Source organism: Onychomys torridus, chromosome 9 (assembly GCF_903995425.1).
Source record: "Onychomys torridus chromosome 9, mOncTor1.1, whole genome shotgun sequence".
Taxonomy (NCBI): Eukaryota; Metazoa; Chordata; class Mammalia; order Rodentia; family Cricetidae; genus Onychomys; species Onychomys torridus.
In genome coordinates, this window is record NC_050451.1 from 37,631,997 (window position 1) to 37,692,944 (window position 60,948).

The following is a 60,948-nucleotide window of genomic DNA, read 5'->3' on the forward strand; positions in this document are numbered from 1 at the left end:
TCAGAATCATGATGGGAAAAACCACAGAGACAGCTGACCCACGCTAGTGGGAGCTCATGGACTCTGGACCGACAGCTGGGGAGCCTACATGGGACCACATTAGGCCCTCTGAATGTGGGTGAGAGTGGTGTGGCTTGATGTGTTTGTGGGTCCCCTGGCAATGGGACCAGGATTTATCCCGGGTACATGAACTGGCTTTTTTTTTTTTTTTTTTTTTTGCCAGAGCTGAGGACTGAACCCAGGGCCTTGTGCTTGCTAGGCAATTGCTCTACCACTGAGCCAAATCCCCAACCCCTGAACTGGCTTTTTAGAGTCCATTCCCTATGGTGCAATGCCTTACTTGGCTTTGATGCAAGGAGGAGGGGCTTGGTCTAGCCCCAACTTGGTATGCCAGCTAGCCTGTGTTGACTACCCAAGGGAGGCCTTACCCTCTGTGTAGGAGATGGGGTGGATGACGGGGAGTGGAAGAAAGGGAGGGAGAAGGTACGGGGGTTGGTATGTAAAATGAAATAAAAAAAAATTAATAATTAAAAAAAAAAGAAGCCGAGTCTTGGAATACTTGGAGTATTCCAAAATTCTAAGTATTCCAAGAATGCTAGAGTCCTCCACCTTCTGACTCTCCCCTCCATATTCAGCCCTTGTAGTATCCCTCTAAAGCAATGCTTCTCAACCTGTGAGTTCTGATCCCTTTGGGGTTCCAACAACCCCTCACAGACCATCTGAATATCAGTTATTTACGTTACTATTCATAACGGTAGCAAAATTACAGTTATGAAGTACCAACAAAAATATGGTTGGAGGTTCAGCACAACACGAGGAACTGTATTAAGGGGTCACCAAACTAAGGAAGGTTGAGGACCACTGCTCTAAAGCAAACCCCTCATAACGGACATTCACAATCTGATCTCTCCACACCATAGTTGTGGCTCATGGTATAGACCCAAGGCCTCCCTGCCTGATTTCAAACCCCAAGTCAGCCACTTACTCTCTGTGTGACCCTGGTCCACTTATTTAATGCCCGATGCCTCGGTGTCCGGATCAAACAAGTGAAAATATGTATTACTCACTGATAGGCTATTGTTGAAGGATAGAAAAGGCTTGGCTTAGCTCCTGCTGAGTAATAAACCCAAGGGCAATGTTCATCCGTATTGCTACCACACCTGGAACCCTTCTCGCCCTTGGCTTTGGTTGTGGTGTTCCACTGGTCCTGCCCTTCCTTACTGCACTCCCAGGAGGAGTAAATTGTCCCTTGCTCTGCCCACCTCAGCATACATCCCATTATTCCACTCTAGCTGGTCCCCGGTCACACAGTAGTTAGTATCTCTGTGTTCACGAGGTCCAGTGTTTGGGTGCTCCTTAAGGGCAGGGGTCATGGTTCTCCTATTGTGTTATCTGCTTCTACTGAGTGTCTGGAGGACAGTAGCCCTGATTACGAATAATGACGTGGTAATGAATGAATGAACTGGCCACGAATGCAGATTGAGCACTGAGTAATAATAGTGGTCAGAGTTGAAGTCGTTCGTCTCTCTTGCGGGTTTCTCTTGCTTCCTGAAGACTGAACCAATCGCTTTGACGTTCTTTCCTAATTCTATGCACGCACAGCCAGGAATCACTTGGCTAGCCCTGACTTTTTGTTTGCGTCCAGGATGGCCTTTGTGAACGTCACTGCCATAATTCTCATTCTCATCACCATAAACTTAGATTGCACTTTCCATGGCCCGATTTCCTCCACCGCTCGGGTTCCACGCTAGGTAAAGAACAACAGTTCCTTCCTTCCCTATTCCAGGCCTCTCGACACACCCTCCTCCCTGTCTTTTTGAGACAAGATCTCACTATGTAGCTTTGGCTAGCCTAGAACTCTCAGAGCTCCACCTGCCTTTGCCTCTCAAGTGCTGGGATTGAAGGCATGCATGCACCACCATGCCTAGCTTGACATTCATTCTTGTTGAGAGCATGGGCAAGCAGCTCTGAGGTCTTCATGATTGTGAATATCATTGCTACCAGTGGTCACAAGGTTTTTGGAGAGCTTTGAGTTACAGTTAGCTTAGAGGAAGTAGCCTCTTCTGAAATCTCCCAACCACAGTTTGCTGCCTGAGCTAAAGGCACGACCTAGCTTTCCGGTGTACTCTTGTTACTAGACTGCCACATCGTATAGCAAATGGCCAGGCTAGGCTGTGCTTTTTGGATTCCCTGAGAAGTTTGCGACCTGGATTCCTACCGTTGTGGTTTCACAGACTATGATAGACACTTCAAATGCACAGAGAGGGTCTGGAGAGGCGCTGGCTGCTCTTTCAAAGAACCCAAGTTCAGTTCCCAGCACCAACTTGGCGGCCCCAAGTTACTCCAGTTCTAGGGGATCCAGTGCCTTCTTTGGGCCTCTGTGGGCCTCAGGCACACATGTGGTGCAGAGATATATATGCGGACATTCACATATACATATAAGATAAAAATAGATAAATCCCCCCCACATTTTTTTTTCTTTTTTTCTTTTTTTGGAGCTGAGAATCAAACCCAGGGCCTTGCGCTTGCTAGGCAAGTGCTCTACCACTGAGCTAAATCCCCAACCCCTCTTTTTTTTTTTTTTAAGTACAGAGAGGGCTAAGAAGTTGGCTCAGTGGGTAAGAGCACTTGCTGAGCAAGCCTCCTCAGATCTTAGTGCCCACATAAAAAGCTAGGTGTGGTTATGCGCACCTGTAACTTCAGTTCTTTTGAAGGACAAAGGTGACAGAATCACTTGGTCTTGCTGGTCACCAGCCTAGCTCCAGGTTCAGTGGCAGACCCTGCCTCAAAGGAACATGGCGGAGAGTATGGAGTGGGGCTCATGGCATCTTCCTCTAGCTGTCTAAGTGCTCACACAGGTGCCTTCTAAGTGCACACACAGGTGCCTTCTAAGTCCATATACACAGGTGCCTTCTAAGTCCATACACAGGTTCTAAGTGCGCACACAGGTGCCTTCTAAGTCCATACACAGGTTCTAAGTGCACACACAGGTGCCTTCTAAGTGCACACACAGGTGCCTTCTAAGTGCACACAGGTGCCTTCTAAGTGCACATACAGGTGCCTTCTAAGTGCACACACAGATGCACTGCCCCACCCATACAACAAAACTACAGGAAACAAAAGAAAGAAGACAGATGGCCAGAAAACCGGCCGCAGGCAGGTAGTGGTGGCACACGCCTTTAATCCCAGCACTCGGGAGGCAGAGCCAGGTGGATCTCTGTGAGTTCGAGTCCAGCCTGGTCTTCAGAGCGAGTTCCAGGAAAGGTGCAAAGCTACACAGAGAAACCCTGTCTCGAAAAACCAAAAAAAAAAAAAAAAAAAAAAAAAAAAGAGAAAAAAAAAGGAAAAAGAAAACCGGCCATGGTGGCACATGCCTGTAGTCCTGTATCAGGAGGTAGAGTTAGAGGAACCAAGTCATTCTTGAGTCTATATGTTGTTCACAACCAGCCCCAGCTACCTGAGACCCTGTCTCAAACAAATAACTGCAAATACAGAGGGGAAGATTCTCCATGTTCTCTGATTCTCTGCATAATTCAGTTCTCCTCCAACTCACTGCAAAGATTTTGATGGCTGCTGGCCAGGAAGAGCACTGATAATATACATAGTGGGTTGCCGACATGAAGATCTGTAGCCTGTCTGTCTTGTTCTCTACGCCCTGCCACAGCCCTGGCACAGCCCCGGCAAGCCCACAGTACTGTTTGCAGTGTGAGCATTTTTGCGCCAGGGAAATTACTCTTATCAGTAGGCCACATGTACACACACACACCAGCTGACCCCCTTCTCTGCTTGCTCTGTGCCAAAAGCTCAAACAAAGCTTGCACCAGGAGAGGGTGTTGACTGTCCAGTCTGAAGCTCACTATGTAATCCAGGCTAGCCTCAAACTCACATCAATCCTCCTGCTGCAGCCTCCCAAATGACGGGATTCGAGGTGTGAGCCACTACTCCATGCTATCCCTTGACTGTTAGTTTTTAGTTTGGGAGGAACTTACTAAGCAAGCCTATGTGTTCCTGGGGGGTGAGAAGAGGGTGGCTGGGGAGTTGAGAAAGGGACAGAATGTGCTAAGGGGCAGGCAGGAAGTGTGACAACATTCCGGAGTCTGCAGCAATGTGGCAGGGAGATCTGATGGGAAAGAGTCAGGGAAGAAAGTGGAGGGTCCATGTAAGCACTAGCCCCAGCACAGTGGCTTCCTGGAAGGTGCACCCCAACAGCTAGCTCCCAGAAAAGACTTTCCCAAGGGAAGTTGTCTGGCTGGTTTGGGCTTCGTAGGGAAATCCTGGAACATGAGTCATGTAGTCATGGTAATAGGCATGGAAACCAGTGCCTTCTGGCTCAAGCCTGACCTAACACACGCAGTCCTCTGCAAGCCAGTCTGCTGGGGAGCCTATGCCCTGCCCTAATTAGAATGCTTTGTAGCCAGTGACAGAAGCCAGCTTTAGCTAGTCTAAGCTTTAGAAGGGGATAGTTAAAAAGGGTCCCAGGTGGGTTGGTCAAGAGTGGGATGCACAATCCAAATGCAGACATGAGACTGGATATTTCAATAATCCAGGACTCCACCTGGGTGTCAATCCTTCCTCCATCAAAGCCTTCCTCCTCCCTGTCTCCTTCCTCCTCCCCCTCCCCTTCCTCCTGCCTCTCCCCTTCCTCCTCCCTCTCCCCTTCCTCCTGCCTCTCCCCTTCCTCCTCCCTCTCCCCTTCCTCCTGCCTCTCTCCTTCCTCCTCCCTGTCTCCTTCCTCCTGCCCTTCCTCTTTCTCCTTCTCTCCTTCCTTCCCTCCTCTTCTCTTTTCTTCTCCTCCTCTTCCTCCTCTTCCTCCTCCTCCTCTTTCTCCTTCTCCTTCTTCTTCTTCAGTAGGATCTCACTAGGTAGCCCAGGCTTAGATCAAACTCACAATGCTCCTGCCTCAGTTTCCCAAGTTTCATCAAGCTTCCTTGTTCTTTATTTTAATTTTTAAATTAAAAATTTAAGTTAGGGTACAAAGGAATTGGTTTATTTTTTAAAAAATCTTTGTGATTTATTTATTATTGTATATGTGACTGATTGTATAGTATACGTGTATGGCAGTCAGAGGACCACCGTTGGAGACGGTTCTCTCCTTCCACCATGTGAGGCCCTGGGATCCAACTAAGGTCTTCAGGCTTGGTGGAAAGCACCCTTAACCATCTGACCCCAAAATGACAGGTTGCGCTATGTTTTTGTCACGTGTGTGGGTCACCCTCTTCCTCCTGCCTTCCCTATGCTCACTCCATCAAGCCTCTTCATCTCTGACCATCTCTCTCCACCCTTCTCATGCAGAGGCAGAGAAGGTCCCCAGATTAACACGGCACGGGTACCTCCCCTATACCACCTGCCTGCTGTCTGGCAGGGCCCAGATGGAAAAGCCAAACACTGAGCCTGTGCAGGCAGTTTGCCTTAGATTCTACCAACTCCAGTGTGACAAGAAGCTCCAACACAGGGCCAGGGCCACCCCTTCAAACATGGCAGGAAGGTCATCCAGATAGAGATGAGAAGTTGTCCAGTAGATGTCTCTGTCCTGTCTTCCTGCTCAGCCCAGTGCTCTTGCGGCTCAGCTTAGCTGTCATCTTCTGAACTGCCAGTGAACATTTTAGCTCACAGGACAATTACCTCCTCCAGTGCCCCCTCAGTCCTATTTTATAAGCTGGACTGCGTCCCTTCCTCATTCGTGTTGAAGACCTAACCTTCAGTACCTTTGGATGTGACTTTATTTGAAACTGGGGACCTTTAAGGAGCTGCGGAAATAGACTAGGGTGAGCCCTCATCTAGTTGTGTGGCTGGGGTCCTTTCTATGGCAAGAAGATGGGGACACGGAGATGCACAGAGGGAACCATGTGAAGAAGACTCAGGAAGACACAGGCATTTCTTTTATTTTTTATTTTTTATTTTTTATTTTTTTTTGGTTTTTCGAGACAGGGTTTCTCTGTGTTGTTTTGGAGCCTGTCCTGGAACTCACTCTGTGGACCAGGCTGGCCTCGAACTCACAGAGATCTGCCTGGCTCTGCCTCCCGAGTGCTGGGATTAAAGGCGTGCACCATTGCCGCCCGGCTCTTTTTTTTCTTTTTTAAGATTTACTTATTTGTTAATTATGTATATAGTGTTCTGCCCACATGTATGCCTGCACACCAGAAGAGGGCACCAGATCTCATTACAGGTGGTTGTGAGCCACCATGTGGTTGCTGGGAATTGAACTCAGGACCTCTGGAAGAGCAGTCAGTGCTCTTAACCACTGAGTCCGCTCTCCAGCCCTGAGCACAGTCATTTCTAAGGCAAGGAGAGAGGCCTCAGAAAAAACTGACTTTCATGTGTATGAAATTGTCAAAGAATAAATAAAGGATATTCCATCACAAAAGAAGAGTCAGGCGTGGTGACACGCACCTTTAATCCCAGCACTTGGCAGGCAGAGGCAGGTGGATCTCTGTGAGTCTAAGGGCAGCCTGGGCTACATAGGGAGTCCCAGGCCAGCCATGGATACACAGTGAGACCCTGTCTCAAAAAGAAGGAAGAGGAAGAAATGAACTTGGTGTTCTTGGACTTCTTGGCCCCTGTATTTGCAAGTAAGTAAATGTCTGTCCTGGAAGCCACCTAGTCTACTACAGTACTTTACCACAACACCTATAGCAAACTCTTCCATTCCATTCTTCACCTAATTATCTGTCTTCACAGGTGCAGCCAACAGAAGTGTCCAGTACTTAGCCCTGGAATTGCATTCTGTCAGGGGCAGCTGCAGACGAGCTGATGGGCATGCTGAGGCCCCAGGCTCTCAGTAAAGGCTCTGGCAGGAGTGTGGGGTTTGTGGTAGCCAGTGCTAAAGGCCAGCTTGGGTTAGGCTTGTGACAGAAAAAGGACAGAGGTGGCTTAGAGCTGAGGCAGGCAGGGAAAGGAGCTTTTCACTTTGATAGTGGATACCTCTAGTTCCCTCATCCTGTTGACTTCTCTCTATGCTGGCTGGCTAGAGCTGCCAATGCATTCTTGAGGGGGCTTGGGCTGCAGCCTGGGCAAGAAGCCTGGGTAAACCGGCAATTGGTACCTTGCTGCCGCTGGCCCCATTTTACGTGTTAGCTAGGTTTTGATGAACTTGTGTATTGAGTGAGTTGGAAGGAATGGATCTGCAAAATGGCTGACACATATGTTACATCCTGCTAAACACTCTGGGAAGGAAGGACCAACTCCAGGCAGCTGAGATGTTAGCTGCAGACAGCCACTGGGAAGTGTTCTGTCTTCAAGGCATATGTTGTGTCCCCATGACACCAAGGCTCACCGTCTGTCCCTAAAGTTCCAGGTTCCCACTCAGAAGCCCGAGCGTCATAGCTACCAAATGTCCTCAGGCCAGCTCCATTTCTCACTTATCACCTGGATGTGACTGACAGACAGGATTCAGACGACACAGGCAGAATTGGCAAATTGGCTGTGGACCAGTGTGACAAAGGGGAAGATCTTTTTCTTTTTCCTGGTTGCTCCAACAGCCTACTCTCTATGAGAGTTACAGCCCATGTGTTTTGTTTGTATTTCCCCAGGGCTTCAAGTGTGTGGGGCAGCTTTCTTTACTTGGCATAGGGCAGCTAGTTTCTGGGAAATTTCTCTCTCTGGCTTTAGTTCATGTTTCTTCATGCTTTAATTTTTATTGCATTTAGTTATTTGTGTGTGGGAGGACATGAAAATGCCATGGCCCCGGGGCTTGAACTTAGGTCGTCAGGCTTGGTGGCAGACACCTTTACCTGCTGAACCATCTTTACCCCCCCCCCCCCCCCCCCCTCCATGCTTTTTATATGTCCATAATTTTCCTATTATTTACTTCTAGCATTCTTCCCCAATTCTAATTTTCCTATTTAAAAAGTGACTAATTGGTTCTCGCTCTCCCTCCCTCCCTCCCTCCCTCCTTCCCTCCCTCCTCTCTCCCCCCCCCCCCTCTCATTTACTTTTTTGCTCTAGTCTCCTTCACACTCTCCTGGCTCTCTCTACCTGCAGTTCCAGTTTTCAGACACCATCTGGACCTTCCATCAGCTTCTACCAAGTCCCTCCTCGAGGGCACTGTGGGTATGAAGTTGCCCTGAGGGCCTCTGCTTGGCTTTTCATTAAATCAGAGTCCTAACATCTCTGTATCAGGAGAAATCATGTGGCCTGTTGCTGCGGGCCAAGGTTAGACTTATCCCTTCTTTAAACAGCACAGTCATCGGTATCTAGTAGTCATTCAGTGATATTTTATGAGGCTGTCTTGTACATTTATTTTAAATGGGTTTATATAGGCCTTGGGTTGGGTTCTAAAGAGCCATTTACAGCACATATTCAGATTATAAACTCTAGGCACTCCCTGATATAGCAAGACCCTGTGGCTAGTTTTACTTCAGCATAAAATTGGCAGAGAAGTGTTCTGTAGGATGGACTAGTGGAGAAGTCAGTCCTAGCTTATGAACGTATTTAGTTCAGCATAAGTGAGCCTTCTAAGTAACAAAGACATAAGCTTTATCTAGCCCTAAAAAAAAAACGACCAAAGATTACCCAGACAGGAAGAATGTGACTCATCTCTTATCTCCATGGCAAACCGCTTGGCTGTCCACTTTTGGCTAGCCCTCAGAGAGAGCGTTCTTATGATTCAACATCTTAAGGCTTGAAGGGTTTTCTTAAGGGAGAAAAGACAGTCCTATGGCCCATCCTGCTCTTACTCACATGCTAATCATCTACAGATGACTCATTCAAACAGTTGGTTGCCAGGCTACCTGTGCAGAGCAGAGTTCATGGTGTCAGAATGCATCTACAGCCACACAGTGACTTCCATGTGTCAGCTTGGAGCGGACAGCAATGCATCCACAGAGGCAGGCCCTGTAGAACGTGTCAATCTATCCTAGAGCACACAGCAGGCCTTCTCAGTGCCACTGAGGAGTGAGTGCTTGTGTGAACACTTCCCTCTGGTTGTGGACGACTAGCTGAGGTCATTCCTTAATACACTAATAATTGGTTATTTTAGAGACTACAGGAATTCTGGAGGGTCAGGTGACTTCTGGACTGCTCTATGGTTTACATAAACCAGTCTCTACAGTGATTGGGGTTTTTGGTTTTTTGTTTTTGAGATAGAGTCTTACTGTGTATCCCTGCTGGCCTCAAATACCTCTACAGATCAGGCTGTCCTCCAAACTGGACAGGATCTGCCTGTCTCTGCATCCCAAGTGCCACCACACCTACCTACAGTGATTTTTTTTAAATGCTTACATTTATTTTATTTCTAAAATTTTATTAACCTATTTTAATATTTTTAAATGCATTTATTTTTGCAGGTATGCATGTGAGCATATGTGTGTAGGTTAGAGGACAACATTCAAGAGTTGATTCTCGCTCGCCTTTCCCATGAGTTCCCATGAGGGATCAAACTTAGGCTGCCAGGCTCTGTAGCAGGCACCTTTACCTGTGGGCTTAGCTCGTCAGTCCTACAGCGAGTCTCTTCACCAGTGGGTGTTTTTGTTGGTGTTATTGTTATTTGGGGTTTTTTGTTTGTTTGTTTGTTTTTTGCTTTGTTTTGTTTCATAGACAACATAAGAGTTAGTAATTCTGAATTCTGCTTCTCTTGTGGAAGAATCTTGAAAGAAGCTGATTGCTTGGCCAGTGTCTGAGCTCCTTTGGTCTTCTCTACAGAAAGAATCAGTGACCAGGTGGCTTGTAAACAGTAGGCGCTCATACCTTATCGTTCTGCAGGCTGGGACCCAGCACCAAGTCTGTTAGAGTGTGGCTTTCCACTTCGTTCTCACTAGAGGAACAATGATTCTCTCCTCTAGGATCTCATTAGAAAGGCCCTGACTTGATTAAGGTGTGTGTGTGTGTGTGTGTGTGTGTGTGTGTGTGTGTGTGTTCCTACTGTAGTCCAAGCTTGAACTCCCAATCCTCCTGAGTACTGGAATTAAGGCATCACCACCATACTCACTTCTTTTATCCTGGTTATTTGTTCTTGTTTTGACGTAGGGTCTCAGTATGCAGCCCAGGTTGGCCTTAACAGACTATGTTTGAGAAATGTTTCTTAGGAAAAAAAATTTTTTTTCCTGTTCAACAGATTGAAGCAGGGAAAAAGGAAGCCAGGAAGGGGGAAGGGAAGGTGGGGAGGGGAGGGGAGAAGAGGAGAAGGGAGGGGAGGCCCATCAAACTATGGTTGCTTTAGGCAATGCTGTGATCAGCCGTTCAGAAATGGAAAGAGCAGCTGACCGCAGCTGGACAGTGGCCCACAGAGCACAGGCCCAGGGCTTCCTGTCTGGCCCCTTAGAGCTTTCTGTCAGACAGTCTTTGGGGATTTAGTTGGAGCGGGAAGACACCTGGTGCCAGAGGAACCACTTCTCCAGCTCTTGGACTCTAACTTTCACCGTGATCATGGTTGTATTTAATTCTCTATACCTAAATTTTCTCGCGTCTAAAATGGGATTTGTAAGCAAGGGCACAGGGAAGCCACTGAACTGGACTGACTGCTCCATGGGTAGAAAAGAAAGGTTTATTGGGGCTCAAACTGCCAAGGTAACACCCCCACTCCGGGTGGGGGAGAAACGCAAGAGTGTTTTATAGGACAGGTAGCAGAATGGCGGTGGGGTGTCTTCGAGCAGATACAGACTGTTGGAATTGACCAGGAACTAGATGCCCTTGCCCTGGGGAGTTGACATTTAGGGACAGATTAAGAGAGATTCCGGGTCAACAGAAACCACCTTGGAGTTCCTGTTTACCCAGCCAGAGTCCTTCTGTTTAGGGCACAGTCACCAGCACTGCCATTTTGGGGGACTGCTTTGGACCTAACAGGATTAAAATAATACCAACTCCTTAAATGTATGTAAAGCCCTAGGCACAGTATGGAGCACACAAACGTTTGGTGGATATTAGCTGACGTTATCATCTGAAGCCGGAAAAGAAAAATCATCTTGAATATCCGTAACCACATCACTCAGTTTTTATCTAAATAAATGCTTCCAAACTAGTTATCAGCCTTCATGCAGAGGTGGCGTGTGTCATACACTCAGAGCTTTGCCCTGTCCTTATGATTTAACTGTCCCTTGCCCTGCAGTACTCTCCTCCAGTCTTTGAGAAAACAACTTCCTAGGAAGCAATGCAGTCATTCATTCATTCATCCACTCTCATTCATCCATTCATTAATCAAATACCCACTGAGAAAAACCTACCATGTACCACCTTCTGAGTAGACCAAAACACCAAAACTTGGGGTGTTCAGACACAGCAAAATTCAGTACAGGAGTGAATGCAAACGGGGGCGCCTCTTTCATCTCAGACATGTCAGGGGCACCTGCTCCTCCCTCCCCTCACATGCATTAAGTCACTGCGCACTTGTGGGGAAAGAAGGCTTTGAGGGAAGGAAATGGCAGCAGGATGTGCCCAGGAGAGGCAGCTTCAGACTCGGGAATCGTGTGAATCTTAGAGTGTCTGGGAGCAGACGGCCAGGGCCCACTGCCAGGCACAGGTGAGGGGCACAGGCTGGCGGGCGTGTCCTTGTTCCAGCTTGGGAAAGCTCCAGGGTCTGAAGGGCGCGGTCCAGTCAGGCGCCTGCTGGGCGAGGGATGCTGCCCCGCCCCGGGAGGGCGGGCCGGGAAGAAGTGTACTAGAAGTGCACCAGCCGCCGCCCAACTTGCTAACAGCTAGCGGAGCGACGGGCGGAGCACTGACCAGGTGAGCGGCGCGGGCCAGGGGGACCGGTGCTGCTCAGTGCACCAAGAAAGGGCTCGGCTCGGGGAGAGCCGGCGGCTCCTGCTCTGCGGCCCGGCGGGAGGCGACCTGTAGGGTCCCAGACGCGGGTTCACAGCCATGGCTGTGACCTACATACTCAGCATCCCTGGGGCGGCGGGATGCCAGCGGGCTCTGGGCACAAAAGCCCTGCGCTCGAGTGAGCCCCAAGAGTCACCTTGCAGTTGGCTCTAAGCGGTTGCCCCTAGCTTGGCCATAGGAACCAAGTCCCCCCTCCAGGAACGCTAGGGGGCTGCCTGGAGACTCTGTAGGACATCTCCTGGGATCTTTGACTTGGCCAGCAGACTCATTTGGTGCACTTGCTGAGCCTTCCGCTAAAGATCTTGTCGTGTGGTGCCACTGAGCTCTGCCAGGTCCAGCAGCGACAGGGGCTACAGCCACTCCCTGCGTGCCGACGGCACAGAAAACAGGGCTGCCCAGCCTCTAGTGCGCATGTTCCCGGATGAGAAACGATGGTAACCTCTAAACTTTTTTGCAAGCCAAGTTGACTCATCAGTGCCCAATGTGATTTGAGCAATAACATCTAGATCTGGGCTGAGGAAATCTTGGGCGTGGTGGTGTTTATCCCAGAGCTGCAGAGTCTTAGCTGGAGGCTTTTAAAAGTTGGATTTATTCCGAATTATCTGTTGCTCAAAACACGAATGCAGGTACTCAATGATGCAGAGATTGAGGCTGTCACTTAGGATTTCTTATTCCTGAAACTGGAATATTTATAAAGTGGCCCTTGGGGAGTAGGGTTTCTAGATAATGAGGACCTCTGGAAATAGTGACCCAGCTTATTTTGAAGAAAACAGTTGCAGTCACAGTGTTTAAAACTCACTAATTCCTGAAATTCCAAGTTGTTTGCTTCAAGTTTATGTATTTCCGTATTTTTATGTCTTTACTTTTTGAGGGAGGGAGGGAGAGGCAGAGTCTCACTACAGCCTAGGCAGGTCTGGAACTCACTATGTAGCCCAGGCTAGCTTTCACTTTTCAATCCTGTCTCAGTCTCCCAAGTGCTGAGGTGTGAGCCGCCACCCACAACTGTTTCCATAAAAATTGAAGTTTAATAACAAAAAGCTTTCTTTTCTGCCACAATAGTCTTTGGGCGGAGGGTAAAGGAACTTGGGATTGGAAGAATTTTTTGTTGTTGTTTTTAATTGAGGCAGGGTCTTCCTATGTGATCTAGTCTGGTTTTGAACTTGTGATTTTCCAGAATGGTACAACCACTTAGCAAGTGTCTCCTTCTTGGCCAATGATACTTTCTTGCTTTGTTTTTCTTTTGTTTCTTGAGATAGGGTTTTCCAATATAGCCTTGGCTGGCTTCATACTTAGTATATAGTCCAGGCTGGCCTTGAACTCATGGCACCCCCTCTACCATAGTCTCCGGAGTGCTGGGATTACAGTGTGTGGACCATTACACTAGACTCTGCACATTGATTCTGAAACCTTTTCAAATAGGTCCCTTTCCCCTAAGGTAGTCATATTTATCCTTGATGGAGCTAGCTTCCTAAATTCACAATATTTAAAGTTTAAAATCTGGGCTGGAGAGATGGCTCAGAAGTTAAGAGCCCTGGCTGCTCTTCCAGAGGACCTGGGTTCAGTTCTCAGCAACCACATGGTGGCTCAGGACAATCTATAATATGATCTGGTGCCCTCTTCTGGCCTGCAGGCACATATGCAGGTGGAACACTGTATACATAATAAATAAATAAATCTTTTTTTTTTCTTTTTAAAAGAGGGCTGGGCAGTGGTGGTGCACGCCTTTAATCCCAGCACTTGGAAGGCAGAGCCAGGCAAATTTCTATGAGTTTCAGACCAGCCTGGTCTACAGAGTGAGTTCCAGGACAGCCAAGACTACATAGAGAAACCCTGTCTTGAAAAAAATAATAATAATAAGAGTTTAAAATCGGTATTATTCCATACCCTGGGGAGGATTTTCATGAGGTCTCTCAGGTAGCATTGGTTGGAACTTGGTAGGTGGATCAGTCAGGCCTGGACTTACGACACCCACCTGCCTCTGCCTCCTGAGTATGCACAGGCGCTTTCCAAAAACCTTTTCCTCAGGTGGGTATGGGAGTAAGTACTTGTAATTCCAACACTCAGGAGGCAGAGCCCAGAGAATCTCAAGTTCAAGGACAGCATAGGCTACATTGAGAATTCAAAGCCAACCTGGGCCAGAAAGTGAGACCCGTCTCACAATAAATATATAAAAAGTTAACCTTTTTACTTCCTGCCAGTGGGCTCAAGTGGCCTAGCGTGGTCTTACTTAGATTTAGGGGCTGTTTGCCTAGTGCCCTTGGTAGCCAGAGTCTAAGTCTTCACTGTAACAGACCCAAGCTCAGCTTGCGGTTGACTAGGGGTCACGCCTTCTTCCTTGATTGACACTTGGCTTTTCCAAAGGGAAAAAGTCAGTGACTGAGAAAGAACCACAGAGTAACTTTATGTTCCTTGATGTGAGGAACCGGGAAGAGAAGGAAATCCTAGGAGATGGCCATTGTCCTCTCACTGACTGTGGCTTTGGGACTTGGACTTTCTCACGCCCCGCTCCATGTTTCCACAAAGGCAGGGAATGGAGTGGCTTCGCCAGGGTTCCTGGCGAAGGAGCGTGGGGAGGGCTCAGGATCACTAGTTATTGTTTTACAGTTTTGTTCTTTATGAACACAAGTTCTAGAAGAGTCCCTAGGAACCCCGACAACCGGGTGGTTGGGAGGTAGGCACAGCAGAGCATGGTGCAGTGGGTCACTCCTATTAAAGGAAAAGCTCCCGATAAACAGCTGGTTACATTGACTCATATTTAAATCTATCAGAATGACATTGAGCTGTTTCTGCCTGCTGCTTCCAAATGCAGTATTTCCAAATACAGAGACCAAAGACCAAATCCCATACTCTGCTTTAAAAAAATCTTTGATAAATTTTGCTGTGGTTTTTTTTTTTTTTTTTTTTTTGCCATGGCCCTTCAAAAATTTCTGGTTCTAGAAGTGATAGAATGGAGTTTATACATTTACATGATCTGTAGGATGGGAATAAACTGAGTTTATTCACTGGAAGAAAGGAGAGAACCAACTCCTAAAATCTGTCCTTTGACCCCCCCCCCTTACACACACACACACACACACACACACACACACACACACACACATAAATTCATGTACTTGAAAAAAACTCTGGGGGCTGGAGAGATGGCTCAATGCAGCAGAAAATCTGAGTTCAGATCTCGATCACACACTCACAAAGCCGGGAATGGCCACTGGAGCCTGTCTCTCATCCTGGATTGTGGATGTGGAGACAGGGGGATTCTGTGGGCTCACTCACCAGTCATTCTGGCCAGTCAGTGCACTTCACACTCAAATAGAAATGGTCTCAGAAAATAAGGGGAAAGGTGATTGTGGAGGACATCTGGCACTGACCTCTGACCTCCCCACAGGGGCATGTGCACCTTCATACACAGGTGGATAAGCATGAACACACACACACACACACACACACACACACACACACACACACACACACACTTCAGTTAAAAAAAGATCTATGGCTGAGAGAAGACATAAACAAAACAGTAAATACTGGTTTTGGAAAGATACAGCTTATTGGTTACATTGTGGTTCTTCTTAGCAACGTGACTGTACAGGATGGTATTCTGTGTTCAGTACCTGGGTGCTGAATGAGTCACGAGTTAGTGTTCTGAACACAGCTTGAGCTTATTTTTAAATTTGTTTACTATTTCAGCATGTCATGTAGTTCCTGATGAACACACCAGAGAACTTTTCAGTGAAGTAACTAACAATTCCAAAGGATTTTCTTTTAAAACATCAAAAATGTATGGTTTAAAGTAATATAGAACAAACTTGTATTAGTCAGGACACTTGTGTCCTGGTCCCCACACTGCTAACAAGATGGCTTGGGGCCACTGAATTAGCTCTCTGATTTCTCACTTCACAGTGGCAATGTTTTCCCTGGTCAGTCTCATCAGATTGCTGACAGTCTATGAAAGTTCCCTGGGAACAGACCATCACCACACAAATTCAGGGAGGCCATCCCGTGGAATGTGTCACACACAGTTCAGTTGTCCACGGCCCCCGTGAATCACAATGGAATCTGCTGTTTCTAAAACTTCATTTGATGAGGTTGGAAAAGGGACTAAACCAGCCCTCACCCGAGGCTTTGCCAAGAACAAAGCTCAATGTGGAAATGTCCCTTAAATTTCTAGTTGTAACATTCTTAAACATAATTTGATTGGTGTTTATTAATAGGACACTTTTTGAAGAAAATGGTAAACTTAGGTTGTTTTGTTTTGTTTTTCTCACACAGAATTTTCAAGAGAAACATTATTTAACATCGGAGATTTGGCCTTCAGATTTAAGAGCTTAACGTAAGTCTTCCAGCCTCTTAAAACTGTAACTTACTTAAGAAAAAAAAAAAAAAGCGTTTTCTTTTGGGGGAAGTGTTAGCTTTATGGTTTTTGGAGACAACTTTGCTATGTGGCTTAGGTTAACCTTAAACTCAATCCTCCTGCCTCAGCCTTCTGAGTGCTAGGATTACCAGTGTGCAGCACCATGCCCAGCAATAGACTTCCCTTGATTTGGAAAGAGGGTCTGCTTGGACCTGTAGCTTAGACGGGCTTTATGCTTTATTGTCTTGCATCCGTTTCCCTAGAGCAGAAGTTGCAGATGGCTACCGTCCTTCCTTGTAAACTTGGCTCGTTTGAAAACCTGGGACTCCCTGTTAGTTTTTATTGCCTTGCTTCTGTATCTTTATGTAGGGATAACCATTAGCAAGCTAGATTGGTTCGTTTTCAACCATACCTGGTCTTGGCCCTTGGGGATATCTGGCGATGTCTGAAAACATTTGAGGCAGTCACAAATTACAGGCATTTAGTGGCTTGAAGCCACTGCAAAAGGGATGGGAAAAGGGTACTCAAAAGTGCTAAGTTTCCTTGCCCACTTTGAACTTCAAAACTGTTCCCCAATAGCCTTCAAAAAGGACACAGGACTACGTAGCCTTGGCTGGCCGGGGACTTGCTACATAGAGCAGGCCTGGCCTCAAACACCCAGAAATCTACATACCTCTTCTTTCTGAATACTGTGTGTCACCATGCCCAACCTAGGTTTTATTTTTTTCTTAAGAAAATTCTGAAGCCAGGCATTGTGGCTCAAGCCTCTGATCCCAGCCACTGGGAGGCTGAGAGAGGAGGATTGCCCTAAGTGTTCAAGGCCAGAATGAGCCCCTGGAACTCGGAATGTAGTACAGGCTGGCCTCAGACTCATAGTAGTCCTCATGCTACAGAATGCTGGGGTTATAGGCACGAGCCAGCACACCCGCCTAATAATGTTATTTCTTGGGATAATTGAGTAAAATCACAGGGAGCAAATGAAGTCAGAAGAGGCTCCGATTATTTCCAGGTCCAGGCGGTAGCAAAATGCCTGTAGTGATTCTGAGCTCAGCTAGAACTCACCCCAGTCCAAAGCAGCCCTCTGGTGGCTGCTTGTGTTGCTTAGCACTGGAGTGTTTGCCAAAGATTCCAAGGCAGGAAAATTAATCCCCAGCACCCTAAAGGGGAAGAGAGAGAGAGAGAGAGAGAGAGAGAGAGAGAGAGAGTAGTTTCAAACCAAAGTGGCCCTCGGCTTCACTCTGAGGGAGCTGTTACCACAGGGTAGGTGGTGTTTTCATAGGCCCAGCACAGGGGCAGGAGCAGGAAGAAGTAGGTTATGTCCGCAAACCAGCCCCAGGCAGCTTTGTGCAAGACAAACCTGTTTGACAGTATCTTGGCCCCCAAATGCTTCTGTTCCCATCGCCACCTGACTTACCTGTGTTCAGCTGCTTTACTGCTGAACATTTTATTTGGAATAACAAGTACCTTTAAAAGAAGCTAGGCACAGTGGCTCACACCACAGTCAGCACTTGAGAGGCTGAGGCAAGAGGATCCTAAGTTCAAGGTCAGGATGGGCTACATAGAAAGATCTTTCTGAAGTATAAAACAAAACATCCCCAAATCCAAGGAAACGAACACTCCCAGATATCACCTGCCCGTCAAGGCTTTGGTCCAACACTATCTCCCTTCCCAAGTCACAAGTAAGCTCTCAGATTTGAATGTCCCAACAGAGTCCAGGGGCATTGATAACACCCTTGTGTGCATGCACCTCATGTTCCCTGCTGGTCTGTGGGCCTGGGACCACATGGAAAGTGGTACCTCAGAGCAGGTGTCGGGTGTGCCAGTGGAGGAAATAACCAGGTAGCAGCACTGTCAGCTGTCTTGGAGACCTCAGTAGGAACTACCACACACCTTCCTCCCAGTGTCCAGAAGGGCTAGGGAGAGAAAGGGGGGGCCCCCGTGCTGCACATGAATCCTTTCAAGGGTAGAGGAACCGAGGGAGGAAGGCAGCTAGAGAAGCCGCACCTTGTGCCGTTATTCACCTAGAGAAGAGGCAGGAGGTGCTCACCCTGCTCCTTGCCCCTCCTTTACTCTCAGGCTTCGGAACAGGAGCTCCTGGCACCAAGGTCTAACTCCACAACTTAGGACAGTTTGGAATTTAGCTAGAAAGTACCACCCCCACCACCACCACCACAAGATGTCTTTTGGTCCTGCACCATTGATTTGGGCAAAATGATTGTAGACTGCCTGGAATTGCCCATGAACTATTTGGGATGCTACATCCTTTAGGTTCAAATAATAACAACCCACTTTGGCTTTTTTTTTTCTCTCTTAGGAAAATGGCAGACAGTTTTTCGGTAAGTATTTCATGTCTGCTTTCTTAGCCTCACACGCTCACAGGGTTAAAGGTTTCATTCCTACCACCAAGCTTTCCCTTTGACCGACCCTCCTACTATGAAATTCCCTCCGGCTTGTCTGCTCAGGGCTTGTTAGCTGGAGGCTTGCTTTTCTAGCAGCAGATTCCAGGGAGAGACCTGGCCTCTACAGCAGTGACTTCCCTGATGAAAGCAGCAGGCCCATGGCAGAGCCCATAACAGCCAGTTCCTGGTGTCAGTTAGAAGAGCTTAGATGGGGCTGGAGAGATGGCTCAGAGGTTAAGAGCACTGGCTGTTCTTCCAGAGGTCCTGAGTTCAATTCCCAACAACCACATGATGGCTCACAACCATCTGTATTGAGATCTGGTGTCCTCTTCTGGTGTGTAGGGGTACATGCAGACATTAATTACACTATATAATAAATAAATAAATAAATAAATAAATGAAGAAGAGGAAGAAGAAGAAGAAGAAGAAGGCCCTGATCTGATGATGATGAAAGGCCAGACTCAAACAAAGTAAACTGCAGAGGCTCAATCCCGAACTGAGTCCTTGGAACTCAAACAGTAGCATAGATGAGGGCACAGTGAACCTTCTCTTATTTCTCAGCTTCTCAAGTCACAAATGCCTGGAGTCCTGTGAATTCTATTTTGTGAATGAGTCCCAACCTCTAATTGTTTGCCTTTCTTTACAGCTTAATGATGCCTTAGCTGGCCCTGGAAACCCAAACCCTCAAGGATGGCCCGGTGCATGGGGGAACCAGCCTGGGGCAGGGGGTTACCCAGGGGCTGCCTATCCTGGGGCCTACCCGGGACAGGCTCCTCCAGGAGCTTATCCTGGACAGGCTCCTCCTGGTGCGTACCCTGGCCCAACTGCCCCTGGAGCTTACCCTGGCCCAACTGCCCCTGGAGCTTACCCTGGTCCAACTGCCCCTGGAGCTTACCCTGGACCTCCTGCACCTGGAGCCTTGCCAGGGCAACCTGGAGGACCCGGAGCCTACCCTAGTGCTCCTGGGGCCTATCCTGCTGCTGGCCCCTTTGGTGCCCCTACTGGATCACTGGTAAGAAGGAAGAGTTGTTTCACAGGCTTGATATACAGAGGAGAGGACAGTAGGGAAGTTATCTTTAAGCCCCTGTCTCAAGGGCCAACCACAGGAGTATGTTGGTCAGGTGGAAAAAAGAATGTTCATATTGAGTTGATTCCATGACTTGTTAGTATAGAGGATAAGGTGTTGATAAAGTGCTTTAATATAAATCCAGTTATGCTTGTGGTAATGAGCTGGGCATAATGATGCTCGCCTTTAATCCCACCACTCAGAGGCAGAGGCAGGTGGATCTCTGTGAGTTTGAGGCTAACCTGGTCTAAACAGAGAGACCTTGTCTTGCCAAGCGGTGGTGGCACACAATTTTAAATTCAGCACTCAGGAGGCAGAGGCAGGTGGATCTCTGTGAGTTCAAGGCCAGCCTGGTCTATAGAGTGAGATCCAGGGCAAGCACCAAAACTACACAGAGAAAACCTATCTCAGAAAGAGAGAGAGAGAGTCTGTGTCATTATTTTTATTATTTTGTTTGTGCACACTGGGAACTTTGTCACTTTAGGTAGTGGCAGGATGGCCTCAGAATCTAGACAGGTGGTCTAAACTAGGGTTCTGTGTTAGTCACACGCATCTTTAACAGTGTTAGCAATGCAATTTCACTTCCCCCAAGAAAACACAGTGCTTTACTGACACACACACTCTTGTCTGTTCCAGACCGTGCCCTATCACCTGCCCTTGCCTGGAGGAGTCACGCCTCGCATGCTGATCACCATCATGGGCGCAGTGAACCCCAACGCAAACAAGTACTGAGGGGGCGCCAACAACCCAACCAATCTCTTGATTGGTTTTGGAATAAAGACTGTCTTAAGATTTTACAGACTGAATGTTAGAATCCTGGCTGGGCTATCACATGGATTAGCCCATAGTATTGATGCCATGTGATTTTTCAGGGCTGTTCGAGAATGCTAACATTCTCAGCTGTGTGTGTCATATCTTTTGATCTTTATGAGTGAAAGCAGGGCAAGGGCCACTGCTTTCCCTTTTGACAGATAAAACTGAGGCTTAGGTCTTACCAATAGTGACCAGCAAGCTGGGAAGCCCACCCTTCTGAGTGGGCATTATTTATTTAAAGGGTTGGAGAAGATTCTGCCTGTTAAAAGATTTCTGCAAAACAAACCAACCTTCGCCGCTGGGACAGGTTTGACTGAAGTGGGCCAGGTTGGGGTGAGGTAATTTAGGATACCTAGGCCAATTTATATTAGCCCGGGCAGACTGGACCCAGTGATCACTTCTAGTTATACTTACATGTGATACGACACAGCTGAGTGTCCAGAGCAATCCATTTCGCCTGTCCCTGATGTCAGTGTTGCCATCAACACTCCTGTGGTCATTAGTGAGTCTGTTTCTAAGTCTTCTGGACAAAAGGGAGATATTCCAGCCAGATGCACAGGTTTATTCAAGAACCTTTAAGTAGAGGAGTGGATATGGTGGTCATAGCCACAATCCCAGCTTGTACGAGATAGAAATGGAAGATTCTAAGTTCAAGAACAGCCTGGACTATATAGACCAAGATTGTCACACACACACACAAAAGCTATGAATTCCTCTGTAGTAGTTTGTACCTGGTAAAGGAATGGGAGCCATATTCTGTCACCAGACGGACACAGCTTTGATAGGCTTACATTTGCTCCTCTGGTTCTACACGGGAGGCACCATCCTAAGTGAGACCCTGTCTCAATGAACAAACAACACACATTGCCCTTCTAGACTTTTGAGTTGATCACCATCATGAGAGGATGGGCCTGCTCTCCTTTTGAGTTGGAACTCATGCTCTGGCTTATTTGCTTCCTGCACAGAAAAACAATCCCTATGTATTATAGAAAGGCTTGCTTTTTGGAAACTTAGATGCTCTTGACTTGATACATACTTTAATGACTTTAATTTCTGCTTTAAAACAGGTTTATTCTAAATTTCAAGAAAGGGAATGACGTTGCCTTCCACTTTAACCCCCGCTTCAACGAGAACAACAAGAGGGTCATTGTGTGCAACACCCAAGAGCATAACAACTGGGGACGGGAAGAAAGACAGTCAGCTTTCCCATTTCAGAGTGGCCAACCATTCAAAGTAAGTCACTGCTGCCGTGTGCACACAATGCTTTCAGGAAGGGGAATTCTCGAAAACCCCATGCCTGTCCTGGGCACCTAGCCAATCTTCCTGCCCACCCCAGCGACCAGGCTTAGCAGGCTGGGGATGTGGCCAGGAGAGGCATGTTATCCAGTCCCTTCACCACCGTCACTGAACAACTCCAAACTTACTCTCTTCTGTACTATGTCCACTAACTATAGGGAGTGTGTTTCCTGGCCTTTCCCAAACTGGCTATAACCTAACCAGTCCTGTAAATTAATATTCGTCATTAATGAATGTCTTCCTATGTTGTTTTTAACTTTTAGGTATTTTAGGACCCATTAAAACTAAACTTGTTGGGTTGGGGATTTAGCTCAGTGGTAGAGTGCTTGCCTGACAAGCACAAGGCCCTGGGTTTGGTCCTCAGCTCCGGAAAAAAAGAAAAAACTTGTGTGTAAGCAGTTTACGCTTTTATGGTTTCCATTATCCATCCTTCTGATAATTTTGATGCCTTTTTACTGTGGTTTAAATCTGACAGTCTAGATTCATTTTGCTATGCACTTACTGTCTTTGGATCTCTATCATTCCCTCTTTCTATAGAAACTAACAAATGAAAATTACACACCACGGACAGTAGATCCTCAAAAGCACACACGTGGTGGGCCGCCTGAACCACACAAGGTAGCACGTGCTCGCTCTCCCTGACGGCTTTCCTCTCTGGTTTCTAGATCCAAGTGCTGGTTGAACCCGACCATTTCAAGGTTGCAGTCAACGATGCTCACTTGCTGCAGTACAACCATCGGATGAAAAATCTCAGGGAAATCAACCAAATGGAAATTTCTGGTGATGTAACCCTTACCAGTGTTTCACCAACCATGATCTAATCCAGAAGGGGCAGCGTGTGGGCGCGAAGCCGGAGTTAAGTGTTACACATTGAAGGCTCCGTGCTGATGATGAGTGGAAAATCTAACATTTATTCCTTCTTATCCTTCTTGTAAGGCATCCATTTAATAAATATTTTCGTGCTGACGGATACCTGGTTTTTGTTTGTTTCCTTATACTAGGTATCACATCTTAGGAGCTGTGAATGCTAGGCAAGTGTTCTCTTATCACTGAGCTATACAGCCCCAGCCCTTTAAACTAGGGGTGTGTGTGTGTGTGTGTGTGTGTGTGCGCGCGCGCACACACACGCACGCACGTGTAGGTGCCTGCTCACAGGTGAGAGGCATTAAGGCCTCTGCAGTTGGAGTCACAGGTGAGCCATGGATGCTTGGGAACCAGACTCAGGTCCTCGGCAAGATCAGGCTCTTAGCTGCTGAGCTATCTTTCTCTCTCCCTTTTTTCCCAGAGAGGAGTTGCCCATTTAGGCCTCGGACTTACATCTCTCTTCCCAAAGTGCTGGTACTAGTCAGGTCCCCCAAGGCCTGCTCTAACTGCTTGTCTTTATATGCCCTTTGAGTTGGAGCAGTTTAAGTAAAGGAATGTAATATTAGTAAGTCATCCTGAATCTTTGAGAGGAAATATATGAGGAGTGCGAACATTCATCGGTAGGCAGTCACCACTGGCATCTGGGCAGTCATGCTACTTAGTGCTGTTAGGTGATTCCAAGTTAGGTCAAAGGGTGCGTGTACAGGACCCAGTCTAGACACAGTTTTCAGAGAGAGGGCTTGAGGCTGCTAACTCACACTGCATATTGTCTCCCAGAATTATGTGCTGTACCATGTAGACTCTTTTATACAACAGGGAGCAGGTGGCTCACACCAGCATCCCTGCAATCATGTACACTGTGCTGCACTGCCAAGGCCACATCACTGGGTGACTGGAATCATTCTCAGTCACATATATAGTACTGAAATAGCTGTAGTCTGTTTTTTTGTTTTGTTTTTTGTTTGTTTTTTTCTTTTGTTTTGTTTTTGTTCTGCCTGCATGAATGCCTGCAGGCCAGAAGAGGGCATCAGATCTCATTATGGATGGTTGTGAGCCACCATATAGTTGCTGGGAATTGAACTTAGGACCTCTAGAAGAGCAGTGTTCTTAACCTCTCCAGTCCATGTAGGCTGGTGGGTTTTGTTTGTTTGTTTGTTTGTTTGTTTTTCGAGACAGGGTTTCTTTGTGTGGCTTTGCACCTTTCCTGGAACTCATCTGGTAGCCCATGTTGGCCTTGGAACTCACAGAGATCCGCCTGCCTCTGCTTCCCGAGTGCTGGGATTACAGGCGTGCGCCACCACCGCCTGGCCGTGTAGGCTGTTTTTAACCCATTTTTCTTTTATTTATTTATTTTGTGGAGCTGAGGATCAAACCCAGGGCCTTGCACTTGCTAGGCAAGCGCTCTACCACTGAGCTAAATTCCCCAGCCCCCCCCCCCCATTTTTCTTTTAAAGTGATAGGTCATTGCCTTCAAACCGGTATTCGATACCAATGAGACTTTCTGTGTCTTGGTTTTTAAATCCACATTCTCATACCTAAAGCTTCTGTCTTTCCTATCACCAATAAGCTCAAAGATTAGGGAAATGTCAGAATTGTCTGTTCTACAATGCTATCTTCTCAAATAATTTAAACTGGCAATTGTCACAAGCTGGTGTCCCAGGAAGAACAGAAATCAAAAGGTTGGTAAAGTCAAGCACTTGAGGGGGCCAGAGAAATGGCTCAGCAGTTAACATTGGATGTTCTTCTAGAGGTCCCAATTTCCAGCACCAACATGGTGGCTCACAACCATCTATAATGGGTTCTGATTCTCTCTTCTGGTGTGCATGAAGACAGGTCACTCATATACATTAAAACAAAAACAAAACCAAAAAGCAAGCACTTGCAACCAACACCTGAAGGAACAGGAACATGCAGAGAGCTTGTTTTCTCCTTCCACCATGTAAGGGTCCAGGCATCAACCTCAGGTCAAGCTTGGTGCCCTTACCCATCAGGCAATCTTACTGCCCTGCAACTTTCCATCATTCATTAGTGTTGTAGATGATTTGTTCACTGTGTAAAGATGTGTTGCTGTGATTGGTGTGATAAAAAGCTCAACAGCCAATAGCTAGGCAGGAGAGATGGGCGGGGCTTCTGGGGATAGAGAGGACTCTGGAAAGAAGGGTGGAGTTGCCAGCCAGACTGGGAAGCAGCAGGATGGGCAGTGTGGAGACGAGGTAATGCCATATGCCAGAACACAGATTAATATGAATAGGTTAATTTAAGCTATAAGAGTTAATGGGACCAGCCCAAGCTAATGGCCAAGCTTCCATAATTAAAAAGTCCCTGCAGTCATTATTTGTGAGCTGGTGGCTGGCAACAAAGCTCACTACACATTAGTGGACTGTTAAATCAATCTTCATCTTTCGCTAAGGGGCATTCCATGAACATTCTTTTATGCAAACACCGTATGTAACCTCCCAGTGAGTTGCTTGGGCTTCATAATAAACACCATCTTTCTCAAACGGCACAATCACATCTACTTCTGACATCAAAAGTAGATTGAGCTTTCTCTTTTGAAAATGTCTAATCTTAAAAAATAACCTACACAGTTCCTATTGCGGAATGTCTACTTCCAATCCCTGGCTCACACTCTGACCAAAACAACAATGCAGGTCTGGTTATTAGCATTAGTTAGTGCTGTTGTCTGGAGCACCGTGTTTTGTATTGATTTTCTATTGTATGTATGTGTCTAAATGTATGCAAGCATGTATGTGTGTGGGGTGGCATAAGCCACAACATGAAGTGCCTTCATCTGTTGGGCTGTCTCCCTCCTGAAATAGCACTGTGTTTTATTTATTTATTTTTATTTTATTATTATTTTTTTGGTTTTTTCAAAACAGGGTTTCTCTGTGTAGCTTTGCGCCTTTCCTGGAACTCATTTGGTAGCCTAGGCTGGCCTCGAACTCACAGAGATCTGCCTGGCTCTGCCTCCCAAGTGCTGGGATTACAGGTGTGCGCCACCACCGCCCAGCTTTTTTGTTGTTTTGTTTTGCTTTTGAGCTGAGGATCGAACCCAGGGCCTTGCACTTGCTAGGCGAGCGCTCTACCACTGAGCTAAATCCCCAACCCTAGCACTGTGTTTTATAATCACAAAGCTAAGAGTTTATCAGAGACTAGGGCTGGCGTGATGACTCAGTCAGAGTGCACACTGCTCTCCCGGGACCTGGCTTCCAGCCCCATAGGCGGTAGCTCACAGCATCCTGTAATTAAGAATTTATGAAGACCCCGCCCCACCCCGTCAATGGTAGCTGGCTCTGTTAAAGAGGCAATTAGCAGAGGCAGCAAGGTTGACCTGTGATAAATGGACTTCATGAGCCAGAAAACTTCACCTGAAGGAATGAAGGAAGTCAATGCTATTTGCTGTCAACAGATCCAGGAGTTCAAAGAAGTAGAGAATGAGGACACAGATGTGAATATTGCTTCACGTTTAATATTTTACCTGACCTGCATATTTACAGGATCACCACCGAAGTGTATCTTGATGAACACTGGACATTAAAACATTACGTAGTACAATATAAATAGACCAAACAGAAGTGAATACTAATGCATAGTCTCAAAAATTCCAACAGTTTAGGAATTATCAGAGAATTAATGACATGAAGAAAAAACTGTTTGGAGTTATTTTGATGTTAAAAACCCTCCTGGTGCTCTTTACTTCGGGGTCTCAGCGGTGAGAAGACAATGAGGTCACCACCAAAGGAGATGTGTCTGGCACGCTCTGGCTTCCTGGTCTCCACCTGTGTGCAGGGACTGGTGCTGCTTAGGGCTGGCTGAAGAGCAAATGCAGTGAAGTCACTGAGTTCACTATCAACAGTTGCCCCAAATAAACTGCTTACACTGACAATTAATAAGTTCCATAAGTTTCCCTATGTAACAATGAAATTATTAAAAACGCACGACCTAATGTAAAGCAATCTTCTAATTTTTGCTGTGGAATATGTTCTGTATGTTAAATGTGTTGCTCTGATTGGTTAAAATAAAGTACTGATTGGCCAGTAACCAGGCAGGAAGGATAGGGTAGGTGGGACAAGGAGGAGGAGAATTGGAGGAAGTGGAAGGCTGGAGAGAGACGCTGCCAGCCACCACCAAGACAAGGAAAATGTGAGGTACAGGTAAGCCACGAGCCATGTGGCAAAGTATAGACTAAAAGAAATGGATTAATTTAAGATAGAAGAACTAGATAACAAAAAGCCTGCCACAGCCATACAGTTTGTAAGCAATATAAGTTTCTGTGTGTTTACTTGGTTTACTGCCTCCTGAGTGCTGTGATTAAAGGCATGCGCCATCACTGCCTGGATCTTTTTTTTTTCATACTTTATTATAAAAACTTGAAGGACTGGAGAGATGGCTCAGTGGTTAAGAGCACTGACTGCTTTTCCAGAGGTCCTGAGTTCAATTCCCAGTATCTACATGGCAGCTAACAACTGTCTGTAACTATAAGATCTGACACCCTCACACAGATGTGCATACAGGCAGAACACCAATGCACATAAAATAAAAAAGTTATATTAAAAGAACAACTTGAACCACTTGGAAACATCTGGCAGAATCCAAGCCACTCATTTGGTACGTTTTCAGCCAATCTGTCCTATCAGGTTTGAATAGCAAATGCACGCCTGGGGTTAAGACTATTAGAGGGTATAAGTGTGGAAGCCTTTTCTCAATAAAAATTTTAAAATGCATGTATTTCATGTGTATGGGTGTTCTGCCTATGAAGGCCAGAAGAGGGCATTGGATACTCTGGAACTATAGTTACAGATGGTGTGAGCTGCCATGTGGGTGCTGGGACCTGAATCCAGGTGCTCTGGGAGGGCAGCCATTGCAGCTGGGCCCTCCAGTCCTTTCCACTTTAGAACGGCAGATAACGTATACAGTTCAGCACGAGCACAGCCAACGGCGAGACAAATCCTGCCCACAAGTGAAAAGTGAGCGAGTTTCATTTTAGACAAGCAACTGAAATCTCAGTACCAGGGAGGGAGAGTTAGAGGCTAGCTTGGTCTTCAGAACAAGACCCTATTCTGAAACCAAACAAAGCCAGGATGGGTGAGAAGCCTCAGCAGGTAAAAGGATTGGCGACTTCAGTTCCACCCCTGGAAACCCCAACAGAAGGGAAGAACTCACTCCCAGAACTTGTCCTCTGACCACCATACACATGCTGGGCCATGCTCGCACCCACACAGTAACCATCAGATAAAATAAAAACACTTCACAATCGTAAAAATCTAGAACATACAGACATTTGCCCAATTAAGATGAGAACTTACTAGATCGAGAGGGTAGTATTCAAAAGTGAGCTGTCTGTGCAATGGTACTGAAAAACAAGAGAAAATAATTTTAAAGCACATTCTTTAGGTCAAACAGACAAAGCTTTAAAAGATAGGGAAAACTACAATCAAATGCTAAGACAAAGCCATGCCTAGCTATTTTTTAATGTAATTAGATTTCTAGGTAAGATTCTTACTTTAAGTATAGCGTGGTCAGGCAATGGTGACACATGCCTCTCTAATCATAGGCCTCAGGGGGCAGGGGCAGGTAGATCTACATGAGGTCCTGCACAGCAGGTCTACACAGCAAGTTACAGGCCAGCCAGGGCTACGTAGTGAGATCCTGTCTCACACAAAAGAAGTCCAGGCAAAGACTTTCAAAGTCTGCATAGCTGTAACATTGTACTGTCCCTTAGGTCTCCAGCAGACCTGAGAACAGCATCACAGAACAGGAGACAAGGCCCTCATCACACTGTAACACAAATGTGAGACCCAGTCCCTCTTACAGAATAACCACAACACAGTAAGTAGATAGAAACTGGCACTTGAGAGGAAAAATGGAGGATTTTGAAGACACTTTGGGATATGGGTGGAAAAAGGGAACTGAAGGAATTTTTCTAACTGTGCGGGCTCCCAACCAGGTTTCACACCAATGCCCCTCATCTCCAGTGTGGACCAGCACCTGTCTCTCAAGCCATGGGTCAGAAGCACCGTACTTTTTGTTGTTTTGGGTTAGGGTTTCACTGTAGTGCTCTTGCTGGCCTAGAACACCATGTGTAGGATAGGCTGGCCCTGAACTAGGAGTAATCCTCCTGTCTCTGCTTTGGTCCACCACACCTGGTTGAAGAACAAAGTATTCTGAAACTAGTTCGCATGATATTTCCAGTGAGCCTCTAATATCTTAACCTATATCATGAGAAACTACTTCTCAGAATTCTATGACAATCACACCTTCATCTAATCTGTTTATCCAGGCTTCACTGTATCTGAGAAGACTTTACCTGACTGGGACACTTTGACTTCTTCCTGTGAGGAAGCACTTCGTGAGGGGGAGTTTGTCTCAGGATTATTCATCAGCACATCTTGGGAATTGACTTTAGAATGGAACTCCAAGCCTTCCACATCAGAAAGTACCTCTGCTGGCTTAGTATCACCCACCACTCCACCAGCAGGAGAACAATCCATCTCCACATTCATCTTATTTACATCCTAGAGGTAAAAATGGGCATCATAGATTCCAATTACTCATAATTAGAACAGATAAAAAAAAGTCTTACTGCTGTGAAATATAAGAAAAACAGAAGGCTGACATATTAAAAAGTCTAAAGAATGCTGGGCGGAGGGGGCGCACGGCGCTGAGCACGCCTTTAGTCCATGAACTTCAGTGGGGAGCAGAGGCAGGTGGATCTCTGAGTTCAAGGCCAGCCTGGTCCACAAAGAGCTCCAGAACAGCTAGGGCTGTTGCACAGAGAAACTGTCAAAACCACAAAAAACCCATAAAAAGTCTAAAGAACACTGGACACTACTGTCTCGCTTCACATCGCAGAGAACCAATAGGAATGAAGGCAGGCTTCTCAGCAAGCCCCTTCACTCAGCTCAAAGACTGGCAAACTTCTTTATGAAAGAAGAGCAAATTACAAGAGCAAACTGGGCTACAGTGCTACCCAGGATGCTGGCACAAGAGGCTCCAGTACAAGCCTGCTAGGTCTACAAAGTAAAAGTAGACAGACATAACACAGACACACACAGCTACGTTATCAAACTCTTCCAGAGGATGAGAGTTTGATTCCCAGCACCCACGTGGCAGCTCACAATCTTCTGTAATTCCATGTTCAGGAGACTTGACACCCATTTCTGATCCCACAGGCACTACATGCACACAGTGCACAGATATACATATGCAGGCAAAACATGTACACATGAAGTAATTCAAAAAACTTTTAAAAAGAGGCCAAAGATCGCTGACCCTTGCTCTAGTTCACTGGCTCTGAATTCATCTTGAGGTGGCCTGAGGAATACAGAGAGAGCTATGCTTCAAACCACCCAAGGGCCATTCAAAGGAGAATGAAGGCTTGGCTGATTCACTTCGACTTCCAATGCAAGTTTTGTTATTTTTTTCTTCCTTTCTTTGAGTTACTTCCTGTCTGACATAAATATGTGACACCCTTGGCTACTTACCGCCACCTTGCATAGACTTACATGGCCTATGGCACTTGAATCTTGTTCTCCAGGACTTGAAGTGTCTTCCATTCTGCCAGACCTGAAACAGACAGTGGTTTTATACCAATAATCAAGCAACTCACAGTCACTCGACCTGCGCTTCGAGGCCGTCCTTCATGGAGGTGTCAGTTCGTCTAGTGAGGTCAGAGACAGAGCCTGGCCCAAGGGAGCCTGCCTCATCTGTACAGACTGGATTACAGTTATTGTATGATGGCTCACAGATCCCCTCCCTATGCCAATGACTCGCCTAATATGGCTCCACCTGCAATCGTAGCCAAATCCAGAGCCACATAAGTAGGGTCAAGATGAGGCTGACCTCTAAAGCAGAGCAACTCAATCATTGTGTGGCCGGATTTGCTTTGTTTTTCATGAAAGAGTTTTGCTATGTAACCCAGGCTGCCTTCTTAATGTTCCTCCCTCAGCTTCCCAAGTGCTGGGACTACAGGCGTGCCATGGTGCCTGCAAGTCGGCTACATTTACTTTAGTAGAATTCAATATATTCTAATCATAAACTTAAGTTTAGACCAGATCTGGGTATGCATGGGCCCACAAACATTCAGACACAATATACATAAATAAGAATGCAATTTAAGGGTTGGGGATTTAGCTCAGTGGTAGAGCGCTTGCCTAGCAAGCACAAGGCCCTGGGTTCGGTCCTCAGCTAAAAAAAAAAAGTAATTTAAAAGAACAAAGTATAGGGCTGGCAGAGTACTTACCATGCATGTGTGAGGCTCTGTGTTAATCCCAGCACCACCAAAAAACAAACAAACAAACAAAAAACCCGAGAATGCCACAACAAAACTCTTTTGGTATGTTAATAAAATACAAATTAAGATATTTATCTGTCATAATCTCTTTAGAGACCCACAAGATGATTCCCTGCCACCAAATCTGATGACCTGAGTTCAACCCCTGGAACATGTTGGGAGGAGAGAACTGATCCCTGAAAAATTGTGCTCTGGAGTCCACACAACATGCCATGGCATAAATGCATGAATCCACATGTTCAAAGTGAATAAACAGAATGTTAATTTCCATCTCTTCAAAGTGTGTTTTAAAAATATTCTCTTCCAGAGAGATGGAGTTTATTGTTCTTACAGAGGGTGGGAGTTTGCTTCCCATGTTGGTCAGCTTACAGCACATACACACACACTGTCTTTGTAGGTACCTACACACACATGAAGCATACACATAATGTATACACACATAATAAGAATGAATCTTTTTTTGGGGGGGGAGTTCAAGACAGGATTTCTCTGTGTAGCCTTGGCTGTCCTGGAACTTGTTCTGCAGACCAGGCTGGCCTGGAACTCAAAACTCAGATAGCCACCTGCTTCTCCCTCTTGGGGTGCTGGGATTAAATAACATGAATCTTGAAAAACAACCTATTGCAAAATTGTTTATTTCTAAGATGCCTTCTTGAAGGACAATCGCAAGTGAATATTTGAAGGAGTTAAGTGTGTGTGTGTGTGTGTAGGCCACACTTCACATGGGAAGTCCGAGTGACTGGCAGCAGTGAGCTCTCCTCTGCTCCTTTACAATGTTTGTACAGACCAAACTCAGGCCCCAGGCTTGCAAATCAAGCACCTTTACCCACTGAGCCATCTTGCTGGCCCCAGATTCTCATTTTGAGGGGACAAATACTTATGAGTCAAATGTTAGTACAGATCTTCCTAATTCAGATAATGAACCATAAGTTATACAAAGTAACATGAAAATAAATTGGTAGTTTACAAAACAGATTTTTATAATACCAAAAGCATTTTTGTAGTCCTAGAAGCTAAAAATGCTTTTGTGTATACTGGAAATTTAGAAAGACCTTATCAAATAGTTCAGAACGTTCATGAACTTTGCCTACTTTCACTGGCACTGCCTGCCTCCCTGCAACCCCACGCCTTAGTGATATTGTTTGCAATGATGAGTGTTGAAACCCTTTCCAAAATTCAGTTTAGTTCATAAGTCCAATAATCTTGTCTAGACATCAGATTACAATTTTATTTCCTACTTGTTTAAAATCCCTTTCCCCATCAGATGGGCTGTGCATATATAAACCATTAATAAGGACAGTTTAGATTATTTTGATGCATTTGTGGAGAGGTGACACTGTGTAAGAATGGATCCAGTTGGAACAATTGCAAGCGGAATTTCATTAAGATACCATTTTAACTTTCCTCACTCAGTACCTGGCATGGTTGCTGTTAAGGGTGGACACTAGTTAATAATAACCTAAAGTGACGTCTAGGTGTCTGCACATACTGGGTACTTCCTATAAAGACCAGTACGACAGTATGTATCTCTCGAACACCCCAGAAGCAGCAGACTGTCATCAGTCCTGTTCTGGAGGTGAGGAGAGTGAATTTCAGTTAACTACCATGGCCCCAGTTTTCACAGCTGGCCAGTCACGTGATGGGTCTTGAGCTCAGCTCTGCTAAACACCAGAGGACAGCACACTGCTTTTCTCTCCGGTGTACTGCACCATACACTTTGCCCATCTAAACACGACCACTTACCAACTCTGATCTTTCTGCTTTCTTTTAAGACAGGCTGTGCCACTGTCTTAGGCTGGTCTCAAACTCCTGGTTAAATCATCCCTCCACCTGTCTCCTGAGTGGCCAGGATTACCACCACCAAACTTGCTTCTGACCTGAAATCTCAGTTAGAACAGAGCAAGTCTAGCCTACACGATACAGGTCATCCATCTGTGAAATGCCCACCACATTTTACCAGCTTAACCATGAGAAATGACAGTTAATATCGGTACTGTTAAACCTGAAATGCACAGTAAAGAAATACCTGCTTTCAAGAATGTCTGTAAACAATGTCTTATCGAGGACACTTTCACTCTTGCTGCTGTGAGAATCAGGATTCTCCAGCGAAAGCCTTTGTCTTGGAAGGTCCCCTGCAGCCCCACTCTCAGGCATGACTCTGCTGGCAGACTTAAGTGCTCCAAATCTCTGAGAAGGACATTCAGAGGAAAGTGCTAGAAAAAGAAAGTAACCTCCATAGCAAAAGTCCTTTCATTCACTTTTCATTCAGAAAGGCAATGCAAATCCTAACTAGGCCTTCTCTGTCACCATCTGTCAAGTGCCAGGGACTTCCTTTGAAGAACTATTGATTAGACATGTGTCCCTTTGCTACCCCATGCCTATAACGTTATAGAACTGCTCTTAAAAGGTTTGACTTCGGGCCAAGTGGCAGTGGCGCACGCCTTTAATCCCAGCACTCGGGAGGCAGAGGCAGGTGGATCTCTGTGAGTTCGAGGGCAGCCTGGGCTACAGAGCGAGATCCAGGACAGGCACCAAAGCTCCACAGAGAAACACTGTCTCGAAAAAAGACAAGAAAAAACCCCAAAAAACAAAACAAAACAAACCCCCAAACAAAAAAAATAAAACACAAAAGCCACTAGCTGCTCTCCTAGAGGAACCAGGTTTAACTCCCGGCACCTCATGGTGCTTCACAACAGCTGTAACTCCAGGCCCTGGGGGTCTGAGGCCCTCTGCTGGCTTCTGCAGGCACCAGGCACACACATGGTGCAGACAACCATGCAGGCAAAGCATCTACATACATCAAACACTAAAACTTAAAAAATAAAGAGGTGCAGCTCTGACAATATGAGATAATAGTAAGAATATTTTACAAGGTATAATGAAATTAGCAAGTGAGTGACTCTTCAGCTAACCCAAACAAATGCTTGGGTCAAGAGTATCCACCTGGCTGGACATGGTGGCACATGCCTTTAATCCTGGGAGACAGAGCAGGATCTCTATGAGTTCAAGACAAGCCTGGTCTAAAGAGTGAATTCCAGGACAGCCAAGGCTACACAGAGAAACCCTGTCTTGAAAAACTAAACAAAACAAAAACAAAACCCCAGTTTGAATATTAATTATAATAAGTTCCTTTTATCATTTTGTAAAGCAGAATATTTCCTGAAAGGTTGAGACGCAGGCTGTATCCTGATGTAGTTACCAGATACACAGAAACAAGTGAGTATTTACAAATGAGTTGTTGATTCACTCAGCTGTCCCCCATCAGCACTTGGGCGGCTGGTGCCAGAATCAGGCAGTCCTAGCAGGAGGCGAGAGAATGATCTCGAGTTGAGTGAGCAGGTAGCATACAGAAAGACATTTCAATTCAGTGATATGAACTGGACCTGGTGGTACAAGCCTAACACCCCAGCTTCCCCAAAGGCAAAGGCAGGAGGATTTGAACAAGTTCCAGGCTTGCATAAGTTCAAGGATAGCCTGGGAAACATAACCAGGCCTTATCTCAAAGGAGAGAATTTCAAAAAGGGAGGCCACTGCTCAATGGACAAGTGCTTGCCTAGCTTACTTATGCAAAGCTGAATTTGATCCCCAGAATCTCAATGAGCAGCAAACAAAATGCAGCGATGTACAGGTTTCCGCCAAAGCAGCTCAGGTACCTCCTCATCTCTCATGTGCAGAGAGGCAGGCTGCAGTCAGCTGGACCGCTCAGGCAAGAGTAAAGCCCAGGTCCAATTTCTTTTGCATCTTAATTCTAATCTAGCACGTCACAGAATTTACAGACTGGGATTACATGGCAGTAGCAGCTATGGAATCTCTTGGAAAACACAAACATGATCTTAAAAGATAAATCATACACAAACCAATCTGATCACGCCTCTAAACATGTGATTTGCTGGTGGGTTTGGTAGCACATGGCCTATTTTCTAGAAATCGGTGTACTTCCATCTTTTCACGTCAAAGTTGCGTTTCACCTTTACACAAGCTCCCATTTGGCCCAAATATTCCTCTTAAGTCTCTGCAAAAACACAAACCTGCAAACGATTTGACAGAATTCTCAATCCTGAAAAACCCAGCCTCAAACACTATTTTGTCGACTTCCCCTGGCACTTCCCTAGCTGCGACTGGGGCATGCTCTTCCAGCTTCAGCCTCTCTCTCATCGCATTTTTTATAGCAGCAAGATGATTTCTGGATGCCATTCTCCCACTGGCATCCTTTTGTGCCTTGCTTGTTCTGGCAGGCACGATTTTTTTCTGCAAAGAGAAGCAGTAGTAATTACAGGTGACATCACCATGCTTTTCCTGTTCCTTTGGTACTGAGGGCTGAACGTCACCATCTGTGATTGGATGCAGCTGGCCCCCATAAGCTCACAGGGAGTGGTACTGTTAGGTGTGGCTTTGATAGAGTGGGTATAGTCTTCCTGTGTGTCACTGCAGGGGTGGGCTTTGAGGTCTCATATATGCTCAAGCCACACCCAGTGACTCAGACAAGATGTATGACACTCTGCCCCTTCTCTAGCGCCATGTCCCATCATGATGATAATGGACTAAACCTCTGAAAACCTAAGACACTCCAATTAGATGTTTCCTTTATAAGAGGTGCTGTGGTCATCATGTATCTTCACACGAACAGAAACCCTAAGACATCATCATAAAGATTACCATCGTCTTCCTGTTGGTACTGAGGTACGTGGCAGGAAATCTTTCTACCATTCAAGTAAGTCCTTAGCCCTTTATAACTTATTTTCTGACAGGGTCTCACTAAGTTGTCCCAGCACACCCACTCGAACCTTAGGACCAGCTGAGACTAAAGACCAGCATACCCACCAAGTATCACCCTGTGTAGGGTGAGGCGGTTTGAAGGAGAATGGCCGCCAAAGGCTCACGTGTTTCAGTGGTGGTCCCCAGTTAGTGGAACCATCTGGGTAGAATTAGGAGGTGTGGCCCTGCTGAAGTAGGGGTGACTTTGTTGGAGGAGGTTGTTTCCTCCATGATGACCATTGACTAACCTTCTAACCTTCTAAGAGTGTAAGCAAGCCTCCAATTAAATGTTTTTTTGGTTTTTTTTATGACTTGCCTTGGTTATAGTGTGTCTCTTCACTAAGACACCCTGTTTTAAACACACACACACACACACACACACACACACACACACACACACAAATAGTTCAATTTTTCTTTTGGCTAAGAACCTCATTGTGCCGGGCAGTGATGGCTCACACCTTTAATCCCAGCACTCGGGGGCAGAGCCAGGTAGATCTCTGTGAGTTCGAGGCCAGCCTGGTCTACAGAGAGAGATCCAGGACAGGCACCAAAACTACACAGAGAAACCCTGTCTTGAAAAAAACAAAACAAAACAACAAAAAGAACTTCATTGTGTGGTGCAGGATGGTCTAGACCTTCCCTGTTTAAAAAATAAAACAAAAAAACAGGAAGAAAACAGTACTTGGGCAGCACACACCTTTAATCCCAGCACTTGGGAGGAGGAAACAGGAAGTGGTATGGCTGGGCGGAGAGAGGAAGTGATGAGGCAGAGTTCCGTCTCTTTCAGTTTGAGATTTCCTAGAGGTAAGAAATCTCTCTAGTGATTGGCTGCTCTGCTTCTCTGATCTTTCAGCTTTCACCCTGATATCTGACTCTGGGTTTTTATTATTTAGACCAATCAGAATTCATGCTACAGAAAAGCGTTGGAATGCAGTCCGGGAATGGAGTGAGGAAAAATCTGAGTGCTTGTGAGGACACTCCAAACACTCATGTGACCCCAGTTTCTGCAGAACACAGAACTGTCCTTGGGCTGTGTGTCGTGCTTCTTCCCAGGTGCAGCAGACAGGAGTGAGTTTACCTCGGAGTTCTCACTACCGCTGCTGTTGTTAGTCAATTGAATGTTTAAATGATCCTTTATATTCCTCTCTGGAAAAACATGTTGTCACCACACGTGACTTGTCCTTGTGGTTGTGTACAGCTTGAACTCATGAGAACTTTACTCATGTGGCCTTTCTTAATCTTCAGAGAATAAACTGTTTAAGGCTCCGAATAAAGTTGGCTATTGCACAAGACTTTAATCTGCCTCATTTATCGACTCCATTCTCCCAGGTCCCACTGCCTCTAGAGCAGTGACGAGAAATAAGTAAGTGAAATTGAGAGGACATACACCCGATGGCATGGCAATACCATTCTTCTGAGACAGGAAAACAGTTCACGGAAATGGCTTTACTAAAGATACTCTGAGACAGCGGTGTGCAGAATTTGAGCTTGAGCAGTAACTTTTGTGTGTAGTACAGATTTGGGACACCAAGAAGCAGGTTAAGATGCACAGGGAATGCGGCTGGAGAGAGGGAACAGCATTTAGGAGAGCTTACTACTATTTCAGAGGACCGAGATGGGGTCCCAGCACCAACACTGGGCTGCTATTAGCAGCTGTAACTCTAGCTCCAGGGCATGCAACGCCCTCTTCTGGCCTGAGAACCCACACACATAAACATATACACACAGAGTGGATGGTGGTAAGTAAACTAACAATTTAAGAAAGAGGACACAGACAAACAATCATGCATCTAATAATTTTAGCAACTAATGGGCTAAAAACTCTTGATAACTTCTCTGCAGTAAAACAAGCAAGCTGGACAGAAATATGTGAACAAATAGTAAAAATATACATGCTTCTCAGGAAACTGTGACTGAGAAGAGCTGAGACATACAGTAAGATGTCTGAATAGGCAAGCTGGTTGGCTTCAGTACAGTAAGGTTAGATCTCGAACACACAGAAAGTGGGAGTAACAGAACAGCACGGACAAACTGAGGGAAATGTGTAAGAGTCACAGGTGTGTCAAAGTATAGCTAAGAGATTAGTTCTATCTGATTAACGGTAGCCTTAATTAACGGTTTGGTGTATAGCTCAGACATAAAGCACTTGCCTAGGTACATACTGCCCTGGGATGATCCCAGGATCATAAAGGTCTCCCAACCAACCAAACTGTAGCCTAAAACAAAGCAGGAGAGAGACATCTGGTGATCACAAGCAGAATTACAACTCTTACATGATACAGCCACTGATACGGCTTTCAGATCTAAACACTCAATAAGAAATACCCACAGGATGTCAGGAGCAGCAACACAAGTCGATAATCCCAGCATCCTGGAAGCTGAGGCAGGAGGATTCCATGTTTGAGTTCAGGCTGGGATACATAGTGAAACCCAACTCAAAAACATTTATCATTATCCTAGTACCTTTAATAAATAACATCCTTGCCTGGGCGGTGGTGGTGGCGCTGGCGGCGCACGACTTTAATCCCAGCACTCAGGAGGCAGAGCCAGGCGGATCTCTGTGAGTTCGAGGCCAGCCTGGGCTACCAAGTGAGTTCCAGGAAAGGCGCAAAGCTACACAGAGAAACCCTGTCTCCAAAAACCAAATAAAAATAAATAAATAAATAAATAAATAACATCCTTTATTTTATAGAAGATTTGAAATTTGTTCAACCATCTAATCATTCCCCTCAGATTCTTGGAGTGAGACTTCATTGGGGAAAATAAGGTTTCTTTTAATTCTTGAGCACTTTGCGCTGCTAAGATGGAATTCAGAACAGCATTGTTTGTATAACACACTATAAAGTATGAATCAACCTGAGTTTATAAACTAAGTGTTCTTCTAACATCATAAAGAAAACTGACAATTTAATAAGGCAAATGTACATCTGAAGCATAAGAAAAGTGGACTTTAAAAAAGATCTTAATGTGTACATGTGTGTGTCTATATGAGGGTGCACATGAGTGCAGGTGCCCCAGAGTCCAGAAGAGAGCATCAACCCCTAGAGCTGGAATGATAGGCCATTGTGAACTACCGTGTGTGTGTGTGTGTGTGTGTGTGTGTGTACAAGAAAGAGCAACAAGTGTGCCGGGCGGCGGTGGTGGCGCACACCTTTAATCCCAGCACCCGGGAGGCAGAGGCAGGCGGATCTTTGTGAGTTCAAGGCCAGCCTGGGCTACAGAGTGAGAACCAGGAAAGGCACCAAAGCTACACAGAGAAACCCTGTCTCGAAAAACCAAAACAAAGAAAGAAAGAAGAGCAACAAGTGCTCTTAACCGCCTAAACAGACTTCGTTAGAATGACAAAGCATGCTTTACCGGAGAATAGAAGACCTTATAAGCACAGTGAGGAAGAAATACATTAAGATCTTACTATTCTACAATCCATCACACAAAAAGCATCGTCAACAGTGAAGAGGCGTGGTCTGCTCAGTAAGAGCATGAACTGCGTGTGGAATACAAAGACCTGGAATCAAGACATCCAGCACTACCCTGGGCAAATTATTTAATCTTTCATTTTTCCAACCATGAATTTTGGATGTAGCACCCCCCTAAATGGACTGCTATAAAGCTTAACGTGGGACTACTTGGAATTTAGCATAAATAAAACATGAATTTAGCATAAATAAAACATGAATTATCTACGGCTATTGCAATTACAAAGAAATATATAAACGTAGGTGGTTTGTTCTGTTTTATAAGACATAGTCTTGTTATGTAGCCCTGGCTGTCCTGAAGCTTGCTACGGAGCCCATGCTGGCCTTGAACTCATGGTAATCATTGTGTCTCAGCCTCCCAAGAGCTGGTATTACCAGTTTGTCACACCTCCCGTGTCAACATAGGTGCAGCTTTCAGGACAAACCCATGCCCATCTATCTACCCACTATCTAGAAACATAAATGTCACCTGGACACCCCAATTCAATCACACATCTCTTCCTCCCCTCTCTTTAGAGGTACACATCTTACATTTCATGTTGATTATATCCTTGCTTCCCCCCCCAAAGCAATCAGAATGTAATAAGCAATACATGAAATTTAGTTTGTGAAACAAGAAACCCAAAACTAAATATTTTCAAAACGTATATGGTAGAAGTAAACAATCAATGTCTCCAAGTTGCCCTCTGACCTCCTCATGTGCTCTGCGGCACAACTGGGTTACCACCCACCCACCTGCATAAATAAATGTGTTTTTAAAAATCAAAAACCAGAAAAGAATCTATACTAGAAATTTGGGTAGAAAATGCACAAACCTACCCGGAGGACTTTTTTGCTTGGATTATTATTGGTTTTCCATCCAGCTTCCTCAAGTTTGATGAGGCTGTTGAATTTTTGGTTTAAATCCTCTACCTGTTAATAAAGCACAAGTCCATCCCATTAATGCTATGTTAAAATTGCTATGGCATGACTATAGAATGACTATGTTAGATAAACTGAAAATGGTGACCCGGAACTGGTTAGTTACTAAACTTAAAACCCTGTGTGTGTGTGTGTGTGTGTGTGTGTGTGTGTGTGTGTGTGTGTGTGTGTGTATGTGAGAGAGAGAGGGAGAGACTCTGAATGTGTATGTTTGAGAGACAGAGAGAAAGAGAAAGGGGGAGGGAGAGATGGAGGGAGAGAAAGAGACTGTGCATGAGTGTGTAGGAGTGGCAGGGTCTTAAGTCACTGTGGGATGACCCACATCTTGCTGCACAGTCCAGGACATACTCGAACTCCCAATCCTCCTGCCTCCACCTCCCAAATGCTGGGGTTATTCAGCTTAAGTCACTGTAAACAGTGTTCAAAATCAAGAATTTTTATGGTAAAATTATTTATTGGTAGTTTTGGCCTAGACATCTTAAAACCTACAGAAAGGATGTTATACATGCACCACTCTCCCAGACTGATCGATGGGTCACTTGGTGGTAGAAAAGATGGTCTTGGTACCATTGCTTCCTCATAATACAAACAGAACCCCTTTAAAAACAGCTATCACTTACCTCATTAAAGGACATCTCATTTTTTCCAGATGTTGGCAAATACAAATAGCGTTGCTCTCAGCACCGCACACAAATCACACACCAACACAAGCTGTCAATCACTAGGGTAAACACTCGGGATGGTGACTTTGGGACCACAACGTCAGAGTCTAAAGTTTTGCCAGGAACCACCAAACTGTCTTCTAACCCAGCCCTGTCACCAGCAATGACAGAGCTCCTGTTGCCCCACGTCCCGCTGCTTGCTCACCAGCATTCACTGTCAGTGTTTTCTAAGTGTCTGGTTAGCTGTTACCTTATTGCTCTAACTGCTAACTGCCTGGTGGCATATGATGCTCACCATTTCATCAGTCACCATCTGTGTTCATTCTGGGCTGCGGCATCTGTTCGGGTCTTTTTCCAACTTTTTAAGCTTGGTTGCTCATTTTCATGCTTTCCTTCTCAATGTTTTTAGAGGGAGGGGATAAACACTACAAATTCAAATCCCGAGATGAGGAAGAAGGTATCCCCTACTGACCACGTGCTCACAGGCAGAGGGAAGGCACATGTACAGAGAGGGTGAAATCCTGTACATAAAGTGTCATGGTGTTTGCATATAACCTATGTATGTCCTTCTGTGCAGTTTAAATCACTTGTATATCATCTGTAAATTATTTAGAAACTTTCCCGGAGTGATGAGATATTAAAAGGTGTATGCCACTACACACACACACACACACACACAGCTGATCTGCTTACTTCTTCTTCTCCTTTTTCTTTTTTTTCTTTTTTTCTTTTTTTGGTTTTTTGAGACAGGGTCTTTCTGTGTAGTTTTGGTGCCTGAACTAGATCTCACGCTGTAGACCAGGCTGGCCTCGAACTCACAGAGATCCGCCTGGCTCTGCCTCCTGAGTGCTGGGATTAAAGGCATGCACCACAGCCGCCCAGCCTGCTTGCTTGCTTCTTTTTCCTGCCTTTAAGACTGATTTTATTTTAGCCAGGCAGTAGTGGCCTTTAATCCCAGCACTCAGGAGGCAGAGTCAGGCGGATCTCTGTGAGTTCAAGGCCAGTCTGCTACAGACTTCCAGGACAGAGCTGTTACACAGAGAAACTCTTTTTCAAAAAACAAAACAAAAAAACAAAAACAGATTGATTTAATTTCGTGTATATGTTATATGTGACCTGTGAGAATGGGTGGTCATAAAAGGGAGTCAGATTCCTTGAAACCAGAGTTACAGGCAGTTGTAGGCTGCCTGATGTAGGTGCTGGGAACAGAATCGTGGTCCTGTGCAAGAGGAGCAGGTGCTCTTAACTGCCGGTCCACCTCTTCAGCTCTCCATATGCTTAGTTCTGAAATGAACTCAGCAAGGTAGAAAATGTTCTTCCTCCAAAGCCTCCTAACCACCGCCTCCACCAACACTCAGCTTTACATCACAACATCATACTGTATCTGAGAGCTGCTAGGGAAACCATTCACTTTGCTTCGTGTCTATTTCATGCTGAAGACAGGGTTTCTCTGTGTACTCTGGCTGTCCTGGAACTGTAGACCAGGCTGGCCTTGAACTCAGATCCACTGGCCGCTGCCTGGGATTAAAGACATGTACCACTACGGCCAGCTCTTTCTGTTTTTATCATTTCTTAAAACAATGCCTGGCACACGAGAGAATTCACTACCTGCACTGGCTCGTGCCTCCCGTGTAGAATTATCTGTCACAGACTGTTTGCCACCACGGGGAAAAGACAATGCAGCTTACATGGTGCCGCGCCCCCCACCCCCCCAAGCTCACTTGTCACATCCTAAGAGCTAAACTACCACCATCCATTTTACCGTTGTTAGAAGCAAGTGTAGGAAGCCTCTGACACATACCTGAAAATTAACCATATCCCCAAATCCATCCAGGTCAAAACAGGTTGTCTCTTTTTCACCTCGTTTATATTCACAGTTATCTACCAGCCCTTCAAACTGTTTGAATCTTTCCATAATAAGGAGTCTTTTTTGACCAACTGTTGTGTGAATAAGGTCTTTAGCTAAAGAAGTTAAGAAAAGAAAATGGACCTTTATACCAACCAAGCCAGCCAACTGAGACTTAACCCCGATCCCTAGAGTTTACACAATTAAATTCTTACAGAAAAACAAAAAAATAACTATCAAAAAAACTTTGCCACAAATACTGAGCCCTAGCTCCTGGCTTCAAGCACCAGTAACAATTAGCAGTGTTCATCCTCAATTACACATGGCTTCACAATGAGTACCTTTTCCCTTCCTCCTGTATGTTATGAGAATTCAACCTCAAACAGGTCAAATACCCAAGTATCCCAGGAACTCACACTGGTAACTTTTAAAACAGTTTCTCCAAATAAATAGGACTAAGGATTTTGGCCAAAATTTGTTTTCATACTGAAATACATAATTATAATTCAGGACATATTATTTGTTTAATTAAGGAATATGAGATCAACACCACTATATACAAGGTCACATTAAAAAACAAAATACACAAAAGCTGTACACTTCTTTAGCATAGAGATATTAGGGGTTGAACAACTCTTGGTGTTTTGAGCTGTACTGAAACTACAGAGTAGGACACTAGAGCTTTAATCTGAAAGAATTTAACAATATTAACAGAACAAGGGCTATAGACAGAGCTCTCTGCTCAAGCACTTGCTTAGCCCAAAAAAGATCCTGGGTTCAATCTCTACTACTACTGCAAAGAAACCTGATACACAACATCATCATTTTGTTGTCAGGTGTTTGGGCACACCTGTAAGCCCAGCCCTTGAGAGGTGGACAAGATGACGAGGGTTAGGTCACCTTCCACTACAGAGTGAGTTCTAGGCCAGCCTGTGCTAGGAGAACCTCTCTAAACCACAAAAGGATATGATGCCAACGACAAAAAGGAACAAAAGTAGGAGTGTTTTTTCTTAGCATCATCAGGAAGGTTGAGTTCCAGCTTCTTGTCCCACTCCAGGCACTGTGAAGTTAACTTGTCAGTTTCTGACTGGAGGATTTTTCTAAAAGTGTGACACCTGCATTATTCTACACATTCTACAAGTGTGGCCACCTCAGTTCAGTCTGACCATGATGACACTGTAACACACAAGACTAGGACGGTCTAAAGCAAAGGTATAAAACAGTAAGGGAAACAGGCAAAAGAGCCATTTTGAAGACTTTATGTGCAAGGGTTTAATGAACTATAATAAAACGAAACTCACAGAAGACAAATTTCCTGTCACATACAACTTGTGTATGTCCTTTGTCTATACCTAAAATTTACAATGGATGGGTGATGTCAAGACCCACTTCCCACTTTTCAAGCTACCATTTGTGATTTGTTCAGAGTCCAGCATCCCTAGGTGGTTAATACGCACTCAGATACTCTTTACAGAACTACCAAAAGCAAGCTGAAGATAAAACCCATGGGATCTTAAGTTCACTTAGGCAGAGCACTACACAGCTGCAGTCTGGTACTGAGGAGGCAGAGGTAGGAAGAGCAGTGCAAGTGAATGGCCAGCATGGTCCATACAGTGAGTTCCAGCCAGCCATGGCCACTACAGAGCAAGACTGTCTCAGAAAACAAGGACAGAAACGAACATGCCCACTCCACAAGGTGATAGGGCTTTACAAAACCTAACTATTAGATAGTCTGCCTGCCTGCCTTCCTTCCTTCCTTCCTTCCTTCCTTCTTAAAGATTATATATAATGTGTATGCCTGCACACCAGGAGAAGGCACCAGATCTCATTACAGATGGTTGTGAGCCACCATGTGGTTGCTGGGAATTGAACTCAGGACCCCTGGAAGAGCAGTCAGTGCTCTTAACCTCTGAGCCATCTTTCCAGCCCTAGATATAGTTATTTCTTATTTGGGTTCCTCAGAGAACATTTGATGATGCCCAGAGATTTTTCTTAAGACAAGGTGTCACCATAGATTCCCCAGCTGGCCTTGAACTTAGATCCTCCTCCCTTCTGCCTCCCTCTGCTGATACTAAAGGTATGTACAACTGAGTCTGGCTGGAGATTTCTGATTGTCACTACAGGCTAGGGATGCTTCAAACACCTGACAATGTACATAATGGACCCCCAAACAAGAAGTACACAATCTAAAATGTGAATAATAGTGAGGTTGAGAGACGTAGGCCTAGGAGGAGTTCAATCTGTGTTCACACAGGCACTGCAGAGTGCAGAGAAATCAGGTAGACATCACAGAATTGAAAGCAGGGCCCCAAAGGCTATTTGCACACTCGTGTTCACAGCAATTCTAATCACTACAATGGAGGCAAGGCCAACGTCATTATAGCTGGGTGTGGTGGCACCAGAGTCAGAGACAAGGAGGCTCAATCTAGATTGGAGACTGCTACAGCAGGTTCTGGGCCAGTCAGGTTCTGCTCATCTTGTGAGTTTAGGGCAGTCAGGAGACTAGAACGTGACTGTCACAAACAACACCAAAACCAAAACTAACAAATATAAACAACAGATACACGGAAAAGCAAAATCCGAGTATGGATTAAGATTTACCTAAGATTTACTTTTGGGCTGGAGAGATGGCTCAGCGGTTAAGAGCACTGCCTGCTCTTCCATAGGTCCTGAGTTCAATTCCCAGCAACCCACATGGTGGCTCACAACCATCTATAGTGGGATCTAATGTCCTCTTCTGGCATACAGGTGTATATGCAGAGCACTCATACATAACATATAAACAAAATTTAAAAAAAGAAAAGATTTATTTACTTTTAAGTGTATGCGTGTCTTGCCTACATGTATGTAAGTGTACCATGTGTGCACAGTGGCCTTGGAGGACAGAAGCGGACACTGGACTCCCTGGAGCTAGGGTGACAGCCACAACGTGGGTGTACTGTAAGAGCAGCAAAGTACCCTTAAGGCTGGACCGTGTCTAGACACGCCCCCTGCCCACCCTCCTCCCCGGCCCCATATTATTCAACCTCGAGAAAGGAAAACTGGGCACAGGGGTTTGTCTGTAGTCTCAGCACTTGTTAGGCATAGACAGGACTCCCCATGAGGTGGAGGCCAGTCTGGTCTACAAAGTGAGCCCATGCCAGTTAGGACTGACTACACATTGAAATCACAACTCAAAAAAAAAGAGGGGGGGGGGAGGAAAGAATGGTTAACACTACAGATCAATCTTAAGGACACTATGCTAAGTAAAACGAACCAGTAACAAAGATAGACCAAAAAAAAAAAAAAAAAAAAAATCTAGCCTGGGGTGATAGATAAAATCAGAAGGCTGATACAGGATTATACAGTTTCAGGAAAGTCTGGGCTACTTGAGACTGTCTTAAAAACAAAGGGCCAGGCATGCCTTTAATCCCAGGCACCTCAGAAGGCAGAATCAGGCAGATCTCTGAGGTCAAGAACAGCCTGGTCTACATAGTGGGTTCCAGGACAGCCAAGGCTTTATAGAGAAACCCTGTCTTGAAAAACCAAAATAAACAAATTAATTAAAAGGCTGGGTATGGTAGCACACACCTTTGATCCCAGCACTCAGGAGGCAGAGGCAGGTGATCTCTTTGTGAGTTCAAGGCCAGCCTGGTCAACATAATGAGTTCCAGGACAGCCAGAGCTATGTAGAAAGATCCAAAAGGCTCCCCAAAAGAAATAAGTTAATTAAATGCAAATAGTGTGTGATTCTATTTAATTACATGACACACACTTAATTTAAAAAAAAAGGCACAGAGACAAACTAGAACTGTCTTTGTCAAGGGCTCTTGGGAGAAATGGGGATTTATCTAGCAGATAAAGAATTTTTTAGTTTTACAAGATGAAAGCTCTGGAGATGGATGGTGGTGATGGGCACATAACACTATATTTAATATCCATGAGCTGTATACTTAAAGAGTTGCATGATGTATATCTCACCATAATAAAAAATTAGAAAATTACCAACACAAACTCAAGAGAAACAAACAAACAAACAAACAAGGTATCAGAGGGAGGTGGGCAGATTACCCCACAAACTCCCTAAGAAGAAAACCCAAGGACGGTTTGTTTTGTTCTTAAATCCTTTTCTTTGAGACAGGGTCTCACTATGTAACACAGGTAAGCCTGAAATTTGAGTCTCCCAAGTGCTGGAATTACAGGAGTGTGTCACCCTGTCTAGAGATGTAGTTCAGGGGTGGAGCACCTACAGAACACAAACAAGGCCTGGGTTTGATGCGCAACAGTGGAGAAATACGACATAGCAGGAAAAAAGCAAGGTCTATTGTTCTCATTCAATTGACAGACAGAACCAATGACTGAGGTAATGGGAAGGAGGAGACTCGGCTTAGCCCTGATAGTACCAGGTGGGTGGCACAGCACCACAGCCTGGCTTACATCTCTGGAGGCCCTTCCATCTGACAAACTTCACTGTACAAACAATTCAAGTGGTTATTAGCAGGAAATACTCAGGAAAAGATGATTAAAATGATAGCACTGGCTGCTCTTCCAGAGGACCCAGGTTTGATTCCCAGCACCCACATGGCAGCTCACAACTTCTGTAACTCCAGTTCCAGGGGATCCAAAGGCCTCTCCTGGCCTCTTCAAGCACCAGGCGCACACAGTACACTAGCATACATGGAAGCATGGCATCCACACATCCAAGTATGACAACAGGGAGATGACATGTCATCCAGTTAACTGGCAAAGTTCTTAAATACCGCAAACACTATCCAGGAAAATAAGACCCTTCAGACGCTGCTGGAGGGAACAGCATTTGCAATCTGTGCTTGTTTTGTAGTTCTGAAGACAGATCTGGCCCCCACCCTGACAGTTGACCGCTTCTAAGGGACAGAGAGTCAGTTTTCTTTCCAAGGGTGGCTCCTGGTAGGTCACCATGCTTCAGTGGATGGCCCACACCCAGGAGTTTATGAAGAGCACAAAGAGGAGTCCGTGGGTTATTAAAAACAATAACTTGGTGGTAGAGTGGACCAGGAAAGAGTTAAAGGATGCTGGAGGTGAATTTGATGAAAATACATTGTATGGAATTCTCAGAAGACCAAAAAAAAAAGAAAAAGAGAGATAAGCTCTCATTGATCCCAGACTGGTCTTGAATTAGTTATGTAGCCAAGGGAGACCTTTAACTTTGGACCCTCCTGGCTTTACCTCCTGAGTGCTGGGACAACAGGCCTGGTCAGTTTATTCCATTTGAGATCAATCCCAGGGCTTCCTGGGGGCTAGGAAGTGTGTTACCAACAGACACTGCCAGCCCTATCCATAAGATGCTCTCCCTCTTCCATTTTGGCTTCAAGAGTGAGCAGCTGAATCCTGTTTACATCCACTGAGCCCGACTAAATAAACCATGATAGAGTAGGACAAGAGAGTACTCCGCGCCCACATACGAGAGACTTCTTCAGGTGCTAAAAAGACCGTCGGCAACATTTACCACTAAATGAAAACAAAACAATGTACCGAACAAGACTTGTACATTCTCAAAAGACAAAAGGCCTGCATGTGTCCTCAAATCCATTATCTACCTCTCAAAATAACACAAGAAAGTTAACACCTGCATGGCAGGGTCAGCCTTCGGGGCTGGGAAGGCCACTTCCCTCACACATCTGCTTACCCTTGGAATAAAACCTTACTATGTCCTAAAACTGCACAGTAAAAATCCCCCAAAGCCAGCTCCCCCCCACTTACCATATTAAATATGTATGCATAAAATTAAACACTTTAATCTGGGGTTTAGTGTCTAGACATGAACGCACATTCTCACGGGAATAGCAGACAAACCTGAAATATGCCACATCATGCTGTGGCTGAGACACCTGACCTTTCCCTACTTCAAGTGATGTGAGTCCTCCCACAAAAAGGGGATTGGAATCTGTAGTAGACACTTCCTTTTGATTTAAGCCATGTTCTACGACGTGAAAGAAAACATTACTCATTAACTTAGAACAATTTCTAGAATGACAGTCCTCACAAGAAACTCTTTTAAATCCTTCGGTTTTCTCAGTGTTGAACTTTGAAATTTTTGTTTCTACCTCAGTCATTTCATTCACACCTCTTCTATTATGGTTGTCAATATGTGTGCGTGTGCACAGGTGGAGGTCACAGGTCATCTCCAAGTGTCGCTCTTCAAGAACTCTCCAGGGCCTGGGACAGACCACCTGCAGTGTCCCCACCTCACCAGGGCTCCCTCCTCCCAGCTCCTACCCGACCCACATCCAGCTCTGTCCTTGGTGGCTGAGCAATCGCCCAGCTCCTTCCCCGTCCCCCACTTTATCCAAGCCCAGGTCACATCCTTGAAGCTCATGGTAAAAATGAGCTCTCCAGGAAGTTCTTCAGATCACAAGCCAGAGACAGGGACATCTTAATGAGAACACCGTACCTTCCTTACAGACTGCTGGAGAACCCAAAGAGCTATGGGAGTTATTTGGTTCCTGCTGCACTGTGTCTGTAGAACAAGTTAGAGATTTTTACACCAAGATTTCATTTGCTCCATCTTGAGTTGTAGTGCTAAAAATAATAGCAAAAAATATACTTCATGAAAAATGAAGTCCACACATATATGAAACTGAAGGATTGGAAAGCTGTGTTGTTGCTTTAAAAAAAAAAAAAAAAGATAAAGTAGAAATGCTTTTTGTTTGAGAGCAGGCCTCATTACATGATTCACAGAGTTGCTTTTATTTAATACATTTCTATCTGGGCATGGTGACACATGCCTACAATCCGAGCACTTAGGAGGCTGAGGCTGCTTAGACTATGAAGTGAGCTGCTATCTCAGCCCCACCCCACCCCACAAAGATCTAAGGGGCTGGAGAAATGACTTAGTTACAAGCACTTGCAGCTCTAGAAGAGAATGTGGGTTCGGTCCCCAGAACCCACATGGCTGATCCCATCCTCTGTGACTCCTGAGCCGGGGGACCAATGCCCTCTAGAGGCAGAACCCACATGGCTGATCCCATCCTCTGTGACTCCTGTGCCAGGGGATGGATGCCTTCTAGAAGCACTGCATATGTGTGGCACATTTTTTTCCCATGTGGTACACTTATATACACAAAAGCAAATCACTCGTGTACATAAAAATAAATCTTTACAAAAGTAGAGAAGTAAATATTATTTAAGGGCTATAATTAAACCACCTATTTAAAAGCAAAAACCAACATGTTTATGATGAAGACAACTCATGGAAAATATCAAAACTATCAAAGGCATTACTGTAGAACTTTTCTCAAAAGAACTCTTTTGTGTGTGTGATTCAGTTAGCACACTTTACTAACTAAAAACAGTGCAGAAAAAAAGTCAAAGGGAAAAAAAGAGTAGATATGGAAGACAGGCATTTGAAACTCCTTTTAATAAAGTGCTTATTATTACGATTAATTGTGTCTTAGTATTTGTGTGTGCTTAAAGATTTCGCCTTACACTTCTGGTTTTAAAGGGATCCAGTCACAGCCAGGTGTAAAGAAAGCACTGTCACTTCTAGGACCCATGGGTGCCACTTGGTAGGTCTTCAGACCACATGGAGGCTGGAACACACAATGGGCAGGTGCAAAGGACTTCCTCTCCTTCACTTTTGCGGGAACGGTTTTAGTTGAGCTCTCCACCTCTGGGAAGGCTCCACCCAGATCCATTCCATTTGTTACACTGGTCTTCAGATCCATACTATTTTCTTCTCTATCAACTTTAGAGGGAAGGACCTAGGTATAAGCAGAATCGAGCTGGAATTTCTTTTCCAGGAATGCACCCAATCATTAAAACAGAAATACAAATAACAGCAGCAGCAACAAACAAGTTGCACAGTGTGATGGCTTGTACTGATTGGAATTCAACAAGATTCAACTTCTAGGGCTGGAGAGATGGCTCAGAGGTTAAGAGCACTGACTACTACTCTTCCAGAGGTCCTGGGTTCAATTCTCGGCAGCCACATGGTGGCTCACACCTGCCTGTACCTCCAATCCCAGATCTCATTACAGGCAGCTAATTGCCAGCATAGATAATACCCGGCCTGCTCTAGCTGAATCCAAAATCAAGGCATCTCACCCTATAACTAGTTCTTGCAAAACAGTCCCAGCTGGGTTTTTCTAATCTCCCTTTTCACCGTTAACCAGATTATGCCTTCTCTACTTATAAAACCCAGGGTTAGATCAAGACACCTAACCACCAGTATCAGGAAATCCTTGTGGCGCTTCCTTATGTGGAAGGCGTCACCATGTGTGGAGGGGCGCTCTCTGAAGCAGTCTGCACGCTCCCCTTCAGCTGCGTCAAGACACTTAGAAATAAGCAGACCCGTGCTCTACCTTGCCAAGTTTGGCTTCCACCTTTCTGGCAGGTCTTCCTCTACTCGGCCCCACTCTTTCGGATTCATTCTCTAAGATAGAAAATGTAGTTAAGATATCCAGTTTCAAACAGACAGGCAATGCTCCGTTAAAGTACTCGATCATGTGGCAAGGGCTGAAGAAAGACAAATGGCAATGTATATCTGCAGCTTTTAGGATTACAAGTCCACTATAAAAGGGGACAAAAACAAATGAAATTTCCTGTCAAATACAAAGCAAACTTTATTTTGCGTTTCAAAATAAAGCATGTTGCCTTTCTTTCTGATTACCAAATACATCGTGATTATAAAAAAGAAAACAGAAGCAACAAATCTAACTGCCAACACTAAACCAACCAACCAACCAACCAACCAACCAACCAACACAGTTGGACAGTCTGCAACTTCAGAACTTCCTTGGAAGACTGAGGCAACAGGATCAAGAGTGTAGGCTAGCCTCAGATAATTGGTGAGACCTTGTCTCAAAAAAAAAAAAAAAAGCCCAGTATGGCGGCTGGAGAGAGGGTTCAGCAGTTAAGAGCGCTCACTGCCTGTTCTTCAGAGGTTCAGGTGCTATCCCCCAGCACCTCAATGGCAGTTAACCTCCACCTTATCTCCAGTTCCAGGAGATAAAGACGACCTCTTCTGGCCTCCGTGGGCACACGTGTGGTACACAGACATACATGCAAGTAAAACCCACCCATATAAAATAGAAATAAATCTCAAAAAGAATAGAAAAATAAACCAACAAAAAAGTCCAGAGCATTAGTTCAGTTGGCAAAATGCTAACTGTAAGGCAAGGACCCGAGTCTGGGCCCAGGACTCTATAAAAAGCTGTATGTTGCTGCACCCCTCTGCAGTCAGTGCTGGATCCCTGGAGCTTACCAACTAGCCAGTCTAGCTGAATGGGCAAGCTCCAGGGTCAGAGACTGCCCCTCAGAAAGCAAGGTGAGGAGTAACTGAGGCCTACACACAGCGCTCGCCCATGACTCCATTACCAATCTGATAATTCAGCATCTGCTTATAGTATTTTTTTTGTTTATTAGCACTGTATTTCAGGCCATGATCTGTTCTGAAGCTTTCTTGTTCTTTATAAAGTGCACAACTGTGTGCGTATTCGGACAGTCCTTACCACCAGCAACTCCTGTGACTGGCTTTCCCTGGGCAGAGGAGACTGTCCGGGCTGTCTGCTTTGTACTCTGAGGAACAGCTGATCCAGTCACTCTCCCTGATGACACCATGGGCTGCACGACTGGGAAAAATAATCCAATCAGACGTTTTCTGTCATTCCTAAATTATTCCTGTGGCAGCACCAAGTGCATCACCACTGCTAATGTTCCCACCTTTTTTCTCTTTGTCCAGTATGTTCTTTTCAGAAGTTTGTTTTGGACCACATCGTGTTGCTTGGAGAACATTCCTGCTCTCAAGCTGTGAAGAGAATGAGGTACTTTGTTACGTAACTGCATAAGCAATCAAATACACTTTTAACTTGTAAGTTGATCGCAAAAGGATCAGCAGTTGAAGACCAGCCTCAACCAATAGGGGGATTCATGGGTCTGGGCTGCATGAAACCCTCTCAAAACACACACACACACACACACACACACACACACACACACACACACACACACACACACACAAAGTAGGAAGGCATAGTGGCACACGCCTTTAATCAGGAAACTGAGGCAGGCAGATCTGGGTTCAAGGCCATATGCTCACTTGAGAATTCTGAGAACACTAACAACATTAACTGTGGTTTTCTTCCCTCAGTTCAGGCCTTTTGTGTTGCCTAGCTGGCAAGCTAGCCCCCTGCCTCAGCCTCTTGAGGAGCCATGAACAGTGAGTGGCTCCGTCGCTCAGTGGTACACGCGTGCTTAGCCTGCAGTTCCCCGGCCTCTGTGATTCCCAACACCACTGGGGGAAAGCAACAAAGTACAACAGCAAAAGAGAAATCTCTGAATTTCACATTTACATTTCTTCTCCTAGGCAGAAAGCTTTTTCCTGGGGTTCACTCGCCTCCTTAAGACCACACCCCACATGCAAGCATCTCAGTAAGGGTCTCCTGGACTGCTCCAACTAAGATGTTACCCAATGCCCACTCTTACTGCCATTTCCCATCTTACATACCCTATGCATCGATTTTATTTCTAGGCCTACAGTACGCACCATAAAGCCTCAGCATTGTGTTCAGCACTGTAAGTATCCCAAAAGCTAGAGGAGCTAGCTACAGGGCATGGCAGTGACTCCGATATGATAAAAACATGAAACTTAGCTTCGTTACTTGACAAAAAGTCATACTCAGGCCCCATCTGACATGCTTAACTCTCTCCCAAAGCTTTTATTTGCTGTTGTATTTAGAGGACCCAGAAATGTATCTCAGCCGCCCGGTGCTTTTCTCATTCCGATCTGCAGGTCACGCAGTTGATGTACAATGCACAGTAGCAGCACAGTAAACCGCAGCATGAGGATGAAGTCTGGATGGACTGCATTAAGAGGTGTTTCTGCACAGACTATTGTGAGTGAAAACCTCCTTGGCCTCTAACCAGAAACTAAGTTACTGCTAATTTTCACACTTCCGATTCAGGTAAATAAATCACTACGTTTGCATCTGATTTTAGCTTTAAAATGGAATTACAAACTTTTGAGGGAAGAAAAGGCATAGTATGTTATTTCAGTAGCAATTATCTATACACAATGATACCTTAGTGTGTTCCATGTGGTCTTTGGCCTTGGATCTTGTAATCTGCCCATTGAATGGAAAAGCCTTTAAACAGTCAAAAAAAAAAAATCAATTAAAAAAAGGAAAACACAGACAAAATTTATTCTATGTCTCAGTTTAATATTTAAACGTTTCCCTAAGTTAAGTAGCTGCTTAGTTCCAGAGTTAAAGAAACTGTCTGATGTTTTAAGTTAAACCACGGACGCACCTTCTCAGGCTGGGTCCTCACACTCCTCTGGTCTGTGACGAGGACGCCGGGGGCAGCAGGCTGGGTCCTCACACTCCTCTGGTCTGTGAGGAGGACGCCGGGGGCAGCAGGCTGGGTCCTCACACTCCTCTGGTCTGTGAGGAGGACGGGGGCAGCAGGCTGGGTCCTCACATTCTTCTGGTCTGTGACGAGGAAGCCAGGGGCAGCAGGCCTGTAGAGACCCACTTTAAACTCTCCTCATTTAGCTTTCTCTCTTTGTTCTTTCAATTTCTGAAGCTACTTTTCTTCCTTGTATTGTTGGAGGAGCTGCTTCCACTGGTCACTTAGAACCGTTTTCTCTAAGGGGAACAGCATGGCAAACAACAGTCCATGAAACATTTTACACAAAATATTAAAAAACAATTTGTTTTTCTTATTTTCTTGAGACAGGGTTTCTCGTAGCCTTTGCTGCTTTGTAGCCCAGGCTGGCCTCGAACTCAGAGATCCACCTACCTCTGCCTCCCAAGTGCAGGGATTAAAGGCGTGCATCACCAGTGCCTGGTTAAAATCAAAATTCTAACAGCACATTTTTGTTTAATTTCATCTGCTAAGAAATGCTTTTAACCCTGTCCTATTAATTCCTTAACACTGTAAAACAAGTTCTTTGTTTGTTTGTTTGTTTTCCGAGACAGGGTTTCTCTGTGTAGCTTTGTGCCTTTCCTTGAACTCGCTCTGTAGCCCAGGCTGGCCTCGAACTCACAGAGATCCGCCTGCCTCTGCCTCCCGAGTGCTGGGACTAAAGGCACATGCCACAGCCACCCAGCAAAACCCAGCAAAACAAGTTATTTCAAGCTCAGATCATTTTGAAAATTGTATTCACTGTGAATGCCTTCACTTGCTCAATTAAAAAAAAATTGGGCTGGCGGTGCTGGCACACGCTTTTAATCCCAGCACTTGGGAGGCAGAGCCAGGTGGATCTCTGTGAGGTCGAGGCCAGCCTGGTCTACAGAGTTAGTCCAGGACAGGCTCTAAAGCTACACAGAGAAACCCTGTCTCACAAACAAAACAAAACAAAACAAAAAATTGGTATATTGATTACTTCAGGCTGAATTACTCAAAGAACTTTAGAATGGGTCATTTGGTCTGCCTTTTCCTACATGCAACAAGCCTGAAGAATTCTGCTGGTATTTTTTGACATATGCCTACAAGCTCTATCTTGAGAGAGGGAAGCAAGGTCTTGGCTAGCCTGGCATTAGCAAAACAAAAGGTTCTTTTGGGAGTCTAGTTTAGTGGAAGCGCACTTGCTCAACTGCCTAGCCAGGGTGAGGCCCTGAGTTCAATTCCTAACACATTGCAAACAAAGCAAAAGCATTCTTTGGGAGGGATGTCACACACAAAGCCTTCCTCACCGGGGCTCCAGTTTTTGACTGGACTGGCTCTTCCACTAGCTTCTCCTCCCTAGCCTCACTCAGGCTCTTACCACCTTGCTCAGTCACTCCTTCACAAGCCGACCCACCTTTGGTCTAAGAAGCGGCACACCGTGGTCATCTCTTTGAATTTCATTCTCTGTAAATTTTGTAAGCTTTTCTGTGAATTGTCCCTCAAGTTAGTTGGGTTCTTAGGCCCAGGCCAAGCCCACGTAAGAACTGGTCCCTTGTTGGGCTCTTGTTTTTGCTTATTTCAAGTTTTTTACTTATTCTTAACTTCCATGTTCTCGAGAGTAGAAATTATATCTGAGGATTTTACCAGACTCGAGTTCAATCTTTGAAGAAGTCTGTCCTAGACGACACTTCCATTCTCTCTTGAACCCATTCCCATTTGGCTTTTCCCCCCCTTCTCCCCCTTTTGAGCCAGGGTCTCACTATATACAGCCCCTATGGCTTTAACATGCCTCTGTGTCCTGGGTACTGGGATTAAAGACCTGAGCCACCACGTCAGGCCCTCAATTTGGAAAAAGCACAGGGACAAATAGCCAAACTAGTGGAAATGCATGATCCAATGGCCGAGGAGCCCCCATGGATCTGGACCAGGCCCTCTGGATAAGTGAGACAGTTGATTAGCTTGAACTGTTTGGGAGGCCCCCAGGCAGTGGAGCCGGGACGGGCTGACCTTTTGGAGCCTGGGGCCTATGCTGAGACACTTTGCTCAGCTTTGGTGTAGGGAGGAGGGGACTGGACCTGCCTAGGCTGAGTCTACCAGGCTGGGCTGAATCCCCAAGGGAGACCTTGCCTTGGAGGAGGTGGGAATGGGGGGTAGATTGGGAGGGAGGGCTGGGCGGGGAAGGAGGGAGGATGGGGGAATCCATGGCTGATATGTGAAATTAAGTTAATTATAAAATAAAAATATGTGGGGTTGGGGATTTAGCTCAGTGGTAGAACGCTTGCCTAGCAAGCCCAAGGACCTGGGTTCAGTCCTCAGCTACAGAAATAAAGAAAAAAATAAAGAAAGAAATAAAAAATATTTTAAACAACAACAGCAACAAAAATCATCTCTGCTTACATGCCTAATAGGCATTATAACTTCAACATGTCCAATAAACAGGCTGTATGTATATACCTGTGCCTACATATACATATATGCATATATATATATAATAATAGGTACCTAAGAACTGGAAGGAGGAAAGGGAAGGGGGAAGGTGAGGTAATTCTATTTTAATTTAAAAGGAAAAATTGAACTCAATTTAAAAAATACTCTTTCCTGAAACTATTGTCTTCTACAGTATTCACTGTGTATTTTAGCTGTGCTCAGAACACACACACACACACACACACACACACACACACACACACAAAGTCTCCCTTTCAAAACTGTGGTTCTAGGCTTTTTTCATTTCCTGCCAGCTCCCCAAACAGGTTGTTATTTTCTCTCTCCAAACAGGCTAGCAGGCCCAGTTCCTTTTCTCTTCAAACATGCACTATTCACCTCAGGTCAGAAGAAACAAAAACTTGTAACTGTTTTGTCCAGTTCTCACCCCTCACATTTCTTCAGAGTCACAAAACGAGAAATCGGGGGGGGGGGGGGGGGGTGGGGGGTGGGTGGGCAGACTATCATCTTCCAGTCCCAATACCCCCCTTTACAAAACCAGGTTCAAATGCACTGGGTGCACATGCCACACTGACCCTGAAAACCGTAACATAACAAACATTTGTAGGGCCAAGAGCACAGCCCAGCTCAGCGGTGACAGCGCTTGCTAAGCAGCCCTGATAGCAGGGGTTTCACCTCTGGAACCAACTTACCGGTGGGAGGAGAGCTGAACTCCAAAGTTGTCCTGAGCTCCACACACTTGACAGAGGACATCTAGCTGTACCCCCATCTACCTCCCACACACCACAAACCAAATGTTCTGAGAACATTCTCTCACTCACTGCTTACCTTTGTGTGGTATGACTGCCATTTAGTCTCTAACACTTACTAAATAAAAAAACAGGGCTCCAGTGACTCCCGGCCAGAGCTTAAGTGATGCCCTGGTTCTCTTCCTCCATCCCTATTAACACTTCTTGCCTTCTAGGACACTCTATTTCCATTGTTTTTGGTTTTTTCTGAGGATCTCTCTTTTTGTTTATTCAGTTCTTTCTTTCTTTCTTCATGGCCCCAAATCATTTTGGGCAAATGTTAAGAAAGATTCTTTGTTCTCTCCTCTAGATGACTGGCCAAGTATTTTTATTTCAAAGGTTCTCAACGCGTTCTTTAGAATGATTTCCCTTTGATCAGTGGAGTTCTTTAATTTCCCCCCAGGCATTAAACCAACTTTCACTTTGCTTTTAATATTTATCTGATGCATACGTGCGCATGAACGTCCGAGTGTGTGTATGTGTCTGTATGTGTACCACATGCATGCAGGAGCCTGTGAGATCAGAAGAGGAGTCAGATACCCTGGAGCTGGAGGAACTGAACCCAGGATCTGAACCCAGGTCCTCTGCAAGAACAGTAAGTGCTCCTAACTGTTGAGCCATCTCTCCAGACCCGCTTTGACTCACTCTGGAAAGCACTTATAATTACGAAAGGTCTTCACTTACTCGTTTTGGCCTTTTCTGGAGCGAGGTATAGAGACATCTCATGTATATTAACAAGATCTCTACCTTCCAATGGAATGTTGACATCTTTCAAGCTGAAGTGCCTGTTTCGTTCATATACCTTGTGTCTGTTTTCCTTCTGAGATAATGACTTCCTCTGAGCAATCTGAGTTCTGATCATTTCAGTGCTTAAACCTTTCTGAAGCTGACTGGCAAAACGTGATGAAGAAATCCTGTCCAAAAAGGAGAAACAGAAACCAACTTAATGGATTTTCATTTCGGTATTTAAAAAATTAAGATCTGAGACCAGGTTGTGGCGGTTGGGTCACCCTTATGATTCCATCACTTGGGAGCCTCAAGAAAGCAGAATATGGTGAGTTTCAGGATCTTCTGGGCTAAAGAGTAAGAGCCCCTCTCAAAGACCAAAATAAACAAGTTAATTAAAACAATTAAGATTTCAGACTATCTCATACTCCTTTGCACTCCCTTAATGAAAGTATCAAAACACACAACAGAATAAAAACGAGTAAGTCTGAAAGCAGAAAGTTATTTAAGACAAAGACAAAGCCTGACTGGGGTTTCTGGGAGGCAGCAGATTAAATGAAGCAGAGGAAAGCTATAATCTAGATTACAGACAAGAGGCAACGTGTGAAGTGGAAACGGAGCAAGTAAAGAGCTACGTTCCAGAACAACTTCCTTAACCTTCCTCTGGCGGTGAAGAAGAGAACCTCAGCCCTTCTCCTCAATTCAAAAAGCAAAAATTGAGCTGGGTGGTGGTGGTGCACGCCTTTAATCCTAGCACTGGGGAGGCAGAGGCGGGCTTTAAAAAACAAAAGCAAAAATGGTCTGGGGAGATGGCTCTGTCCGGCCGAGTGCCCGCCACACAACCATGAAGACCTTAGCTCATCTCTAACACTTAAGAGGCAGGCACAGCAGCCGCAGGCACTTACCCGGAGCTCTTCTGCCAGCCAGCCTAACTGAATCAATGAGCTCCAGCTTTGATGAGAAACTCAGGAAGAGAGCAAGGGTTTATTTGGCTTACACTTCCAGATCTCAGTCCTTCACTGGAGGAAATCCAAAGTTCCTACTCAAGCAGGACAGGAACCTAGAGGCAGGAGCTGATACAGAAGCCTTGGAAGGGCACTGCTTACCTGCTTACAAACTCCCTACAGCTTGCTCAGCCTGCTTTCTTACAGAATCCTGGACCACCAACCAGCCCAGGGATGGCACCACCCACAATGGGCTGGGCCCTCCCACATCAATCACTAAGTAAGAAAATGCCTTACAGCTGGATCTTATGGAGTCATCTTCTCAATTGAGGTTTCCATCTCAGAAAACTCATAGTTTGTGTGTCAAGATGACGTAAGACCAGCAGGACAACAGACCCCTTGTCAGTTGGACACACAAACACATCACTATTAAGCCACAACCTTCCCTTCCTTTTCTTTTTTTTTGGGGGGAGGGGTTTCGAGACAGGGTTTCTCTATGTAGCTGTGCCTTTCTTGGAACTCACTCTTAGCCCAGGCTGGCCTCCAACTCACAGAGCTTCCTGAGTGCTGGGATTAAAGGCGTGCACCACCATTGCCTGGCAACCTGCCTGGCAACCTTTCCTTTCTTATTCATCCCCAGGAGCTCACATTAAAAACATAAATAACGGAAGGAAGGGGAACTGGGGTCGGTATGTAAAATGGAAAAAAAAATAATAAGTAAATATATTTAATAAAAAAACATAAATAACTTGAAAAGTCCATAGCTCTTACAAATCCATTCACATTTCAGTCTCTTTAAAATACCCAATCTCTTTACAAATCCAAAATCTATTTTAGAAGTTCAAAGAATTTCGCGCTGTGGATTCCTGTAAAAATAAAAAGTAAATTAAATACTTTCTTACTTCAAGAGAGAAGAACCAGGGCACAGTCACAATTAAATCAAAGCAAAACCAAACTCCAAGTGTAAAGAACAAAATGTCCAATGTCTGGGATCCACTATGATCTTCTGGGATCCTCCATGGGGTCTTGGGTCACTTCTTGGTTTTTTGAGACAGGGTTTCTCTGTGCAGCTTTGCGCCTTTCCTGGATCTCACTCTGTAGACCAGGCCTGCCTATGCCTCCCGGGTGCTGGGATTAAAAGCGTTCGCCACCATGGCCCGGTCACTTCTCCAGCTCTGCCCTCTGCAGCACACACAGCTCGTCTTCTGGGCTCTGGCTGGCTCCACTCCATCACTGCTGCTGTCCTTGGTGGTCATCCCATGGCACTGGCATCTCCAAAACTCTGGGGTCTTCTGCTGCAGCTGGGCTGCACTCTTCACCAATAGCCTCTCCTAGGCTCTCTTCATGGTGCCAAGCCTCAACTTCTCTGCATGACTTCTTCAGTCCTGGGCCTTCAACTGCCACTGAGGCTGTACCTTCACCAGTGGCCTCTCCTGGTTTCTCACAGTGCCAAGCCTCAGCTGCTCTCCATGACCCCTTCACACCTTCAAAACCAGTACAACCTTCATGACTCAAACACTATCAAATTCTGCTGTCAGCACAGGTCCAACCTTGGTCGCCTCTGAAACACAGCTTCTGTGTGCTGACTTTGAGGAAACACTTCCCAGAAGATTTTCACCTCAATGGTGCTGGTCTCTTCTTAATCATCGCTAATTTCTCAGCGAAGAAAGGTTTTCCTTTAGTAATTCTGGTATCTTTTTTTATTTTATTTTATTTTTTAGAAACAGGGTTTCTCTGTGTAGCTTTGGAGCCTGTCCTGGAACTCACTCTGCAGGCTGGCCTCGAACTTACAGATATCCGCCTGGCTCTGCCTCCCACGTGCTGAGATTAAAGACGTGCGGCGCCACCACCTCCCGGCCTGGTATCTTTTTAATCACAGCTGATTCTTAAGCCCCAGCTAAGGAGAACCAAAGAATCCTAAATGAAAATAGCAGAAGGCCCTGAGAGAACCTTTAGACTCCCCTCTGAATTTTACAAGCCAGACCTCCATCCTCTGCACTGCTCTCAATATTCTTATCTCCCTAGCTCCCACGGAATACCCCACTGAGCTCTCAACACTCAAAGGCTTTTCTAGCCCAAAGTTCCCAAAGTTCCAAGGTCTTTCCACAATCCTCCTAAAAACATGGTCAGGTACAAACCCCCAGTACGCCGGTACCAACTGGTCTTAGTTTCTGTTGCTGCAACAAACACCACAAACAAA

The 60,948-nt window shown here is 45.3% G+C and overlaps 2 protein-coding genes across 2 annotated transcripts; one reads left to right on the plus strand and one right to left on the minus strand.

Moving 5' to 3' along the window:
• The first annotated feature begins 11,349 nt into the window (after nucleotides 1–11,349).
• Nucleotides 11,350–22,643, plus strand: Lgals3 (galectin 3). The gene is made up of 7 exons (XM_036199446.1): nucleotides 11,350–11,658; nucleotides 16,027–16,087; nucleotides 18,423–18,444; nucleotides 19,154–19,519; nucleotides 20,210–20,298; nucleotides 21,454–21,619; nucleotides 22,348–22,643. Exons 3-7 carry the CDS (start codon nucleotides 18,427–18,429, stop codon nucleotides 22,501–22,503), a joined length of 795 nt encoding a protein of 264 aa, XP_036055339.1. The 5' UTR covers nucleotides 11,350–11,658; nucleotides 16,027–16,087; nucleotides 18,423–18,426; the 3' UTR covers nucleotides 22,504–22,643.
• A 3,522-nt stretch (nucleotides 22,644–26,165) lies between these two features.
• Dlgap5 (DLG associated protein 5) lies at nucleotides 26,166–60,395 on the minus strand. Its single transcript, XM_036198485.1, is given in 19 exon segments — nucleotides 26,166–26,358; nucleotides 27,853–27,899; nucleotides 28,854–29,061; nucleotides 30,052–30,107; nucleotides 32,864–33,052; nucleotides 34,868–35,087; nucleotides 39,893–39,985; nucleotides 42,458–42,620; nucleotides 43,519–43,602; nucleotides 48,314–48,440; nucleotides 48,585–48,676; nucleotides 49,946–50,220; nucleotides 50,821–50,891; nucleotides 51,970–52,089; nucleotides 52,181–52,265; nucleotides 53,539–53,601; nucleotides 53,912–54,100; nucleotides 57,746–57,992; nucleotides 60,367–60,395. Coding segments are annotated over 19 exon segments (2,499 nt in total). The 3' UTR covers nucleotides 26,166–26,217.
• Nucleotides 60,396–60,948: the final 553 nt, after the last annotated feature.

What these genes read in the sequence shown, in the direction of transcription:
- Lgals3 (XM_036199446.1), top strand. An exon ending in GTGAACCCCAACGCAAACAA is followed by an intron (nt 20,299 to 21,453) that starts GTACTGAGGGGG and finishes GCTTTAAAACAG; the next exon opens with GTTTATTCTAAATTTCAAGA. An exon ending in AGAGTGGCCAACCATTCAAA is followed by an intron (nt 21,620 to 22,347) that starts GTAAGTCACTGC and finishes TCTGGTTTCTAG; the next exon opens with ATCCAAGTGCTGGTTGAACC.